The 72,089-nt window shown below is 41.5% G+C and overlaps 1 protein-coding gene across 1 annotated transcript; it reads left to right on the top strand.

The window, feature by feature from the left end:
* Positions 1-25,547: 25,547 nt before the first annotated feature.
* Positions 25,548-64,168, top strand: SDHAF3 (succinate dehydrogenase complex assembly factor 3). The gene is made up of 3 exons (XM_075211764.1): positions 25,548-25,624; positions 32,737-32,920; positions 63,808-64,168. Exons 2-3 carry the CDS (start codon positions 32,750-32,752, stop codon positions 64,009-64,011), a joined length of 375 nt encoding a protein of 124 aa, XP_075067865.1. The 5' UTR covers positions 25,548-25,624; positions 32,737-32,749; the 3' UTR covers positions 64,012-64,168.
* Positions 64,169-72,089: the final 7,921 nt, after the last annotated feature.

The raw sequence follows: 72,089 nt of genomic DNA, 5'->3' as shown, positions 1-72,089 counted from the left end.
GATCCTAGGTTTAAGAGCTATGTCTTCTCTTTCTTTCCAACTGACCCAGATCTCAAGAGATGCAATGAGTTCCTGGTCACCAAGCTGACAGCTCAAGTGGTACATGACACAACGACGTCTCCTCCTTCAGTTTCTCTAGAAACTGCTGCTAGGAAAAAACTTAGCTTTCCCAAGACACCCAGTGGTGATGCAGATGAGTCTGCACAACATTTTGACATTTGGTCTGGTCTAAAAGAATTGCCCAAAAAATCATGACAGCTCTGCTGTAAAATGAACTACAAATTCCATGAGGAAGGTCATTACCAGCAATTACATCAAAGTACACAGACTTCTGTGATGGAAGATTCCAGCGGGGATGAATTAGTATTGTTTGAGGATGATGTACACACTGATGAGGGTAAATATGATGACAGTATAGATTGCAGGTCCTGAGATCTAGCTGAGAGAAGGGAGCAAGCTGATGCTGGTATTCTTGGTAATATTTAGGGTAGAATGGTATGTTGGCAATTTTATGTTTTTCTACAGTAAACTGTCACTTTTTTAGAGTGGTGTTTTTTTCTTTAACAAGGTACAAGCTTTTTATTTATATTTTTGTTTCCCTGACTTAAAACCACTATGCACTTGAATATAGGCTTTAGCACATGAGGTAGAGGGATTAGTATCATCATCAAAAAATAATGGATAAATTGACAGGTGCCAATCAATAATGCAGGAGACAAGAGATCTTTAATACATTAAATAATGAATAGTGTAATAAAATGTACATATCAAAGTCAACAAGAAGGAGTCTTATCTGAGATGTATATCCTCCCAAAAGTGATCCTATCGTCAAAATCAGCAATAAAGCTCCATTGATAAAATACTCCTTATACCATTTGTGTAAGCCAATGTCTCTGTTAACACGATATAAATAAACCTGAAACCTCTCATAGGTCTGTCAAACACTGCTCAGATCATATTCGAAAAAGAATAGCACATGCTTCAAAGGGTCCTCTCGCGGATCTATTGATTGATTCACAAATTGGCTCAGGTTTATTAAATTAATTTTATCGTTTCCAAATAAGCATTGCCCAAGCGATTGTATTGTGTTTCTAACGCACAAAGTGATTTATTTTAGCAGATGCAAAGTTAAACAGTTCAATACATGACTATATTATAATACAGTACAGTACAGCCAATACCAAAAGATACATACATACCGCGCTCGCTTTGCATGCGCTTCGCTGCGCTTCCACGGGTCCCAGTGTACAGTATATCTGTTTAGAATACTGTGGTCAGAGTAGACTGAAGACTGGGAGCATAGCTATGATTATATAAACATTCAGTGTTACAGAGTGAACAATAGAAAACACGTGGCTTGCTTCTATAGGTCCAGACTTCGGGTGGGTCCAAGGTAAACAGGTCATAGGCTAGTTCAGACTAAGGAATCCAAAGGTGGGGGTCATCTCTTCAGGGGATGTGCTCCAGTTACAATTAGTCCATTAGCATTTTACAGTCTGATATCAATCTGACAAGATATTGCCTAACATCAATAACTAGAGTATGCAATATGCAATCTCTTCGGCAATGGAACCGGACAGCTGCTGATGAATAGGGGATTAGAATGATATCAGACATGACACATTTCCTATAGCCTGAACCTTAAATAACACTGAGGTGTACATATAATCATAATATATAAACTGATAATAAACTAAGTACCATCTGCTCATAAATCACTGTAGAATGGAATCAATATGAATATGAATTATATAAATAATTAAATGTTGTAGTGCGAGTGTGTGCGTGCGTATTTTACCATGCGATTGCGTTATGCCACGTGTAGCGTGGCATACTGAATGCAATCGCACAATGAAACAATATTAACCAATATACTTTCGTTCATCCAATTATACGACTTCGACAGGTTATACCACAATTGGTCAGCACGGCCACCCACGATTCATATATAAGGATATAGAGATATCTACATAGTGTAATTCTGTATCAAACGTTCAAAAAACTTTTTATTGATGACATTAAAACAAGCTGATAGCGACTAGCATCCTTAGTTATACAACATCAATAAAGGGATTGGACGTATCCTGCAGTTTCTTATGTACTAGAGCACAGCAGACCTACCCCCGTAATTCAACAGCGCACGTATCTTAAGATCCGTTCCTTGTTCAGTTTGTGAGTACGCAAAGCCTAGATATGTACGTAGAACACTGGACGCGCGTTACGCTCAGAACGCGTGCCCTAATGAATCAGCTTCGGTTAAACGCTGCAGTACTTCGCGAGGTCGTGAAACGTCGGTGAAATCCAACTTAGTTCCCAAAGCATTACATTATGTATAGTAATTTGATTTCTATTACATTTAATTCGTTCAGGGACTAGAGGATCACTTTGTTGCAGTGAGTGAATTTAAAAAAAAAATAAAAAAAATAATAATAATATATGTATTATATTATTACATATATATAAGTCCAGGGTAACTTTCTTCATCTTTTAAAATATCTTCTTGACCTAGCAAACCATAATATTTAAATTATGTTTTAGTTTTTTTTTAAATCCTCATCAAAAGACAGCAAACCCCTGACTTTAGCATACATCTGCTACTACGGCTCCGTCTGATGTGGTACGAAACATAACAAGCAGAGGGGTTAACGAAACATGTATATAGAAGTATCTATACATCTCCTCAATATTTTGCTGACATATTTTTAAACACCACCAACACTCCCCCCCCCCCCCTTTCTTTCTTTTATAAAAAGTCACCTTGTGTTGATTCTGCTGAGGTTTCATGGGTGGGAACCTTCTGCATTAAACAAACACCCAGCTCGCTCCTCACCACCGATTCAGTCCATACTTAGCATTCAGTGTGGGTGGTATAGGGGCTGGAATGCCAAAACGAGGGTGGCAGGCTTTCATTACATACAGATCTTTCATGGTTTCATCTGCAGGTCTTGCAAAACTGTAATTAAAACGGCCATAAAACTTGTTTACACAATTTATTAGCAATAGAGTTTTGCTTTCCATCATAATTATGACTTGCAAATAAATTTCAGCCGTTAATTGTCTTCGAGGTAACATTTTCAGGGCGATTAATGTTGGGAGGCAATTTTACAGCTGAAACAGGAATCTCAATGAGAAGGAATTGGTTTCTCTTTATGCCAAATATTAAGGACGGGAAATCTCAGATTAAGGGATGTTTATTTTGTAGTCATTGTAGTTGTGAATCTCTTTTAAAAAAAAATGCACTGTAGCGGAGAGATTGTTTTGTCCCAATAGACAATCATAATGTCTTGCGAGTTCTTTTATCCCAGTAAAGAGAGAACCAGATGAAGATTAGCCTGTTCTACAGCAGAGCATTATGGGAGCTACCCGTGAATAAGCGCAGCCGCACATGACGTGAGGCTCTGATGGGGCATTGGTTGAATTGAAGTCTGCCCCTTTTTTTTTAATTGAGGAAATGCCTTATTCATAGCCTTAGTGGTTGAAGTGGGGGTGTATTCGGTGGTATGCCATACCGTCAGGGTGTATTCGGTGGTATGCCATACCGTCACTTCTCCTACTGCTTTTATTGTAACACTATCAAATTCTATTAATTTATATCCCCATTACAATTTTTTATATTCCCACTTCGAACACTGCCTAGCTTCCAATATATTTGCAAATGTTTGTTGTTAACCTCTCTGCTGCCTTTTGATAGGAAAAATAGGCATCTATTAAAGAGCACATAAAGATACTATTTTAAGTTAATATATATGTAAGACTGTAAGACTATATATTACAGAGCTGAAAAGAATACATGAAATAACTGTGTTTATTTACGTCCACCATGGTCTCTCACTGTTCTGTAGCAGGCTGTCATACTAAGAGGCGCAGATAGAGTGACTGACAGCTTGGGAGATTTACTCTGCAGAAATGCGTTGTGTGGGATGAAGGATTCATACGATAGGATGGTGATGTCACAGCAGCTCAAATCACTGCAGTCTCAGCTTCTCTACCTCCATCAGGACACTATTCTAAATGTAATGGAGTAGGGGGAGCTAATTACTTTTTAGCAAATTTGCAGTGGAATGTCAAGCTACCAATGAACCTTCATGGTCCATATCTTTAAATTAAAATTGTGTTTAGTGGCCCTTCAATGTTATTTGCAAGTTATCTACTCCAATTTGAAATGTTGACATGCACAGTATCAATTTAGCATGAAAGTATATCTGTCCACTACAATAGAACAACACAATTAGTTTTTAACATTCTTTCAGCAATGCTGCAGCTCTCTGCAAAACAGTTAACACTTCCAGGGATATTTATCAAAGGGAAAAAAGACTTACGGCTGATGAAAACAGATATTTTCAAAGGCGATAGGACTGCACCCTGTACATCAAGGGGTTTACCATCGTCGATATATTTTAATCAAACATTTTTTTCCATTGGTCAGTTGTTAAAATGTCTATTTTTTAACATATTTAATTTCCAGTATTTTTCACTAAGTGGAATTAAAAGGGCGAGCCTGCTACAGAGGAGGCGTCTGTGTATCGCTTAGCAAGATTTTTTTTATAGATTGCAGAGATCTTTGATCGTTTTGATAAGAGGCGATAAAAGAACACAATAAAAGCTAATGACTATAAATTCTGCTTTCGACCATGATGGAGGATAAAAGTTAATACTAATGTTTTTTATATAATTTCTTAAATGGGTTCTCCAATTAAAATGGTATATCCCCTATCAAATTCCCTTTCTGTACTAACTTATAATAGAAGTGTGTTATCACTAGCGCTGCAAACTCAGATGTTCCATCAGATCCTGGCTGTCAGCTGTAATACTTATAACTAATAACCGTTTAGCGCAGCAACAGAAAACCACCTATCGCCATGATTTATTACGGAGATCTCGTCGCGTCAGCTGAGTTGATTTACAGGGCCCGTCTGAGGGGATCAGCACATGCGTGGCGCGGTAAGCTGCATCATGAATGCCGTGGAACTGAGCCCCGACAAAAATATATTATTTCAATAATAAAGTGTTTTTTCATTGATTTTCTTCTGCTAATGCCATGCTGAGATTGCAATAACAGAAGACTGCTTGTAGCGGCACTAGGACCGCAGCGATCCTTGTTAAATGGCATGTTAAAAAGTATGGGCCGGTGCCCCTGTACATGTATCGGGCAACGCCCCATCCCCAGCACAATCACCCGTAAAAACAGGAAATTGATGGCTCTCCAGCAGTAGTGCAGGTGCAAACTCAGGATTTGTAGAGAGGGGTTTCCACATCATGCTGCCAGTGGGCGTGACCAGCATGCATGGGGGCGTGGCTATAATTTTAGACAGTGCTTGGCTGCTCTCCCACTCTTCCTATCCCCATAATATACATGGGCAATGCTGCGTGCACTACTGTTAGGTACACGCAGCTCTCCATTTTCAAGCAGAGCTGTGTGAACTGGGAGCAGGGTGCAGCCACCTCAATTATACAGTGCCCCACACTTGGAGGGGGGTTTCCAGGCACTAGGAAACCCCCTTTGGTTTGCCTATGTGGTGGAACCCTAACTCGTGCTGTGTCCTGCCAGATCGCCCAAAGCTGGGGAGCCATAGGCTGCCAGCTTCCAGTCTAAATTATTCAAATGTTTGTAAGATTGTAAAAACGGGGTCTTCCCTTCCTTCTTTCTACTGTGCGTTCCTCATAAGTAATCCTGTTCCCTATGTATAAACTGAGTGCGCCCAAACTGGTTGCCCACCCCCTATCCCCTGTTTTACTTCCACTTCATCCGATTCTTAAGTAATTCTTAAGTAATTTGAAAGGTCAGGTTCAGGCCGCCCTAAACTAATATACTCATAGTGCCCCCTGGCCTTGAGAGGCAGGGGCTAATACAGGATAACTGGAAGTGATGAGTAAAAATACTAAGGTTCCTAATTTTTGTGAAAGGTTTTGATGGTGTCATGTAGGAGACCAGAAATGTATTCCATAGATGCCACATTACAAATCAGATTTAGAACTGCAGTCCAGGCTCATTACACTGGATTTTTCCAGTCTTTAGCTATGACATATAAACCGTATGAGTCTGTCTGTGGATATATTAGTTACAGCATTCAGTTAGCACAACAGAGGTTTAGGGAAGTCGACTGCTAGCATTTTGTGCAATTAAGGACAGTAATTCTTCCCAGAAACTGTAAATCAATGGACAATCCCATCATAAATCTTCCTATGTGCCCACAACTTCTCCAGCTCAAATGAAGCGGATTGTGGATATATACTGTGCAACTTAGAATGGACCATGTACCATTTAATGTAGACTTTGCATTCTCCTTAGTCTGTATTAATGGAAGCTTTAGCTCTGCGTTGCATAGGCAAACGGAGGAGGGAAGTGGGTTCCTAGTGCCTGGACACCCCCCTCCAAGCCTGGGGCACAGTATAATTGAGGTGGCTGGACCCTGCCCCCGCTTCACACGGCTCTGCTTGAAAAGGAAGAGCTGCGTGCACCTAACAGTAGTCCACGCAGCATTGCCCATGTATATTATGGGGATAGGAAGAGTTGGAGAGCAGCCAAGCACTGTCTAAAATTATAGCCACGCCCCCATGCATGCTGGTCACGCCCACTGGCGGCATGGTGTGGAAAATCCCCTCTACAAATCCTGCGTTTGCACCTGCGTTGACAAATGTACGACTATCCTTCTTGACCCAGGATGATCTTTAGGTCCTGCTCCCGCGCTGCTTCAAAAGATTCAGGGTATTGGGTTTTGGGTGCGAGAATCGGGTTATAAAGGTGGGACATAAACCCACACCTCTCAAACTGAGTTAGGTTTCTTCAATTAAATTATTTGATCTGGGATTGAGTGAAGCCCTTCATTTGAAATGTAATCAAAATGAAGCAAGTGTGAAAGATTATACCGACCACACAAAGGATCTAGGGGCAAAATCACCCATGAGAAATCGTTTGATCCCTTTTATAATCCAAGGTGATGCATATTTAATAGTGAATCACAATGATCAGTGATGTATGTACACAACTTACTATTATTATCCAACAATAACTGAATAAATCAATAAAAGCTATCGCTTTACAATTAACATTGGTTGGTAAGGTGGTAAAAGTGTAAGCACCTTAATAAAAGTAATATACATGAGTGATTTTTAAATAACTAATAACTTTTTATTAACTTTTTTTTTTTTTTTTTTTTTTTTTAATCAGAAATGCTTAAGGTGATGGAATTTATGAACGTACATCATAAAAATGAGTTTCGTTTCCCTGCCCTCCCTGCAACTAATGCCAAAACTAGATCAGCCACACAGAGCGCCTCGGAAACTTTAAAGCGTAATTAGAGTAACGGAGGAAAGAAAATGATACTGCAGAGTATTTACTTAGAGGTGTACACTGCCAGTAAAACCACAGAGCTTGTATTTATACGCTCATGTACACAACACAGCTCATTAAAACAGGAGACAGGACAACAAGTTTTTTTTTTTCTTTTTTAAATATAATGTTATGTTGTCTCCAAGTTCCCTTGTTGTTTAAAAAAGTTCTAGACAGGAAAACTGATTATGAGGCAGGATCTATGTTGTGTACTTCCTTGGATGTGTTGAGTTACAGTTTTTGGACAAACGATGGATTAGTCATAATAGATGTTCTTTCTATTATTTCCAGTGTAAGCTCACACAGTGCAATACGCAATTCTCATGGCAGTTACGGACCTTGTTCTATATCAGGAACGTAACGTTAATGCGTTATTGTGCTGTTTTCCAGGAGTGGCATGGTTAGAGCTGCGGATATGCATACTCGTTCCTGGATGAACCACATGAAACAAGTGTTAATCAAGAAAGTCTGTGGAGGTGGTCAGGAGAACTGCAGTCACAATGGATCCCTGGAAGAGAGCCGAACATCCCACAGGACAGCCACAACTGTTGTGGGCGAAATGGGATTTGGTAGCGTAGCATCACAATTGGAGGTGTGTTTTGAGCAGATTGCTATAGGAGCTTGGTTGTTCACGATATGGTCTGAAAATGGCTCCATTTCCAAATCAGAAATGTTGTGAAGATGGACAGCTCTGCTGTATGCACTAAGGTCAATTTGATAGCAGCCAATTAACCTACTAGTATGTTTTTGGAATGTGGCAGGAAACTGGAGCACCTGGAGGAAACCCATGGAAGCAAAGGGAGAACATACAAACTTCACACAGCTAAGACCATGGTCGGGAATTGAACTCATTACCCCAGTGCTGTGAAACAGAAGTGCTAACCACTAAGCCACTGTGCTGCCCATGGGTTCCAGTGATGCTAACCACTAAGCCACCGTGCTGTTTCGCCACTGCATACCGCCACTTCTCCTACTGCCTTCATTGTAAAACTATAAAATTCCATTCACTTACATTCCCGTTATATTTTTCATACTGCCACTTCTAAATGTCCACTTTGACCACTGCACCTCAAGATAACAAAATATAACGTACTTGGCATTTAAATATTAATAAACATAGTACAAGACAAAGTAGATTTTCCCATTTCCCCCCCTTTGATAGCCTATCATTTTAAAAGATATTTTATCAACTGTGGTAAGAAAACTGAGCCCTATCTGTCCTGAAAACAAATGTATTCAAAAGAAAAACAGTTATTTCTAGCACAGCCAATGAAGTGACATAAAGCGTACGGCCCTGTGGACTCTGGAGGAACTTTGGCACAAACCCCTGGCAGTGAAAGGATGAAAGTAGCTCCAATAGATGAAGTGGGGTAAGGAAGACTGCTTCTTGCTCCAGGGAATAGTGCTGGTGGGTGTAATCTTGGAGGAGGCCCCTATTTGCGACCTGGTGGGCAGGTTAGAAAGAGGTTGAGTTCTAAAAAAGAAATTCTAAAAATGTCCAAGTTAGTTTTTCTTCTGAATTCTGTGTTTTGTGCTGGTAAGTGACGGTGTTTAGGATCCCGTTCCTCTTTATAAACGTCTTATATGGCTTTAGCAGCCTACGGGGTCAATTTAATTGGCCGCGTTACTGTTAAAAGTAACGCGGCCTGCACATTATTACGGTAATACTGCGCGTAATTACCGCTATTACGGTAGTTCTAACGCCGGCTTTTTGCTTGCAGCTCCCTGAACTGCGAGCTGAGACCCGGGCTAAAACTAATGTAATAACGGTAATAGTTTTAGGGCGACGGTACTTCGGGGGGAATTAAATTCCCCCCTAGCTGTCCCTACCATAGAAAACAGGGACAGCAGCTCAATCTTCAGTGTCCTGATATTGCAAGGACACTGTGTATGTCTTATTGTAGGGTCCAACTTCTCTAACTTACATCCATCAGTGCCAAAAAAAAACCATATTTTTATTATTTGGTTGTGGAAACCAATCTGCATAATAAAATTGATCAAGAAATCAGTGTAAAACCTTACCTGTTGTATTGCAATATTCGTATGTGTCTATACATCACCTAAGCAGTAATATAGTGTATAAGATATGACTTATTAACCCTCTTGTTGCTAGACCTGCAAATCTATAATTAGTGATCCTTTTTGGGTGATGGAAACTTGAAACTGTCACTGACAATCGTGACTGTGGACACAGAAGTAGTTTTCGCTCACAGTGCAATTATAAACCCTCTCCGGTCTTCTAAATGTCACTAATGAAAGACAAATATAATTCCCTGACCAATATCCCCTTTATGGAGAGCTACTTGGTGTCATGAACCAGGGGAAATGACGGACAAATTACCTGCTAGCAGTTGACGCTACTGGACAAGGAGGCGAGGAGTCTTACACGGTCCTGATGTTCGCCAGAGACCCCCATGAGGGGATTTGGCCTTAGCTGCGTGGGACGTGCGGGTCCCGACCCTAAGAGCCAGTGGTTAGTGAGGTAGCTGGAGGCACTAATAAAGCATAGTGGATAAGCAGGATCAGAACCAGGGCAAACAATGGAAGCGCAGAGAGATATTCAGAAGAGTAGTCAAGGTAGAGGGGGTCAGAAGCAGGAAATCCAACTCAGCCAATTTGAGAAGCAGAAGGGTAGTCAGGGTAGCCGGGATCAAACCAGGAGATCCAAACTGAACCAAAACGCGTGGCAAAGGATTTGTTAGGAACAGACAAAGGTCAGCACCAGGATATCTCGTATAGAAAAGAACCAGAGGAGTCCTAGGGAGCTTAGTAGCACATAGGAACCAGCATCAGACCTCAGATGTGATCCAATACTCTGGCACTTGAACAGTCTCTATGATTACCCCTTATCTAATGCAGTTCCGGCGGTCACGCAAGCCGACCTCCGACAGGAGAAGTGAAAGATGCGTCCCATTGTCTAGCAACGGGCACGCGGGCTCAGTGTACCCGGAAGTCGTGTCTCATCGCTAGGTGACGGGCAGGGCTTGACGGAATAGGAAGGCGCTCATCCCTGCAGCCGGGGAGAGAGCAGTGGCCTCGCCTGACACTTGGAAATGAAAGAATTAAAATAAGAGATAAAATTAGCCCATGCTATATTTTTGCAAATGTTCAATAAAATTTCTAAGCATGTCGAGAACAGACTGTCTGATTGACTGGCCCGTAGAAGCTTGAAATCCATATAACAATTATCTGATTCATATTTAAACAAGATTACGCATACATTCTTATCACAATTGTTAAAACATCATAATTAGTGATGATGTGATTGCATGTCACTCGCTACAACATTTCATAAATAAAATGATAAATGTCTCCACCTAGTGGTATATTGTAACATTTACAATAAAAGGAAAAGACATACTTATTTGGAAGGTAACTAAAATGTAATTTATATTCCATAACCATACTCATAGCTATGAGGAATATACGATGAACAGATTCCAACAATGCAAATGAACTCATTCATATAAAACAAGATAAAGGATGTTTTCAAATAAGATCAACCCTATACTTTGGTTTTGGTGTCTTTTACAGTGGACCCATCACCTAACCCTAGGACTCAATAATGAACATTGGATTTAGACACTAAATCACAGTAACCAATCAGACACTTGCATTTAATTGTTTAACTTGCACCAGACAGATACAAGCTACTTGCTGATTGGTTGCTGTTGTTCGGTGCAAATGTTTTTCTTAATTCACTTAAAGTGCCAATAGCAGTATCATGCAAAGCATTGTGCAGCCTATATAACAATTCTTGGTCTGCTATCACCATTACAGAAAATAAATGAATGAAGAAATTCTTTATTATTTCAATAAAACATTTTTTTTTTTCATTGTCAACCCTTACCTTCTGGCCAGTATCTCAGAGGCAGCTGAATATTATTCAGCAATGTAAAGTGGAACGTTATCAGGACCAGAATCAGGACAGTTGGCAGACTCTCCTGCTGCTGGAGTCTTAAGCTCAGTTGCTTCTTGTCTGGATCCTGGAATGTTGGGGCCCTGTTTGGAAAATGGATACGAACATTTCAATATATAGCAATGAATGAACCCTCTAGATTTTCCTTCCACCAACCTGCCCCACCACTAAATCAATAGCACCCACATTTAATATTTAGGTTCCTCCCCTGCAACTAGCCCAAACATAAAATATTATTCACATGTAATAAATAGCCCTTTATCTCTCCAAATTCAGCCCACGTTCAATTAACAGCCCCGCAAACCACCCCAGCATTAAATTAATAGCAAGAAATGATGTTTACGCAGCAATATATCCGATTAGTATTTCGTTATGTGGTCCATGTTTCTTAAATGGTTAAACATTACTTGTTCCACTGAATAATTACGCTAAAGACCTCGCTGCGAGTTGCCGGCTTCTTGTCTTCAACTGATTTATGCTTTTATTGGATATCACGTTCTGAGAACAGGATTCCTTATTTACATGCTACTGGATCACCGCCAGTGTTTGGGAGATATTTTGGACAAGTACTGTTTTACCATTTAAGAAACATGGACATAATGAAATGACTTACTAATCGGATATATTGCTGCGTAAACATAATTTCTTTTGCTTTGGAAGGGCATTATTCTAACATTGTTTGATTTATGTTGTACTATTGTTTTAACTACATAGAATTTGTTGTGTTATTAATACTTCTCACTTCTTGTTGATATCATATTGCTGACTCATTTGTGACATACAAATTGCTACAAACACACATCTTTCTCATCTACTGCAGTCACTGAAACACCCAACGCTCTTAGGGGGCAATGTAGCAACAGCCAATTTTACAACCATCATCGCTGTTTTAGCGCTGGAGTGCTTCCTTGTCACTGTTGACTTATTCTTACAAGGTTTGAGATCACCTTGTGTTTTTCCAGCTAGTTTAGCAAGACACCGACAACTATTTTTTATCAAACTTGTGCACATTTCATCCTGTGTCATTATTTGCAATGCTCACACATTGCCCGCATCCTCACTTCAAATCACACCCCGATTGTCATTGGTATAAATAGGTCAACACCAGTTAATACCAACCATCTCTAGCATTATATCTATGCCAACCACATGAATTTCAATCCTAAATAAACAACAAACGGGAACTCATATTGATCTATCTAGTAAAAACAAGGATCGCAAAGAAAATACATAACACATTATTACAATCTTATGATCACGGGAGGAGAGAGGGCGAATTACAAGTGCAGAGGGGGCAGGGCGACTTGAATCACTTCATTTTGGCTCCAATCCCTGGGGCAAAATGATACAATCATGTTATTTTGTTGCAGTGGGGCCAAAATAACTCAGTTTGCGGCAAATTAAGTAATGGAGGGGCTCCTATTGCGCCCACTCGACTATGAAGTGGACAAAATGTGGGAAAACTGTCTGTTTTCCCGGGAGACCTACCTGGAATTTGAGAGTCTCCCGGATATTCCTGCACAGAGTACTTATCCCACAGAGCATAGGCAAACCGAGGGGGGGGGGGGGTTACCTAGTGTCTGGAAACCCCCCTCCAAGCCTGGGGCACTATATAATTAAGGTGGCTGGACCCTGCCCCCACTTCACACAGCTCTGCTTGAAAAGGCAACTAACAGTAGTGCAGGCAGCATTGCCCGTGTATATTATGGGGATAGGAAGAGTTGGAGAGCACTGTCTAAAATTATAGCCACACCCCCATGCATGCTGGTCATGCCCACTGGCGGCGTGGTGTGGAAACCCCCACGCTACAAATCCTGCGTTTGCCCCTGGAGAGGTCACCTTGTACATCAATTACAAAAAAAATATTCTGGAGAACTTCCTATTCTTTTAGGCACATCTAACAATAGATTATAAGATGAATACATTTTATCGGTGGAGGAAGAAATCTGGAAAACAACAAAACATTGGTACTGAAATACACTGCTCAATCACAAATATCAGCACAATTTAACTCTACCATAAACACAGATATACCCACAAAACACACTCTTCAACAAACTCTACTCAAAGAGGTTGTCCTACCAAAATTAACCCCTCAACAAGATGAGAAGCTAAACGCTTACAATCAACAGTCTTCATTCAAATAAATCTAATAATTGCATTTATTTATTATCACATTATCAACCCAGCTTTCCATTATTAACTTTCCTTTTGTTTAAACGAGGCTGTCACAGTTTAAACCCAATAAAAATCCCACATTTATATCTTATTGTCCTATCACACTACTTGCAGAAATAATGGCAAATGGATTACAAGAAATGATACCAAATTAGCTAGCTCCACACTCTCCAATTATTATTGGTTTACAGGGAGAACACATCTCTATGATTAGGGGGACAAGGCTGTCCTCTCTTACCATTATTATTTAGTTTAGCATTACACCCACAACTCAGAATTCTACAATCACGGCAGTTATTCAATGGTTTATCTGTAGTGAAAATCTACCATCATCATCATCATAATTTATTTATATAGCGCCACTAATTCCGCAGCGCTGTACAGAGAACTCATTCACATCAGTCCCTGCCCCATTGGAGCTTACAGTCTAAATTCCCTATTATAGACACACACTCACACACAGACAGACAGACAGACAGAGAGGGAGAGACTAGGGTCAATTTTGATAGCAGCCAATTAACCCACCAGTATGCTTTCGGAGTGTGGGAGGAAACCGGAGCACCCGGAGGAAACCCACGCAAACACGGGAGAACATGCAAACTCCTCACAGATAAGACAATGGTCGGGAATTGAGCTCATGACACCAGTGCTGTGAGGCAAAAGTGCTAACCACTGAGCCACCGTGCTGCCCATACCACTAACAGCTTATTCTTACGTATTTTGCATTCCTGGCAGAATCTACAACCAATTTTAGAAAAATGTAACTAATTTTTCAAAACATCAGGATTTACAATAATCATAGATAATCTATAGCCATTATCATGTACAAAAACACCCAGCCTAATTGGAGTAAGCAAACCAAAATATAATCTATAACATGTGGGAATTCAATTGCCTAATAATATTCAATGATTTCTACAGATTCAATCTGAATAAAATAATTAAGGATGCACTAGAAACACTGTAACTATGGCAACACCTCCAAATTGCAAATCAAGGTCGTGTCAACCTTGTCAAATTGATAACACTTTCAAAAAATCTTTTCCCTCTCCAGGTATTGCCAATTATCTTATCAAAAGAAAGAAACAAAACACAAATCACAAATGAATTCAGAAAATTTATAGGACACAGTAAAAAGGCCTAGAACCAGCCTTATTATATGACAAAAATCTAAAACTCAGTGAGGTTTTAACTTTCCTGACATTGAACTATATAAGCAAGCAACCTTTGTCCTCTATTTGAGGGACTGCATTCACAATCAGGACACATATGCAAATATCTCTGTAAAACAACAGTTAGTTCTCAACATGAATTTAATGTATTTTTAACACCATCACAACTAGAAAATCCCTATTGCGATATCCAAAAAAAATTTTTTTTTTTAAATGATCAATCTGGTTAGTTTGGCAAAATTTAAGGAATTGGTGGAATCTAATCAGTCACCGCTGATTCTTTTCAACTCTTGTGGCGGAAACAAAGAGCTTAATTTCAGAGATGCACCACGTCCTTTCAAACGGGCAAAAGGAGCACAAACAAAACGCTAACCGTTATCCTTTTAAATACGCAATTTGAAATTCTAGCAATAATACTATCAAGTCCTGCGCTGGTGCAGTCCTTGAATTGTCGTGAATGAATGTCTCTCAGTACACAGGGATCATACTTCTACTCCTACATGGCATGGATATTCCGCTGCTGCATTGTTTTTCATGCCAATGCCCAGGAGGAATCTGGAGCTCGAACTGCCTCCTGCAGCACAGCCTCTTTGTAGTAAGTCATAGGCTCAGTTAACAACCAGTTGCATCCTTTTCATTTTTGTGTAAATCAACATTTGGAAATGGCCTAATGATCTGCTGCTGATAATAAGTTGGAGGCAGCTGTGGCTTCTTACTGCAGGTTCAGGCCTATATAAGCAGCTTCCTGTGAACCACGCCAGGCCAGGTTATTGAGCTTTGTCTCTGTGAACCAGCATTCTGAATCCTGTACCCTAATGACTGCTTTCCCATGGTTTGACTCCTGATTTTCAGACGACTACCTCTCTGGCTGCTGACCCCTTGTTTTCGGACAGCTACCTTCTCTGACTCAGACTCCTAATCCTTGGCTCTTAAACGACTACATCTCCATATCTGGACTCCTGAGTATACCCAAACTTTGTTAAAGTTGAGTCCCCAGGCTCATCCTCTGTACATCTTTTTCACTATAAACTTTTCCTGCCATTGGAATCCACAAAACCAGTAAAACACTATGAAAATATCACAAACCCTGATGAATATGCCTCCTGACAGGTATATCTGCAGATATTAATTAACACACCCCTACTGTGCTTGGCCTACTCTTAACCATCCGTTCCTCCCCCGTTCTGCCTCTCTTAGTGTAAAGAGTAGTGGAAGTGGAAGATATGACCTAATATACATAATACACATCTTTGGAAATTTATGGAAATGCATATTTTACACAAAACAAACAGACCTACAAATGTATACACTGGATACCTAATTTTATCACTATTATTATTATCGTTGCTGTTGTTGATTTGTAAGGCGCCACATTGCGCTACCGCACTGAACAGTGGGGAAAGCATAAAACAGGGACATATAAAATAAACAATATAAATGCAGACATAAAAACACAGGAGAGAGAGGGCCCTGCTCAGTGAGTGTGGCTCAGAGTGGAGGTTGAGTGATCAAGTGTGGAAGGGAACACAGGAGAAGTCTTGTGAGCAGGAGGGAGAGGTGGTTTTTAGAGAGGAGGGGAAGCGCAGATCAAAGATAGATCTAATAAGTCTTGAAGGAGAGCATTTTGAGATGTGGTTTCAGATATATGAAGAGATGGTGTTGAGGGTTTATTAGGTGAGGGCGAGTGTATTTAATTTGATCCTGCAGGATATGGGGTGCCAGTGTAGGGATTTAAAGAGTGGTGCAGCAGCGAGATGGGAAGCTTAGCCTTGCTGCAAAAATTTGGACAGATTGAAGTGGGCAGCACAGTGGCTCAGCAGTTAGCACTTCTGCCTCACAGCACTGGGGTCATGAATTCGATTCCTGACCATGGCCTTATCTGTGTGGAGTTTGTATGTTCTCCCCATGTTTGCGTGGGTTTCCTCCGGGTGCTCCGGTTTCTTCTCACATCCCAAAAGCATACTGGTAGGTTAATTGGCTGCTATCAAATTAACCCTAGTCTCTGTGTGTATGTAAGGGAATTTAGATTGCAAGCTCCTATGGGGCAGGGACTGATGTGAGTGAGTTCTCTTACAGCGCTGCAGAATTAGTAGCGCTATATAAAATAGCTGTTGATGATGATGATGATGATTGAAGTGGGGACAGATGAGTGAAGAGACTGCAGTCATCGAAGAGGGAGATGATAAGAGAATAGATAAAATATTTCTTTAGATCTCAGGTAACAAAAGAGCGTAAACTAGCAATACTTCTAAGTGGAGGTGACAGGACTGGAAGAGAGACTGGATGTGAAGAGTAAAGCAGAGGACAGGCTAAAGGGTGTCACCCTAGACAGCTGGCTTGGAAGACTAAGAAAATTGTGGTTTTGTTGATGGTGAGGGAGATGTGAGAGGAGATGATGACTCTCGGAGAAGGGAAGATGGGAAACTCTCTTTGGACATGTTGTAGCGTTAGGACATCCATGTGGAAACAGCAGGAGTTGGTCACACTGTAAATACGAGTTGTCACTACAAAAGGTATACATTGTTTCTGGTAAATAAATAACAACAGGCCGAACAAACCACTCCCAGGTGACCGGATCCAGGATCCACCTATTCCCCTATACCGGGTTCTGCAGATTGTCAGGATGATTAGTAAACTGAAAATCTGCAAATGAAGAACTACAGAGTTTCTATATGGTGAAAACTTAATACGTTCAGAATGCACACATACAAAAACATCACCCTGTTTATATAACATCAAACTAAAGTAAATGCCTTCAGGCTGTGGTATCAGAATACCCAAGTAAATGCTATTGTTTATTAAGTTGTTGTGTATCTCTGATCCCTCTTTGCATTGCATTGAAAAAGCATGTTGCAATAATTAACTCTACTCTGGCTATTACTAACCCTGGGACTATTGCCGTTTATTAGTCCTCTGTGTAAGTAGATTTATTTTCTTTCAGGCACTTAATATATATTGTGATCAACTTGTACACCACATAAACTTATACTGTAGTTTCTTTGTTACACAATACCAACTTTACTAAAGCTACTTATAGATTATTTCATTACTTACATTTTTACAGATCTATGGATCCAAGGAAGGCTACCCATGGCTCTCTAGCTATTTGTCCAGGTTGCCTATCCATACCTCACAACTTTCTGAGATGGTAATGAGGGATAAAACGTCCTTGTGTTACCTTTAAGTAAAGAAGAGTTTAGAGTGAAGCTGAACTTTACATATGTAATAGACTAATAGTCGAACATTGAGAGTGTAGGTCTATACTTGTGTGAGATCTTGTATCAGAGTACCGCCTAGTCCTATTGAGAGACAATATCGTGAGTAGATATTATTTTCATCTAGAAACTGTCCTTTATTAATCTGTAAAGTCCAGTTGAGAGAAATTCCTCTGTAGAGACAGAGCTTGGTTAAGACTACATGAGACCCAAGGCAAGATACTAGTTTGGGCCCCTTGTCCCCTTTACGTTTGTCAAAAGAACCCACATAAAAAATGGGTTTGGATAATCTGGGCCCCTTATTGTCAACTGGGCCCCAGGCAGGAGCCCAGGCTGTCTAATGGCTAATAAAGCTCTGCGGAGAGATATTGTGTTCACACAGAGAATGCTCATATCTATTTTGTAAATAAATTACAAATAATTTATTCATTTTTTTTTAACATGACCTCTGGGGGTAAATGTATGAATCTCCGGATTCTTCATCTCCGGCGTGTTCAGCCTCTTCAGCGCTTAAATTTAAGCGCTGAAGAGGCTGAACACGCCGGAGATGAAGAATCCGGAGATTCATACATTTACCCCCTGGTGTCATTATTCTCAACATTCTAAGTGGTCGTTCACACTAAGGTTTAGCATCCGTTTTACATGCACTGCTGTCAAGATGGGCTTATCGCGTGTAAGGCATTTGTAAATTGCATTGTGACATAGGGACCATTGATTTATATGATCGCTGTGTATCCATGATTCATACTGTAATGCCCTGGGAATGCTTCAAAAAATGTTGCTTGCTTGGTGGTCCTTTAGCGAGCTTTATAGTGTGAGCAGGTGAGGTACATGTCCTAGTCACCAATGATCTGAAGGTCACCGTACACTTTATAAGAGGCTGCCCATCTTCACCGGACTTCTTATAAAGCGAGTGCTAAACCGTAATGGTGAACAAGCACTTAGGCAGATAATTAACTTGTGCTGAGCGTAAGTAAATGGAGCATGTAGTGCCCACAAATGCCGTGGGTTCCACAGCATGTACTTTGATGCTAGCGGGTAATAATAATAATAACAATAGTAATAATAATGGAACTTATTGTGTCACTATCCCAATAGGCAAGCAGTATTTGCCCACTAGGTGGCACTATTCTTTTCAAGTCTATAAAATGCTTAATGGCTGATACCTTTCCTTACATTATACTCTTATCGTTTTAACCATAACCATAATAAAGACACGACAACTTAAATGTGGGGAAAGTAACACGGGATTTATTGCAGGTATGGTGGTGGAGAAAGGAGCAGTCCGAGTCGACATCCGCCAGGCCAACCAGGATGCCCCAAGCCTTCCAGGGGGCATCCGCAAACGGGGGACAACCACACACCCCAAGGCGCACATATCTACCTAAACGGGGCTACCGCCCCGGGCACTACAGAACCCTCCCCTTTTCTAGGCTAACGGAAGCAACCACAAGTCAACCCGGTCGGGAAGTACTTGTACCGAGACTAATAGCCTATTCCATTTGAAAACAGGTGGGTTAAGCGTGCCCGATACCATCATGTGCCCTTACCACTGGCCGTCGACTGTACTGCGATTTCCGGCCACTGCTACTCCAAGAGAACCACCACCGCCAAACTGTACCGGTACAGGATCACTGCAGATGACCATCTTTGTTGATGCTTAGGGAGGGAGGGTGGGCAACGTCCAGCAGTGTAAGAGATGGATTCTTCTCCGCCTATCCCATATATAACCTCCGTAACTCCTCCCCATGACTCATCCGGACGTCCTGAACAGACCACCCCATTTAACCCCCCAGAGTCCAATACAGTTCAACACAGCCTCAGCTTTTATTATCCCTCGAGCTTATATACAGCCCTCTGTTCTTATTGATCCTATTGCCTATGTACCAATATGCAAGTTTCCACTTATTAACAACAAATCCAAATAAATAAGATTTTGGGCCTGATTCAGCTAGGAACTTAAGTCCATTTGTGAGCCGTATCTTGTGTAAAACCGCTCTGAGCATGCGCCAGAACGGGACACCAGTGAACGCAGCTGCATGAAATTCATGGTTGCACGCAAATGCCACTTCCGACTGCCTAATATTTGAAGCGTGGACCAGGGGTCAGTGGCGGATCCAGGGGGGGGGGGGGGCGATCGGAGCAATCGCCCCCCCCCCTAGCAGGGGCTTGCTGCCGACAGCTGCACACTGTGCAGCTCCGTTCAGCAGTGACAGTGTGTGCTGCCCGGATGTTCTGATTGTGTTTTAAACACAATCAGAGCAGCGGGACAGCACACTGCCACTGGCGAGCGGACCTGCACATAGTGTGCAGCCGCCGGCAGCCTTAGACATCAAAAAGGGGACGGGGCCTAAATCGCCCTCCCCCCTAAAATCGCCCGGGTATATCAATAGTCTAGATCCACCCCTGTCAGGGGTAGGAAGGGGCAGACTAACGAAAAGATTTGTAAGAGAAAAACGAATTATATATATATATATATATATATATATATATTACACATATATATATATATATATATATATATATATATATATATATATAAATATATATGTTATGCCGATGGGACTTGATATTGCACATATACCTGCCCGTATAACTGCAGTCTGTTCTATCTGTTTGCATACGGCAAGTAACTTATAGCCAGAGCGACCTTTAACATACCTCCCAAAATTCTGTCCCCGACAGCGGGACAGAGGGCGTGTCCGCATCACAATGAGATCCGCTTGAATACGGACAGATGTGCGTGTAAACTACGTGAAATTTTTTACATCGCAACTTGCGTTCACATTGCGTTTGTAGCCGACTCAGGCCCTCTATGTGCAGAATAATACTTACTTTTATCTCTTGCTGAATATTTCTAGAAATGTTTCCCTAATCTGTCTTACTTGGTGTTTTCAGGCTATGGAATACTGAAAGTTCCTACCCCGTTATCGACCGGGTCTTGAACTACATCCACGGCCATGAATCTCTTTGGAATGAATACGGACTCGCTGCAAACATACTGAAAGGAGTATTATTAAGAGATGAAATGTACAAGACGTGGAACACTTGGCTGCAATTTTTGCTCTCGGTTCCAGCCAAGATTTTCAGAAAGGTTTACCTAAGCTCTTAAATAGTAAAAGATAAAGGTTTACAATTCTTCTTGGCTGAGAAACAAAACAGAAAATGAAGAAATATACAATGTTGTGTTTATGTAAAGTGACATATTCAGGAGAAGTCACAAGGAGAACGATGGCAACCATACAACAGCGTAGACATATTACCCCCTCTTTTATTTGTCGCTGTTAGATTGAGATCAGATTGCGATATCATTTTTTTAAAACGTTTTGTTTGTTTTGTGATGGTGAAATCCAGCAGATCCAGGTACTTTGCTTTAATTATACGTTAGTTCCGATCAGACGGGTTTAATATAGTCTATAATTAACATGGCAAACTTTAAAGTACGTGAGGTGCTGCCGTCTGATTATGTTGACTTGCTTTCCAAGTACTTTGCTTTTCAGAATGTTAATATAAAAAAAATAATTAGGGTTATTTATGTACCCCCTGGAGGGAGATGGAGTCCCGGGAGTGTACAGGCGGGGAATAGGAGCCGCTGGAGGTGCTTGAAATGATACTATGGCCAACATGGCCAAGGAGCAGAGAGGGAGGAAGTGACATCAGAGCTGGTCACTAGCGAGGAGTTTGACGTCAAAGAGAGAGAGGAACACGGGAGTGCAGCCACAGATGAAGGAGGCGCTGCCATTGCCGGAACAGTTACCGGTCTACCTCTGTCTCCCTTCTCTGTCAAACCTTGAATTGGCTCCATTTCTGCTACAGAATCCTCTTCAAACTCCTCACCCTGACCTACAAAGCCATCTCTAACTCCACTGCTCCCTACGTCTCCAACCTCATCTCCATTCATACTCCCTCTCACCCTCTATGATCGGCCAGCGACTGCTGCCTCACCTCCCTTCTGGTAACCACGTCTCACTCCCGCATCCAAGATGTCTCCCATGCTGCCCCTCTTCTCTGGAACGATCTCCCTTCTTCTATCAGGCTGTCTCCTAGCTGGCAAAACCTAAAATGATCCCTTAACACCCACCTGTTCAGGAACGCCTGGCATCCCACTAACCTCTCCTCCTGTCGCTTCTTGCGCCTTCTCCTCAAACTTGAAGTATTCCTCACCCTCATTCATCCCCCCGCTCCTCGTTTATCCCTCCCATCAGATTTCTAGCTCCCTTACACTGACTGGCCACTTGGTGACTCCTGTTTATTTGCCCCCTGCCTTTAGATTGTAAGCTCCTGCGAGCAGGGTCCTCTAACTTCCTCCACCTGTTGTTGCCTTTGCCTTCGACATGCTTCATTTTGAACCTCTCCACTAGGCTCCTGCCCTTTGTCTCCTTTGTCTTTGCACCTCAATCACTGGTTCTGTTCCTGTTAGTTGCCCCCACACTCCTGGGAACAGGTTCAGCTGGTTTTAGTTCATTCCCCCCACCTCTCCTCCTTCCCTTTTCTGGTTTCTAAGTGTTCTGGGATTCACTCATATCCTGTTGCCCTGTGCGTCTGTTCAAAGCTGTGTTGAGATTTTAACTACAGCAAATTTATTGTATTGTTCTGTAATGCTATGTTCTATTTAGCTCTATGCTCTCTGTGCGGCACTGCGGACCCTTTGCGGCACCCAATAAATTAAGGATAATAGTTGCTTAGCAACCGGAACTGCAAGCCAGAATAATGGCGTTATCTGACTCAACAATGCCAGCATAGTTCCCAAGCAATGGCCACCAGCGCGTTGCACCCGTCACTAATCATATCACCAATCTGGCATAGTGCGGAGAAACTCCTGAAACTGAGAAATTACGGCTTTTGGTCTAGCTCAGTGTTGGCTAACCTGTGACACTCCAGGTGTTGTGAAACTACAAGTCCCAGCATACCCTTCCAGCAATAAGCTGCTATATATTGGCAAAGCATGCTGGGACTTGTAGTTTCACAACACCTGGAGTGTCACAGGTTAGCAAACACTGGTCTAGCTGGTCGAAATTGCAGGTTGACAACTTGGTTTGAAGCTTTGTCCAGTAATACCCCTGACACCGATAAAGATCAGTACATTCTGTGACTGCTTTTTTTCTATGCAATGTTATATTTATCTATTTATGTGAGTTTTTTTTGTCTACTGTAATAAAAAGTTTTCGTTTATTATCTTTTAAACATATTACACTAGATGTTTTACTCTCTTTTATTTTATATACTATTATCATGATGAAATAGTGAAAAATTTCCAATCCTCAATCAAAACTTTACTTCAAAGAGAAATCTTCTGCAGCATCCTAAAGACTGTTATATCAAGAGATGAATATAAAGAATTCATCTAGTACGTTCAATGCCAACAGGGGAAACCTCATTAGAAGATGATCTATAGAAATAATTGACATCACGCAATAGCTTAAGTCATTTTATTGTAAGTTTAGCCAGAAGAAGGGGAAAATCACTTCAATGAACATTTCCTCCATAAGAAACTTTATGAATAAGAGCTAAATAGGACATTATTTGTCTACTTTAAAACAGTATTGCAGTATCATCGTGTTATTTTCTTTTATGACTGGTTTCATCGTTGGGAATCTTTGATGATTTTTGATGCATCAAGTTGAATTTAAGTATAATTTTATTTATTTACCACATTATTTACTCATGTTTTGTGAGAGATAGATAGCTCCTAATTATTTCTTTAACTTTCCTGTCACATTTAGTGCGGGGGCAAATGCAGGATTTGTAGCGGGGGGTTTCCACACCACGCCACCAGTGGGCGTGACCTGCATGCATGGGGGAGTGGCTATAATATTAGACAGTGCTCGGCTGCTCTCCAACTCTTCCTATCCCCATCATATACATAGGCAATGCTGCATGCACTACTGTTAGCTGCACGCAGCTCTCCCTTTTCAATAAGAGCCATGTGAAGCGCGGGCAGGGTCCAGCCACCTCAGTTATACAGTGCCCCAGGCTTGAAGGGGGGTTTCCAGGCACTGGGAACCCCCCCCCCCCCCCATCAGTTTGCCTCTGTAGTGGAGCGCGGTTTAGAACCCAATCACCTATTTGTTTCATGACTAAAATAGGCCGTTTTACCAAAACCACTTAAAATCCTTTCAGAACTTCATGAAGAATTGAATATCCCGAGGTTCAATGTAGGCATCCACTTGAGACTCAATTTGAAAATAGCCTTGAAATGTAGTTTCTCCTTTGAAAAAATCGCTTCAAGGAGTGGGAACACACAAAACAATATCTGCAATATATGCTATCTTGCCGGAAGATTATAATTCAGATTGCCTTATTCTGGTTAAAATGAAATGGGAGAAAGACTTACGGGTATATTTACTAAACTGCGGGTTTGAAACAGTGAAGATGTTGCCTATAGCAACCAATCAGATTCTAGTTATCAATTTGTAGAATGTACTAAATAAATGATAACTAGAATCTGATTGGTTGCTACAGGCAACATCTCCACTTTTTCAAATCAGCAGTTTAGTAAATATACCCCATAGGGTCTATTTTCAGATGATAAATGGTCCTATATTTTAGAATTCTCTCGTAATTCTTTATCTACTAAATTTAGCTATATATTTTGCAAAGGGGTTACTTAACTTCCGTGACAAGACTAATGAAATTTGGAGGTTGCAATAGTTAAAATAAGTGTGGTCAAGGAGTAGGTTCCTTCTGTCATCTACTTTGGGTATACCCAAAAGTGAATACAATTTGGCAAGATTTGATTTATACTATTATAAAGACGGGTGTTTCTGGTCTTTCCCAGTGTGCTAGTATTGCTATATTTGGACTGTCTTTAAAGACAATCGTAGATTAATGGACTTTTCCATATGTGATTAACATACTCTGTTTAGCTAAAGTATGTTTTACAAGTTCATGGTTGGTTAAGGAAGGCCATTGTTTTAATAAATCATGATTGAGCTTCTTGATGAAACCAAATCTCACGAAGGTCATGTATACCTCTCTAGAGACTGGATATCTATGAACAATCAAATTGGGTCATGATGGATACATTCAAGCTACTCTATTAGAACTGATGTTGCTGTTTCTAAGCAGGTTCTCTGGGTACCTCAGACATTTAAACATTTACTTTGTTATTATAAATGTTTTCCTTATTTTGTAACATACATATATATTTATTCAGACTTTCATTATTTGAGACTGCTATGTTATCTTTATATATGCTGTACTTATTTACTGAATTTACATATTTATTTAATTCTGGCAGTCTATTTTAGCAAAATATTTAGTATTTTCTTTCAATTTTTCTAATTGTAATTACATTCTTTTCTTTGTATAAAAATCTCAATAAATACACTTGGTTATAAAAAATAATAATAAAATGTTGCATAGTAAACAACCAGCTCTCCACAGCAGCCACTGTGGAACTATAAGTACCAGCATGCCCATTAAGCTAAAATCTAGCTGGGCATGCTGGTATTCGTAGTTCACTTATGGAAAAAACATAAATTGCCTAAACCTTACAGCTGTACTATTTTGCTAAAGACAGAATGTCTATGAAGACAAAAAAATTAATGCAAACTTTATATTGGAATAAATGACGTTTGATGTGGTTACTATGCTAAAACTAATGTACAAACAAGATCGCCATCTACAGCTTTCCGACGGAATTACAGTCTATTATGTATTATGTGATACCCACAACAAATATGGAGTCAGATCCTCTTCCGACGTGTGAGCAACATTCCGTACAGTAGTCAGGTGATACTGTGCGCTAAGGATCCTGGGTACAGTGTGCATAAAGGTCCAAATTTGAGATTACAAAATCGCGTTTCTGGTAAGACACTGTCTGCTGTCATTATTATTATTATACAGTTCGTTTATTGCTACAAAGTGTAACATGTATGCTTATTGCTGAGCAGTTACACCCTGCTATGTATCATGTTATTCTTTTTTGGGATGTGGTGGGTATATGTGTTTAGTTTGTGGGTTGTATAACTTGACCCTAGCTTTGACATTAGTAAAGATAATAAGATTTGGTCTATTTCTTATTATCCTCATGTGCATTGTAATGTGTTGCTTACACTAGCAAAGGACATTTTTGTATGTAAATCATTTGTAGTCTACTGCACAGGTGATAATGCAATTTATTTCCATATAGATATCAATGATATAATATATATTTTGTACATACTTACTTAATATATGGAGAAATAACTTATTTACTCTTAAAGTGGCTTTTAAATGGCATATAATAATTATGCACATTGTATTATTATGACTTTATTGTTAACGCTGCAGTGGGACGTCAGGCTAACACTGAACTATGTGTTTTACTTCCATAGTTCATATTATCATCATCATCATTTATTTATTTATATATATAGCGCCACTAATTCCGCAGCGCTGTACAGAGAACTCATTCACATCAGTCCCTGCCCCATTGGAGCTTACAATCTAAATTCCCTGACATACACACACACACACAGACACAGAGGAAGAGACTAGGGTCAATTTTGAAAGCAGCCAATTAACCTACCAGTATGTTTTTGGAGTGTGGGAGGAAACCGGAGCACCCGGAGGAAACCCACGCAAACACAGGGAGAACATACAAACTCCACACAGATAAGGCCATGGTCGGGAATCGAACGCTTGACCCCAGTGCTGTGAGGCAGAAGTGCTAACCACTAGGCCACTGTGTTAAAGAAACGTCAATAAACTGCACTCTTACTAAACTTTACTTATATTCACTTTATTTATTTCAGCATAACACACACTAGTAAGGTACAGAGCTCATTATTAAAGTGACAGAATTGATTGATCCTAAACACATAATTTCAACAATATCATAAAATGTAAAAGTTCAGTTAATGTCGCGTCCAGTCAACGCCAAAAGATTACTACAGAAGTTATGTACCCGACATCTCTATTTCTGCTGACAACACAACAAAACCCTGCCCCTCAAGCTCGTTGCCCAGGAGTCATCCTTGACTCCAAACCATCCGTTGTCTCCCACATCATCATCATCATTTATAAGTGCCACAAAACTCTGCAGTACTGTGCAATCAGTAAAACAGATCTTACATAACCAAATCATACATAGGACAATAACGAGGACATACCAGATTGACAGTGGTTAGAGAGGACCCTGCTCATGAGAACTTACATTCTATTCCAGTGGGCAACAGGTGGCCCAGCGAGACTTCACCAGGGGTTCTCAGCTCTGTTCTTCGCTCTGACCTATTCTCTGCTTTCTTGTAAAGCATAAGACTGATTGGGAGCCGCCATCTTGTGCATCACGTGACCTCCGTTATGCACTGGAGAGTTGTCAGGCAGTACATCCAATCAGAGGAGGGGGAGACAGTACAGTGTATTCTGCACCATGTGCTCTCCCTTCTTCTACTACAGGCTCCGGGCTAAGTATTTTTACTGAAGGTTACTAGATTAGCTAATGAGTGGGCACTTATCATCATCAGCTATTTATATAGCACTACTAATTCCGCAGCGCTGTACAGAGAACTCACTCACATCAGTCCCTGCCCTATTGGAGCTTACAGTCTAAATTCCCTAACACACACACACACACACACACACACAGAGACTAGGGTCAATTTGATAGCAGCCAATTAACCTACTAATATGTTTTTCACATATGGTTACATTTGAGTGGCATTTTGGCAGGTAGGGCTGAGTGGCATGTGAGGATGTCTGAGTTGCAGTGAGGGGCATGTGCAGAGGTCTGATAGGCATGTGGGAGTGGGTAGTGGTCGTATGTGGTGTGAAGGGCATGTGGAAAAATGACGGAGTACATGTGGTATCTCAGGGCATGTGGTGGGCATTATATGGCATGTGTGGTTTGAGTTCTTCTGGGGTCCAAGCGGCGTGTGTTTGAATTTTGGAGCAAGTGAGGGACATGTGGGGTATTTTGAGATGAGTGATGTGAGGGTGCTGAGGCGGTTTTGCAGTCCTTGAAATGCGGAGTGACATGCAGCCCTAAAAGTATATCAGGTTGCCCATTATTACTGACGTAGAGGGTTACTTTATTATTTTGTCACTGATCCCCATTGAGCATTACACCATAACCATAATCTGACCATTCAATAGGATTATAATAAATGTTTTCAATAAATGTAAGTATCTACAGCACAAGGTACTGAGAATAACATCCAGGATACAGAACAATAAATATACTATTGCAGTTGTCCGCGAATACAGAATTAGAACAAATTCCGACTATTCAGAGCGCCCCTCCAGGAGATGCAGAGAGGAGCTCCGTGAAATCAAGGGGGCTGGGGGGTTGTGTCATACCACCCCACCCACCGCAATGTGATTATACGGATTGTACCATCACACCATGGTGGTTGTAGCACACTGGCGTTAGTCGGGTCATCACAATGGGCTTCGCCTGCTGCTTCTCCTCCTTACTAAGGTTAAAGAGTGATGCATGAAATCCAACATGATTTTAGATAATGCTAAAATGAAACCCTTTCATTGACAATTAGAATGGTATGATCCGATTGTGAGATTTCCTGTGTTCTCTCCCTCTCGTTACCTGCCAGATAATTAAATCGATTCCACTTGAATTAATTAATTGCATTGTTAAAGGTGCACACTGAAATTTAAAGCTGATATTTGTGTGCTACATGAAAAAACAGCCAGTATTTAACTTATGTGCAAAATTTGCACCCCTGGCATTTTAACATGGTTTTGTCCAGGAGACTTAAGTAAGAAATTTCTTCCCTAAGTTCCTTAATAAATCAGACCCACTCTCATTAGTGTCCTCTGATGCTTTCCACCTGCGTTAGGCTCCTCAATAATCTACAGCGTGTTAAAGGAACTGGTCTATGATTGGAAATACGCACTTTAGAGTCAAGATATAGAGTGACAACTAATGTGACAGAGTAGAGAAACCTGTCTCAGACTGAGGAAACCTTCAGAAACTGTCACAATGTGGTAGTGGTTTTATTCAGTCAGTCGTTCCCATACTTGTTCATATAACCGTTTCTCGGTGTTGAAAATGGTGTCTCCATTTGTAGCAAAAAGTATAAACCAAATATAATAATCTGCACTAGCAGAGTTGTATCTAATTTATTACATGTTCTTAAAGTAGAAATGTGAATTAGATTTGTAAAGAAAATAAGTATAGCTTATATTTAATTTAACAGGAGGGAGAATGTTTTTATGGCTCTGGCCTTATCTGTGTGGAGTTTGTATGTTCTCCCCGTGTTTGCGTGGGTTTCCTCCGGGTGCTCCGGTTTCCTCCCACACTCCAAAAACATACTGGTAGGTTAATTGGCTGCTATTAAATTGCCCTTAGTGTCTCTGTGTGTGTGTGTATGTTAGTGTATATTAGGGAATTTAGACTGTAAGCTCTATTGGAGCAGGGACTGATGTGAGTGAGTTCTCTGTACAGGGCTGCGAAATTAGTGGCGCTATATAAATAGTTGCTGCTGCTGATGATGATGACGGCTTCAAATTTTCTGGACATTTTATGTCACTAGCTCTTGTCCGGTGAAGTATTTGTATAGTATAATTGTACATTAAACTATATTATAATTTGCTGCTTTCATTTGTTATAAAAAGTTTTTTTTACCTTTGGCTGTAAAATCGCTTCTATACAATCTCCAACTCCGTCTTCCCACCTGTCATTCCTCTGATGAGCTCTATCTCTAGCACATACCAACCAGCAGCATCGTAATCAGTGACACCACCGGCGTTCACAATAAATCCCTACAGAGCTGTCTATATACAGTGCTAAAACAATACACTAGATAGATAACACTTAAAATATACCACAATTTAATAATAGTTCTGATTTATTATGTGATAGCACTCAGTATCTAGTTATAGTGCCCCTTTGTTTGTCATTCGTAAGTGTTACAATGTCCCCCCCAAATGCATTCACTTGTTTATGTGCAAACTGCACATCTGGTTTTCTCATATCCCCTAATATGAGACACTAAGGGGTAAATGTATCAAGCTATGAGTTTGCGGTTGGTCTGAAAAGTGGAGATGTTGCCTATAGCAACCAATCACATTCTAGCTGTCATTTTGTAGATTGTACTAAATAAATGATACCTAGTATCTGATTGGTTGCTATAGGCAACATCTATACTTTTGAAACCGGACGCAAACTCGCAGCTTGATAAATTGTTCCCTAACTCTCTAAAATACTCTTTCCCCTGTGTCTTGTGTTTGCATTGTTCTGGCCCCATTTGTAGGCCCTTTCTAATGAATAATAATTTTATCTCTTAACCATTTTTCACTTTTAGATTTCAAATTGTCCTTCTTGCCCATAGCCACATACTGTATTTCCTCATCTTCTCTCACAGATGTCTCTTGGTTGATAAACACTCTCAGCTTGTTTTTCTCTTTGCTCTGTTGTTTGGAGTCCCCAGATAAAACTCATTCAAACACGGGGAGCAGATACAAACTCCACACAGATAATACCCCTGGTTGTAATCAAACCCAGGGCCTTAGCACTACAAGGAAGCAATACCCTGTCACACTGGAACCAAGTGTTATAGGGCTAATCCTGAGCTTGGACCAGGGAAGTGCACAGGACAGGCTGGAATACCACTAGGTATAGGCCATAGATACAAAGGCTAGAAATGATAAAAATCACAATATATTTGATACTGTACTTTCAACTAGATTGTCATGTATAACATAACTTGCATGTATATATATATATATATATATATATATATATATATATATATATATATATATTGAGATATATAACTTTTCTGAATAGTATATACAGTGCATCCGGAAAGTGTTCACAGCGCTTCACTTTTTCCAAATTTTGTTACGTTGCAACCTTATTCCAAAATGGAATAAATTCCTTTTTTCCCCTCAAAATTCTACACACAATACCCCATAATGACAACATGAAAAAGTTTTTGGGAGATTGTTGCAAATTTATTAAAAATAAAAAACTAGGAAATCACATGAACATAAGTATTCACAGCCTTTGCCATGAAGCTCAGGTGCATCCTGTTCCACTGATCATCCTTGAGATGTTCCTACAGCTTAATTGGAGTCCACCTGTGGTAAATTCAGTTGATTGGACATGATTTGCACAGGCACACACCTGTCAATATAAGGTCCCACACTTGACAGTGCATGTCAGAGCACAAACCAAACATGAAGTCAAAGGAATTGTCTGTAGACTTCCGAGACAGGATTGTCTCGAGGCACAAATCTGGGGAACGGTACAGAAAAATATCTGTTTCTTTGAAGGTCCCAATGAGCACAGTGGCCTCCTCCATCATCCGTAAATGGAAGAAGTTCGGAACCACCAGGACTCTTCCTAGAGCTGGCTGGCCGTCTAAGCTGAGCGATTGGGGGAGAAGGGCCCTAGTCAGGGAGGTGACCAAGAACCCGATGGTCACTCTGACAGAGCTACAAAATTGCTCTGTGGAGAGAGGAGAACCTTCCAGAAGGACAACCATCTCTGCAGCAATCCACCAATCAGGCCTGTATATGGTAGAGTTGCCAGACGGAAGCCACTCCTTAGTAAAAAGCACATACAGGCCGTCTGAAGTTTGCCAAAAAGCACCTGATGGACTCTCAGACCATGAGAAACAAAATCTCTGGTCTGATGAGACAAAGATTGAACTCTTTGGCATGAATGCCGGGCGTCATGTTTGGAGGAAACCAGTCACCGCTCATCACCAGGCCAAGACCATCCCTACAGTGAAGCATGGTGGTGGCAGCATCATGCTGTGGGGATGTTTTTCAGCGGCAGGAACTGGGAGACCAGTCAGGATAGAGGGAAAGATGAATGATACAATGTACAGAGACATCCTGGATGAAAACCTGCTCCAGAGCGCTCTACCTCAGACTGGGGCGACGGTTCATCTTTCAGCAGGACAACGACCCTAAGCACACAGCCAAGATATCAAAGGAGTGGCTTCAGGACAACTCTGTGAAGGTTCTTGAGTGGCCCAGCCAGAGCCCAGACTTGAATCCGATTGAACATCTCTGGAGAGATATGAAAATGGCACCGACGCTTCCCGTCCAACCTGATGGAGCTTGAGAGGTGCTGCAAAGAGGAATGGGCGAAACTGCCCAAAGATAGGTGTTCCAAGCTTGTGGCATCATATTCACAAAGACTTGAGGCTGTAATTGCTGCATCAACAAAGTATTGAGCAAAGGCTGTGCATACTGATGTACATGTCATTTCTTAGTTTTTTATTTTTAATAAATTTGCAAAAATCTCCCAAAAACTTTTTCATGTTGTCATTATGGGGTAATGTGTGTAGAATTTTGAGGGAAAAAAGTAATTTATTCCATTTTGGAATAAGGCTGTAACATAACAAAATGTGGAAAAAGTGAAGCGCTGTGAACACTTTCTGGATGCGCTGTATGTATATGGTTTAAAGTAATGCTAATTCAATGTGAATGACCTTTTACAATCAATACTCTTAGAATGAACACTAGGGGACCCTGTTATAATCAACACTAGGGGACCTCTTACAATGAACACTAGGGGACCTCTTACAATGAACACTAGGGGACCTCTTATAATCAATACTAGGGGACCCTGTTATAATCAATACTAGGGGACCCTGTTATAATCAATACTAGGGGACCTCTTACAATGAACACTAGGGGACCTCTTATAATCAATACTAGGGGACCCTGTTATAATCAATACTAGGGGACCTCTTACAATGAACACTAGGTGGCCTCTTATAATGAATACTAGGGGACCTCTTACAATGAACACTAGGGGACCTCTTATAATCAACACTAGGTGGCCTCTTACAATGAACACTAGGGGACCTCTTATAATGAACACTAGGGGACCTCTTACAATGAACACTAGGGGACCTCTTACAATGAACACTAGGGGACCTCTTACAATGAACACTAGGGGGCACACTATGCCGTATATAAAGTAACAGTTTAAATACAGCTCTCTTTATCCTCTCTCCGCAGCTCTTTGGTGGAAATGTCATCTCACCTGTCTCAGGTGAGATCCCTCTACAAGAAGATCCTTCTCCTTCACCGGACATTACCGCTCCACCTGAGAGCCCTAGGAGACCAGTACGTGAAAGACGAGTTCAGGAGACACAAAACTGTGGCCCCCGCTGAAGCCAAACTCTTCATGAAGGAATGGGAGGTACAGGTGCATTCTCTGGGCTATATAATAGCTGTGGTACTAGTCACTGGACTTTCAGAGTGATCATTATTGTGTTTTGCAAAAAGGCTGCATTAGAGTTGTAATTCTCATCCACCGTTCTAATGTATTTCCTAATAGTTACCAGCGGGGGCACTGTTTTATTGCAGTCTATGAACCATACTTCATTTTATTGTGGTTGCGCAGCTAACATTCATATTGATAAATTAAACAAGCAGTGAAATAGTGTTCTCTGTGTACTCCAGGTATGAACATGGTTCACTGAGTTTGTTTTGTTTTATTTTATAAAAAGGTGTTAAAAATTATATATATATCGACAATATTCCAAGTGCACTCAGCCGGTTAAAAGTGATGCAGATTATTGCTGAAGAGGAGTTTGAAGGACTTGAACTGAGGTTTAGATCAGACACAATTCAACCCTGTCCTTACTGGGAGGGTGGAGTTCACTTTAGGACACCTTCTGTAATTTAGGGGTAGCCTCCCCCCCACGTAGTCTTTCAGTGAGAGGCTGCTAATCCATTGTTATCTGTGTTCAGCTGTGTTCAGCTCATTGACCATCCACAGAGGAGAGCACTGATTCAAACTCTGTGAATGGAGCAGATGATTGGCTGCAGCTCCTGTCCAATCAGCTGCTGTGTACAAGACACCCCCCCCCCCCCCATCCTAGCTACTTGAAACCTAGGACAGGTTCACTGCATCTACCGTGTTCTCTCTCTATCCTGTTAGACAAGATGGACTGGGATCCGACTGCAGATAATGGAAACATTTCGAGTTCGACGTACCTCGGGGTTTTACTGCGCAAGATACGTGTTTCCGTAATGCGCGTTGTGCACAGTAAATGCATACGCCTCTATCCATATGTTGACTTTTGAGGAATGTTGACTTGCTTCTCCTCTCGCCTGGGGAGGCGGACTGGGGAGGGTGAGCCTGGGCAGAGTGCTATAAGGGCATGTTCCCATAAATGTGACTCAATTATACAAGACTGCACACACAGGCACGTCTATCACGTGACATGTGTCTGGCGGGTGCTGGGTGGTTGGTACAACTATATGCCGTGATGATGACTCCATGACTTATTTGTCATTTCCATTTGGTCTCCTGCAGAAGGGAACATTGTCTAGATTTTAAAAGAGGAAAACAGATATTTCATTTCCATTTTATTTAATTTGTGTTTGCATTTAACAATATTTCATATGGAAAGTGCAACTTTAGCATTTATTAATAACACTGTACAGACGCTATTCTCTCTTGTGTATATGACACTTCTTAACAATATTATATTCTGTACAAATAGGGTAATGCGACTTTTTAATGCATTGTCAAGTTGCATCTCTCTGTTTGCCCCATCGTGTGGTGTAAGTATTAGTTACACCAGGTGCAGCTGCAACTGTTTTTGAACTGGACACAGCTTGAGATTAACTGAACATATTCACGTAAGTGCGCAAGTTTTCCCTGCATATGTCCTGAGCGCGTATGCGTTCAACTCTAAATGAGCCCCTCTATTGGCGGCCTTCATGGGGACGGCCCCAGACCACAGGGGGGGGGGGGAGGGAGCAGAAGTTTCAGTGCTGAGATCCTGACTGTTCCAATAGCCAGAAGGAAACAGAGTTTCTGTTATAGAGGTGACTCTACCTTCTTAGCGCGTCTCCCGAAATAGTTCTGTACAAAGTGTTTTCCTAATCCTTTCCCTGGACCAGGCAGGTGCTGCTTGTGGCAGACTTGCCATGGGGTCTGGTGACAACACGTGAGGCAACGTGAGAAAATCCCAGCAGTGAGCGGAAGACGTTACACCTTACACAACAAATGACAGATGGTCTGTACCTGTGGGCCTCTTACTTTAATCCCCAGTATGTATGGTGATCAGCTGCCACACATCGGGGGCCTTAGACACCCTTACCATGTCCGCCGCTGTCATATCACGGCTGTCCGGGTCTCTCCTGGTCTCCTGCGGGAGTCTTGAGCACCGCTTCTTGATTTGTAAACATTCACCAACTGTTTGTTCTGCTGCATGGGCGTGGCCATCTTGGATTTAGTCAGGTGACCTTCCAGCCCAACCAGATTTCAGCAGCTGTGATCACATGATCTGTGCATATGTATTAAGAGCCCAGTATTTAAACCTGCTCCTGAGATCTACTCGTTGTCAGAACAACACATGTTCTCTCCAGAGGATAGTTCTTGGCTCCAGGCTCCAGTTCTTTTCAGCACTGTTCCTGAATATCCTGCATCACCAAGTGATCATCTTTCTGCTAATACCCTGCATTTCCAAACTGCTCATCCTTCTGCAGGAATTCTGCATTCATCAAGACTGCTTACCTCAACAAGAACTTTGCATTATCTCGGGCTTACTCTGCAGTGCCTGGGGTTTTGCCAATATTGCCGGTTCTGTAGCTGGGACTGGTTCTGAGTCTCTAGGGCTCCTTTCCAGTTCTGTGTCTTTGTGTGTGGTTTCCAGGTCTGTGGCTGCCTCACAGTCCTGAGTTCTCCGTTCCTAGTCACATTCCTGAGGTCTCCATTCCTAGTCACAGTCCTGAGTTCTCCGTTCCTAGTCACAGTCCTGAGTTCTCCATTCCTAGTCACAGTTCTGAGTTCTCCGTTCCTAGTCACAGTCCTGAGTTCTCCGTTCCTAGTCACAGTCCTGAGTTCTCCATTCCTAGTCACAGTCCTGAGTTCTCCATTCCTAGTCACAGTCCTGAGTTCTCCATTCCTAGTCACAGTCCTGAGTTCTCCATTCCTAGTCACAGTCCTGAGTTCTCCGTTCCTAGTCACAGTCCTGAGTTCTCCGTTCCTAGTCACAGTCCTGAGTTCTCCATTCCTAGTCACAGTCCTGAGTTCTCCATTCCTAGTTACAGTCCTGAGTTCTCCATTCCTAGTCACAGTCCTGAGTTCTCTATTCCTAGTCACAGTCCTGAGTTCTCCATTCCTAGTCACAGTCCTGAGTTCTCCATTCCTAGTCACAGTCCTGAGTTCTCCATTCCTAGTCACAGTCCTGAGTTCTCCATTCCTAGTCACAGTCCTGAGTTCTCCATTCCCAGTCACAGTCCTGAGTTCTCCATTCCTAGTCACAGTCCTGAGTTCTCCATTCCTAGTCACAGTCCTGAGTTCTCCATTCCTAGTCACAGTCCTGAGTTCTCCATTCCTAGTCACAGTCCTGAGTTCTCCATTCCTAGTCACAGTCCTGAGTTCTCCATTCCTAGTCACAGTCCTGAGTTCTCCATTCCTAGTCACAGTCCTGAGTTCTCCATTCCTAGTCACAGTTCTGAGTTCTCCATTCCTAGTCACAGTTCTGAGTTCTCCATTCCTAGTCACAGTTCTGAGTTCTCCATTCCTAGTCACAGTTCTGAGTTCTCCATTCCTAGTCACAGTCCTGAGTTCTCCATTCCTAGTCACAGTTCTGAGTTCTCCATTCCTAGTCACAGTTCTGAGTTCTCCATTCCTAGTCACAGTTCTGAGTTCTCCATTCCTAGTCACAGTTCTGAGTTCTCCATTCCTAGTCACAGTTCTGAGTTCTCCATTCCTAGTCACAGTTCTGAGTTCTCCATTCCTAGTCACAGTTCTGAGTTCTCCATTCCTAGTCACAGTTCTGAGTTCTCCATTCCTAGTCACAGTTCTGAGTTCTCCATTCCTAGTCACAGTTCTGAGTTCTCCATTCCTAGTCACAGTTCTGAGTTCTCCATTCCTAGTCACAGTCCTGAGTTCTCCATTCCTAGTCACAGTTCTGAGTTCTCCATTCCTAGTCACAGTCCTGAGTTCTCCATTCCTAGTCACAGTCCTGGGTTCTCCATTCCTAGTCACAGTCCTGGGTTCTCCATTCCTAGTCACAGTCCTGGGTTCTCCATTCCTAGTCACAGTTCTGAGTTCTCCATTCCTAGTCACAGTCCTGAGTTCTCCATTCCTAGTCACAGTTCTGAGTTCCTGTCTCTAGTTTCAGCTCATTCTGTTCTGAGTTCCGTGTGTTACACATTCCGAATTCTTAATAGTGGGTTCCCGTTCCGTGTACCTGATTACAGGTGTCGGGATGAGTTCCCACGAACATTTCCCGAGTGTTACTACGGCAAATTCCAGTTCCGTACTTTGGCGCTAAGTCCTGTCCTAGACTTCTATCCTGCTAGTGCATCTCATCGGACTCCAGATGAGCAGAGGGTTTATCAAAGCCTCCAGTTTCTGTCACACTCCTGCTTCAGCAAGACCCAAGTGTCCTGGAATCTGATCGAGACGTACAGACGACTGTGTCATCAGCCAGGCACTATGGATCTTACAGTGGTATGAAAGGAAATTAAATTATTTCAGAATATCCAGAAACACATCATGGTTTATTTTGCGCATCTGCCCATCTATGTACAGACACTCTGTGCGGCCATTTTTTGGATTGTGATCCTGGCATTTGTCGTGTCCTGCATACTGTCACGTTAGCAGCCTTAATTAATTACAACTTTTCAGTGTTTCTCCTAAAATACTGCTCATTTCAGACTCATTGATATCTTATGGCTGCTCATAAACGGCGCATTCCTGGAACACACCGTTGCCATCATCTTAGGCCATGCACAAATCTGTATAAATAGACGCCTGCATGCAGAAATGGGTGCATGACATCACAATATGGTATTTTAGCAGCTATGTTAATAAAGCTTCGCATACTTACTATGACCAGCGCTGGGGTCATGAGTTCAATTCCCATCCATGACCTTATCTGTGTGGAGTTTGTATGTTCTCCCCGTGTCTGCGTGGGTTTCCTCCGGGTGCTACGGATTCCTTCCACACTCCAAAAACATACTAAGAGGTTAATTGGCTGCTATCCCCAATTTTTTTTTTACCCTAGTCTGTCTCTGTCTGTGTGTGTGTGTACATTAGGGAATTTAGACTGTAAGCTCCAATGGAGCAGGGACTGATGTGAATGAGTTGCCTGTACAGCGCTGCGGAATCAGTGGCGCTATATAAAATAAATGATGATGATGATAAATATTTACATCATTGTGAAACACATAATCAACGAGAAGTGCAATAACCATGTTCTTCCACAAGGTGGCGGTGATGACATGGAAAATTCAGTAGTTAAGTAAAAAGTTTAGCTGGAAAACAGCTAATCAGTCGCTTCAGAGCGAATGTATGTAACTATTTATTATAGGGTTTCAGAGATGTTGAAGGCCTCAATAATTATACACATGGCTCTGAGACAATAATTGACCCTAGTCTGTGAGTCTGTCTCTCTGTCTGTGTATGTCTATGTTAGGGAATTTAGACTGTAAGCTCCAATGGGGCAGGGACTGATGTGAGTTAGTTCTCTGTACAGCGCTGCGGAATTAGTAGCGCTATATAAATAAATGGTGATGATGATGATGATCCTTCCTTGGCTGTCAGCTGAAGACATTACACGTTACATAGGATTATCTGAAAACAGACCCAGTTAGTGCTGAATGCTTTAGTGTGGCCAATAGTGGAGAAACAACGGAGCCTGTCCTGGCTTCTCACAGTCTATCATGGTTAAAAGATTTTGATGAAATTAATGCATTTACCACAGCTTCTAACTGACCCGATTTAGGCCCCCCAGGGGATCTGCCCCCCCCCCAGTGGGGCAGATCCTGGAGGGATCTGCCCCACTCCCCTGACTGCCAAGACTGTTGGAAGTTATGTCCGCTGCATGTAATCCCCCCATACGATGGGGCTATGACCCCCCCTCCATGTGCTGTGATCATTCTCCGATTTGCACAGTGAAAATGTTGGGACGTATTGCCTATAACAGCATTACACTTTTGATTGACCCATACTGCACACTGTCAAGATAATTAGCTAATAATAATAATTTTGTCTACAAAAGGTTTTATAAAACCTCACTGTAAAATATATATGAACATTTAAGTTATTAACTGTATCCTTTAGGATAACATTCATATTTTTAATTGAACAACTTTCTATGTAGTTCCCGCTGCGTATAGTAATTTTATGACATCTCTCTGGAACCCTTTATCATCATTGCTCAAATCTGGATTTCTCCAGAATATTGGAGGACTCGGTGCAACAGTCCAGCTGCTGAGACAGGAGGTGCTTGGAAAAGGAGCAACTGATTGGATTCCTATTTTAATGCAATATTTAAGACGGACATTGTCTTGTCCTGTTCTGCTCCTAGAATAAACCTCTAGCTCAGGCCTCGCCAGCCTGTGTCTCTCCAGGTGTTGTGAAACTACAAGTCCCAGCATGCTTTGCCAGAGGACAGCCAGCTGATCGCTAGCAGGGCATGCTGGCACTTGCAGTCACATTTCATTGTAGTGCTCTGTTAGCGCTGTCACTTTAACGCAAGCTTTGCCAGCATGGTAGTTTGTATGTTCTTTCCTTGTCGTGTGGGTTTCCTCCCACACGTCAGACATACTGGTAGTGTGTGTGTCTGTGTGTTAGGGGATTAAGACTAAGCTCCAATTGGGCAGGGACTGATGTAAATGAAAAATATTCTCTCTGTGCAACGCTGGTGGAGCTATATAAACAAGCAAAAGAAATAATATACGGCCTGAATCATTAAGGAACATGTACATGTCGTATTTTGCGTTAAAATCGTTCTCCGCATGCCCAGAACTGAACCATACGCCAGTGGACCCTTCCTACAGGCTACAATTTCAGGGGCTAAAAAGAGAAGGGCGTACCAAGCTCGAGTACATAGCAGCGTCTGATTCAAGCTTTGGGTACCTCTCAGGTACGTGTTTTTCTGTCGTCTCACTTGTACCAGCCACAGGTCGGGTGTAAGTGCTGATTACTAGTGATGTCGGCTGTGTATGCAGCTAGAACATGTGTTTGTAGTCAGGACCAACTGTAAAAATGTATTTTATGTACAGTAGACATTAATAACTCATAAATGTATTTTATGGGAAGGGTGAAAAAAAACCCTTTTTTTTATTTTTGTTTTAATGTTTTGACATTAATGACTATATTATTACCAGGTGACATTAATTGATTTTTTTTTCTGTGCGTTCTTTTGGGACTTTATATTCCACATACGTATTGGACGTATCCTGCAGTGTCTGTTAGAGCAGAGTGGTCCTAGACCCGTACTCATCACCAGACGTATTTTTACATCCGCTCCTTGTTGAATACAGACGTGCGCATGCCCAATTTAAATGCGTTTTTTTAAAAAAAAACTCTATTTACTTTCAAGTCAGGTGGAAATAAAGTTACCATATTTAGACCACGCGTTTCTAGGAAAAGAAGATATCTGAAAGCAGATGTCCAGTACACAATACAAAGACTGTTTGATGTCCTTATTCAATATAGAGCCTCATGTGATGATTATTGACCAATATACAACACATAATGTTATAGTAGTAAGATGCCCATAGTACTCAGCCATAACAGCACTTCTTCACCGGTGAAACCAGTAGCAAAGCAAGGCAACATTTGGGGTTGTCCCCTTTGGTAAACTGGCTTACCGGGGGAGGGACCTCAATATAATGACTTGTTTCTGCTACTTGCACCCCAGCTCACCATCATCCTATCGTTACCCGCGCAGTATATGTCAGTATGCTCATGTCACTATGATGAAATATTTTCTGTGGCAGTTAAGAGCTGTAATGCAATACGCTCTGAAATGCAGAGGCATGCTGGGACTTGTAGTTCCACGCCAGCTGCTGAACCACAGTTTCCCTAACGCCTGAGTTACATTAAAATAACCCATTCCTCCACAAGGTGGCGCCAGAACCTTATATTTAGTCCTATTACTCTGTGTTATCTGTGTTGCTGGTGTGTCTCCGTTTTATATTTATTATAAGGGGAATAAAAACATGATGGATTTCGTATTGGAATCCCATTCACTATTTAGCTACCTAATCAATAACTAATTTTTGAAACAAAAAACATTCCTTTTTTTTTAAACTTTAATTTATAATATTAAATTATAACCGTGTTCGGGATAGATACCCTCACGTTCAGCTATAATACTGTGTTCCTCATTTGTATCATTTGAATTAGCTTTTAGGTTTGGGCGGGGGGTCTGGACACTCATCCATGGGGCATGTGCCGGGGGTGTGATAATGTGATTTGCGTTATAATGGCCCGCTCCACCGCTGGGCAATGCCGTGATTAGCATCGTCGCGCAGTGGGGATGGGTCCATATTGTGTGATCATGGCCGCACCCCACTTCACAGGAAGATCGTGCATAATCCTGGAGAGTGGCTTACTCTTCCGAGACTCCAGGATAACACCCCGAAATTCTCTAATGATGGTGACTTGGCGTAAACCAGGCTCACGTGGTGTCGAGGCGGAGCTGACGGCATCTCGAGATGTATACGACTCTGCAGATCGGCGGGATTACGCTATTTTTGCTCGCCCTTTGGGATCAGCCCCATAGTTTCATAACAGTTTTGTTCTGTTTCCTGTTTTTGTTCACATCTTACGCGATTGCAGCTTTATAGGACTAAAATGCAAATTAATATACCCCCCAAACATCCCATATCCCCTCCTTGTTCTGTAGTAACATATAGACCATCTTCAGTTAGTCAGCCGATAAGACTGAAATGCCTACCTCCCCCCATCAGGTTTAATCTGGTAGGGGGTTAAATGGTGGGATGCTCACGTCCACACTGCTGAAGTTCTCTGATGGAATCCTGAAGTATTACACCACTAAAGCACTTGGCTGTCTTTAGAACTCTGCATAAGAGCAGCGAGTGTTTCAGTTTGGTCACCAGAGCATGCACACTTAGGGTATCCAGATGAAGGTGAGCTCCCCCGGCCTTCTCATTGAACCTCTGCACAACAGCAGGAGGGGTGTTAGGGTATCTATATATGTATAGCATAATCACGACTTTTATGAGTGACTTATTTCTATGATGCTGTTGTCTGAGCAGGACACATCATATAAATTAAACGCCTTGGTCTGTAGAATTTCAGAAAAAAAATGGCGTTGTAATCGTTGGCATAGTTTCGGAGTTATTTTTCAAAACGTCGGCTCACCAATGCATTACCGTTGACTTGTGAAAAATGTGACAGTTGGCAACACACCTGTGCACCTGCTGGTTGCTCTGGAGACTGTGACAGTGAACTCTCCCTGTGCACCTGCTGGGTGACCTGGAACAGATGACCTGCTGGGTGGCCTGGAAACTGTGACAGTTATTTGCAGCCCCATATATCATCGCGTCTTGCGGGGACCATGCCCAGCAATGTAACTTTGATGGAAGAACTTATACATATATTGTAGTCTATAAAGAAATTATTTTGTTCCTTTAATATAGCGATTGATGATATAGTTATTTATTCATTATACCCCTGTGTTAAAATTTCTACATGTAATGTAGAATGTATAAAAAAGTTATTGAATCCTGTTAATAAACTGATTTAGTCTTTACAATTTACTTTAATTTAAGGCGGTTACCGCAGGGTTTCTCTAGTATAGTTAATTTAGGCTTTAGTGATTCTTTTTGAAGACTACAACTTTAGCAAGTGAAAGCATCTTGTTTCTCCTGGTCCAGTTCTTGTAATGATAGATCTGTCTCTGCTTATTTCGGTAACTTTGAAAGGAAGCGGAGAGCTCCGGGCCTTTATTAAAATGAAGCCTCTTCATAGGCTGTACACACAAGGGCTAATATTTCACCCGCCGTATAATGACATGGAGAATATTATTAGTCTGCTTTTCTGGGCTACTGCGATTCATGTGCTCTCTGTCTATAATCACAAATCGCTTTCAGCAAATTCTCTCCACTTGGTAATGTGGGTTTTTATTATGCTTTCTGTGATAATATTAATATTTAAACACTTCTCTAAACTCTTTAATGTAATAAAAGTGACAGATGGATACATTTAATAGACCATTGTCTTATTAGAAGCTGTTGTGCCCAGTTTATGTTGAGTTACGTTGTTATTAACAGGGTTAATATTCTACTACTTTTCCTAGCTCGCCTTCAGGAGATTCGGAGGCGGGATAAGAAGAGAAGAGGTGGGCGTGAATTGATGACGCCGTTGGTGGTTGGAAAATGGTTGGCAAGGCTCATGGTGGCGCTAATATTGCGTTCAAGCACCCGCCCGCTCATGTAGAGTTAGACGCATTTCTGCTCTGAAACGCAGGAAAACACGCATGCAGGAAAGTGCATTACACGTTGTGCCCAGTTCTACAATACAGGAATATGCGCCAGGTTCACGTCAGGAGCAACAAGTGTAGCGTTGACAGAGCGCACAGCTGTGACTCGACAGTGTTAGTATTTACTTGCCAACTCTCCAGGAATGTCCGGGAGACTCCCGCATTTCGGGTAAGTCTCATGGACTCCCAGGAGAGTATGGCAATCTCCCGCATCGGGCAGAACTATGGCCAAAATACAGCGATTCTCCGGAAATCGTGGCATTTGGGTCCAAAATGACGCAATTTCGGAACAAACACAGTAATAAAACAATACTGGGTAATACAGACAGAGAGGTAAGAGGGCCCTGCTCACATGCTTACAATCTGTGGGACAATGGGAGTTTGATTGATGAGGGTAAGTGCTACATATTGCATATTGGTCCAGCCAGATTGCAAAAGTAAAAAAAAACTTAGTGGGTCATATGATCCAGTCACACAGTTGGTCAGGGGGTCAGAGGGTTGTTGTCTTGTGTTAGCTGTGTAGAGGGTGGTAATATGGTAACCTAAGGAGATTAAAAATGGTGGTTGAGGAATATTATAAGCTTGTCTGAAGAGGTGAGTTTTCAGAGAACGCTTGAAGGTTTGAAGACTAGAGGAAAGTCTTACTGTGAGAGGGAGGGAATTCTACAAAGTGGGTGCAGCCCGAAAAAAGTTCTGTACTGGGAATGGGAGGAAGTGATGAGAGTGGAAGAGAGATGCAGATCTTGTGCAGAACGGAGGTGTCGAGTAGGGAGATATTTTGAGACAAGTGAGGAGATGTATGTCGGTGCAATTTTGTTGATGGTCTTGTATGTTAGTAGAAGAATTTTATATTGGATTCGTTGAAATACAGGCAGCCAATGTGGAGACTGACAGAGTGGCTCAGCAGAGGAATAACGGTTTGCAAGGAAAATCAATCTAGTCGCTGCGTGCAAAATAGATTGTAGGGGTTTGAGTCTGATTTTGGGAAGACCAGTAAGGAGGGAATTGCAATAGTCGATGTGGGAGATGATGAGTGCATGAGATATGTGAGTATTGTGGAAATGTTTTTTTAGATGTATGTAACATGATTTAGATATAGAATTATATGTGGGGAACAAATATATACCAATCCACACCTCTACTGACTTGTCTGTGTATAGATTATAAGCTTCATGCTAATCATTTATACCAGTAATGCAAAATTTATTTAGCCTTTATTTTGTTTGTCTGTCTCCTTTCATACACTGTGGTGGTAGCTCCGCCTTAATGTCAGTGGCATTCAGTACAAATGGAGGCTCACAGGCACCGCAGTACATTGGAGGCAATGATGGATGGATGGTTACTCTGGTAACTGGACAGATCCTCTGAGTGATGCTGGGACTGTGATTTCACAGTGTAATTGGCCTGAGTGGCTGTAAAACGACTGCGATACTCAATAAGTACCCTATTGTTATTGGTAGGCTCATATTCAGGAATGATGGTAAATGCAGTTTGAAGATCTCCGCTACAAACGGGCGATGGTGACTACTGAAGTCATCTAACTACTTGGCCTAAGGACCAATCACCCGGGCATTGTCCGGATTTAGAGTTGAGATTCGCCTAGCCATAATGCATGGCTATATGTGGACATATTTAACATTTGTGTGTATCTTTGCTGCTGCGCATGTCTACAAACCTTCATACAACATTACATGAACCCAAGCAAGCAGTACTTCGGGCACCACGGTGGCTCAGTGGTTAGCACTTCTGCCTCACAGCACTGGGGTCATGAGTTCAATTCCCGACCATGGCCTTATCTGTGTAGAGTTTGTATGTTCTCCCCGTGTTTGCGTGGGTTTCCTCCGGGTGCTCCGGTTTCCTCCCACACTCCAAAAACAGTCTGGTAGGTTAATTGGCTGCTATCAAGTTGACCCTAGTCTGTGGGTGTGTGTGTGTGTGTGTGTGTGTCTGTGTGTGTGTGTGTGTCTGTGTGTGTGTGTGTGTGTGTGTGTGTGTGTGTCTGTGTGTGTGTGTGTGTGTGTGTGTGTGTGTCTGTGTGTGTGTGTGTGTGTGTGTTAGGGAATTTAGACTGTAAGCCCCAATGGGGCAGGGACTGATGTGAGTGAGTTCTCTGTACAGCGCTGCTGAATTAGTTTCGCTATATAAATAAATGGTGGTAATAATAATAATAATAATAATAATAATAATACTTTGCAGTATATACTACCAGCAAAGAAAACCATCCATAATGGAATTGTTTCTTATGTGTTTTCCACCCAAATCCCAAATGAGCAGGAAAAGCCTTGTGTCCAGGGGCGATGAGTCGGCACTGCAAATGTGTTTTGGAAAAATATGTCAGAGTGCACTTAGCAACTTCTGTTTGATTTCCTGTATAAATTGAGCTTTTATGTCTTCAAAAAGAAGGTGAGGCACTAAGTGGGAGGAATCAATACCAGCATCAGTAATCCCAATTTTCATAAGGATCCAAATCCATTTTAGACCTTGGCACATATTAAGTGCCTTGCTTAGAGCAATTAGCGCCTCTGCTGAACGACGCAGCCATCCGTAAGACTGTGTGTCCTTTGTCATATTTGGTTATAACGGGCTTTGAATGAAAATGTAATTTATCTCTGAAATAATAGGAGATGAGTGTTCAGGTGGCTATTGCCACTGAGGGTAGAAGGCAGAGATCTGCCACAGATGAGTTTGATTTTCGCTGGGTGATTTAATTTAGGAGTTTCATAGGAACCAGAGCGTTGGTCAACCATGTTAGTCAGTTCATTGCGGCAAAGAGGATCCAGCTCGCTGCATTATTAAATAATAGGTTACACTACTTCCCTTCTGTAAACGCTGATCGTTGTCAAACGCTGCACACAACCAATAATTTGCCTCTCTCCGCAGCGCTGACTGCTGCTAAACCTTTTAAATCCTTTATTGCCAATCCCTCCCAAAAACAGGAATAGGCGTTTATAGAAGGGAAGGTGTATAACCACTTTAAGTTGTCTTATTAGAAGAAAAAATATTTATAGCTTTCTTCTGTATCTTGTAGCTTTGTCATCAAAGTGCCGCATCCTGGAGTACAAATAAAATATATAAATAGGATTATGGTGATTGCTTATCACAATTACATCATGTTCCAGAATTGGAACTCTGCAGTTACTTAACACGGTGTCAGTATAAGCGTCACTTGTCACTTGTGCGCTGGATGAGAGTCCCGAGAGATGAGGGATCAGGCTCTGACAGTTTGCTGTGTTTGTCATTATCCTTCCTGGGGAACTGCATCTCCTTATAGTCTTATATTGCTTGGTACAGCGAGCTGAATTGAAAAAATGCACATAGAGGTCAGGAAATTTACTCTACGGCGGTGTACAATGTAGAAGCTTTTGTACGCTACATTGTACATGGACATATACTTACATCACCCCCGTAACAGCAGCGATAATACCGTCGCGTTTCTCAGTGACGTCATTAAGTGCCGCCGGCTTCTTCCTACATCGTGATTGGTTAAAGTCGCATTTGACAACAGTCGTCATTGTAAGTGCGTCGTGAGGATTTTAGCTGTGTTACACTTGGGAGTTATGATCTGTTCCCATTGATCTGAAGTTAGTGACTTTTGAATGTCCCAGTTTGTTATTGAATACGCAGGAAAAATGCAGTTTATATGCGTCGATCCTGCCTCCGTTGATTGGATTGTTCTGCAAGCCCCCATTTCCAACTTGTTCTCTTCTTGTACCACTCTGATGCTGTGAATGATTAAACATTCTCTGTACAGCGCTGCGTAATATGTTGGCCACGTATAAATAACGGTTAATAATAGTACTAGTTAAAAGTAGTTGCTGCTGGTTTTCTTGTCTTCGTTTCTCTCCCACTTGCACTCTAGGTGATTGCCAGTAGATGGTGCTCACTGCTCCTTTGGAATTACGCAGCAGTAAGAACGACGCTACTAGCGACAAGTTAAATGCTGTGGAGAAAAATCAAGGAATTATAGAGAAATATTCAAGAAATAACAGATTCATCCATCAGGAGAATAGTAAAGCCCCCTCTGTGCAGATTGTGAATGTTTTATGCATAGACTGCTGTTTTAGTGCAAAGGGTAACATTGATTTTCTTAGCCAAACAACCACAGAAGACAAGTCATTAGAATTTTTTTTTGCCTTCGGGTGTTTCATAACAAAGTATTTACCTCTGTCTTGTGCTGTATTGTGTCTTATGCATTGCTCTCAATATTAGTGATTTAAGAATAAAATTTATTTAGGTAGAACGAAGTCACTCGGATCACTTAACGCTCTTGTCACATGACCTAGTTTTCCACAGATTATTGTAGCCGTTACAGAGCACCCGCTAGCAGATATTTTGTGGACTGAGCAAACGTTTCCAAAAATGCAGCCTGTGAAATTTTAATAGGAAATAGGGCCACAAGGTGATTCAGCCTGCAAACTGGCTGCTCTCATGAGGTGTGGTGATGGGTACACTTCAAGCAAGAATTGAAAATCTATCCCTCCCCGCGGTTCTCTCACCGGCAGCTGGAGGGGGTGTGGCCACGTCATGTGGGGGCGTGGCCACATACCTCAGGGGTACCTCAGGGGTGTGCCTAGTGCTTTTGAAGCAGAACCAAAATAAAATCCTGATGGCGCCTGCAACTAATTAAAACTGTTTCAGCAGCTGTCCCAAAGGACCTCCCCTGTTTTAGTAAATAATTAAAATATGGACTGCGCTTGATATGGATCAAAATATACAATGATAAAAATATATACATGTATGTACAGAGATATAAATCTCCTAGTAGGTTTACAGACTACAGAAATTTTCTCCTGATGTGTTTTCTATAACGATTTTACCAACTGAACAAAAAAAATCCTGATCAGCAGCCGATTCATGTGTGCACATTATACACATTTTACATTATTTACCTTCAGATCTGTGCTCTTCATCTGTCATAGCCAACGGCTGAAAAGATCCTGACTCTGTAAACTCTATGGAGATCCTGATAGTGAGTGCACACACACTGCAGGATTGGAATGATGATGTACCATCGATGTGCAAGATTATAAATCAAGTGAAACAATATTATTATATATTATAACTATATTATATCATCATCATCACCATTTATTTATATAGTGTCACTGATTCCGCAGCGCTGTACAGAGAACTCACTCACATCAGTCCCTGCCCCATTGGAGCTTACACTCTAAATTCCCTAAGACACACACACACACACACACACACACACACACACACAGAGACTAGGGTCAATTTTAATAGCAGCCAATTAACCTACCAGTATGTTTTTGGAGTGTGGGAGGAAACCGGAGCACCGGGAGGAAACCCACGCAAACACGGGGAGAACATTCAAACTCCACACAGATAAGGCCATGGTTGGGAATTGAACCCATGACCCCAGTGCTGTGAGGCAGAAATGCTAACCACTGAGTCACTGTTCATGCTTTGGAATAATAATTGTTCATCGTTGGAGCGTACACACTAATGCAATATTATCTTTCATCGTGTGATTGGCCCGATTATCGGCTGAAAACCCTGTAGTGTGTACCCATTAAGTGGTTGGTCAATCATGATGTTTGTGGATCATCAAGTTGCAGACAATTCACAGATAAGACTTAAAAAGTTAGTACTTGCCGAATCCAACAGCGTCAGATAGATAACTTGCACATGATGACAATCTTGCTCCAGATTCCACAGTAACCAACCACAGTAATCACTCATTATGCCAGAATCGGATCCTATTCCTGGTTCTGGGGGGTGGTATCCTGGTGCGTTGTAACAGAATCATGTCATAACTTCCAATTCTGGGACCTGGATAATAGACAGAGTCAATGAATAGATGAAAAACTAGAGGTCTTGATATGTATGTAGAAAAACTGTTTTAGCATCAAATACCCCAGTGTTTTTTGAAGAACTAGGCTGCCATCTCCCTTCCAAACCCCCCTCATTGCCGGCAGATCAGCAGCAGACAAAATCTCTCCCAACTTTTCCACCAGTCGGGACAAAGTTGAGGTAACAGAGCCCTCAAATCGAGACTGTCCCGCCTACATCGGGACCATGATGGCGGGACAGTCCTACAAGTTGCAAACGTGGAGGCATATTTGTAGGTTCGCACAAACTGTGTGTTAATAACAAAGGGTAGAACCATGATTAAGAGGTAAATTGTACCAAGCCTTCTAGAAAAGTGGAGGTGTTGCCCATAGCAACCAATCAGGTTCTAGCTATCATGTTCTAGAATGTACTAGAGAAATGATACCTAGATTCTGATTGGTTGCTATGGGCAACACCTCCACCTTTCCTTTTTAGGAGCTGTAGTAAATCTTAGTGTAATTTTTCCGGTTCCTCTTACCCAATATAATATCTGTGCTGTTTACATCTTGTGCTGTGCAGTATTACTTTAAAAGATCTGATATAGCAGTGTAAACTGGTTCCCTTATGTGTCTACATCAGATTCTGATCTAAATCAGAAATTGTCAGCTTTGTACATCAAGCACGATGATCATAGGAGAGATATGGAGTGGCCGCATTTAGCAATTTTCTCTTTACAAGAGCAGGATAAGTGTGTTACTTAATGATCATGCTGCCGGGTAATGGTTGGAAAAAAAGGTGCCAACGATCGTAGCTCCATCACGTTCACTGAAATAATTGCTGCGATCACATGTTGATAAGCAGAAAGCCAGGACACCCCTATGATATGAGACCCTCTAAATTTATAATTGCACCACGCACGGCTTCTGTTTGGGTGCTAGCTGCAGTAAATACGTATGGAAACCTGTTTCTATTCAAGCTATTAATCCATAGGATAGTGGTCATTCTGAATTAAACATTTCAAGCGACAAGGGCTTGTATTGTCCTCATAGATGAGCGGAACAGGCTCACAGTATGGTATGCATTAAAATTAGGATTTCGTACAATCATTTATACCTGTTGTATAAAGTGCCATACTATGCCCTCAACATATAGGACAGTTCATGAGACATTATACACCAGCAATCCCTCTAAATTGTCAAAGAGATTTCAGATAAACAAAGTTTAGGGTGGTGTCACACGGGGTCTTTTCTTTCCACGTTTAAAGTGAGTGATCTAATCTCTCCAAATTGAAACCTCAGGTAGAACAGAGTAGACATCATGCAAGTGTTTAAATCTCACCAGCGGTTTTAAAATCGCTGACAGCCGCGTTTTGAACAAGTATCCCAATCGCTCAGTAAAAACGCTGTCCAATTGAAACACGGTATAGTTCAGACACACAGTGAGGTTGCTGCGCAATTGCTCTTACGCCAGTTTGAGTAGCGTATATTGAGCACAATCGCACTGCACATGCCCACAAAGGGACGGTTGCATACGCGCCAATGCAAACTTGCGCCTATCTGTAGCTGAGTAATTTGCGCTCATTTTACGACCAATTCTGAGTCAACCCCCAAAGTTTTTTAAGCACTCATTACAGGCTGGGCGTTTCCTGCTGAATTATAAACTGGCAAATCACCCCTGTGACACCCACATTACTATATAGAAAAAAGTGCTCATCTCTTTGTTCAAAATGTATAGAAAAATTTGGCTTATAAACAGGGGAATTTTCCCTATAATGACAGAAAGCGTTGGCTGTGGTATGGTTTGGGAATTGTAGTAAGTGATAATGTGCCTATTGAAGTGGATAGATAGATTGTATTTCCCAGAGTATGATTCCAGCATGGATAGACTCAACAAACAACCCCTACAGCTTTTATTGTATCGTGACCTTTAAAGTAAAAAAAAACACCAAACTAGTAGATCTCCTTTGTGAAGCCTCTATCTTTGTTTAGCAGGAACCAAACTAGAAAATCGTCTCCGATGAGTATATATTATTTCATGTAATGCCTGAAGCCGGCAATTCAGTATTATTGTCTCTTGTACGCCACTGTTCGGAGCAGGGGTTTTATTAAACGGCGATCCATCAATTCTTTTTTTTTAACAAATTGATTTTTGATTTTTAAAGACTTTCAATGTTGCTGAAAGCATAAAGGAGTCACTCTATGGAGAGAAATGTTTTCAGCCGGCTGCTACGGTGTGAAATAGGTTCAGGCATCAAATGATTCTTCAACTGTTGCTGCTGCATTGTCTATCATACCATATACTTCTGCTACAGCATTGTACAGTGTTTGTTAAAGGGCAAAGTAACGAAAACATTGCCAGCTTTGTGCACTCTCTGGTAATTATCTCTCAGTCAGAAATCTATTAAAGAAGCCTGGAAGGGTTTTCTGGGACTTGTCGTTCCACAACAGTTTCACCAAGAGCACGGAGGTTGACAAAAGCTGTTGTATAGGAGTTATTCCCTATCTTGGGAGGTAGGTTTACTTTATACTATAGAGAAATCTCTGCAACATATAACCAGTTCATGTACAGAAGTCATATTGCAAGGTAGTCAGAGTATATTGTAAAAATATTAGTACTTGGCATAACCCATTATGATTTCCTTTATTGCAATGTAGATACAGACATTTAAAACAATATTTCATTTATAGAATTCCAATTGTTTTTATTGCATCGTGAGGACCTATGTCTGGAACATGGAGCATAGGGAAGTCCCTTTCCTAATGCCCTGTCAACAGGACAATCCTACAGGTATATGTCGGAGCTGTTTGTCACCAGAGTTACCACTTGAGATTTTCAGTTTGACGTTGCTCAATGTACTGACACGGACTACATGGTGGGGAAAGTTTCATTTATTTTGCACATCTGAGGACATCCACGTGTCCGCATTACACCGACACCCAGCCATGGAGGTTACAGTGCCGGTCAACCACTGCGTGTTATACGGTTCTTTATGTAGAATTTCACAGATGACTAGTTTCGGTCTTTCAGTGCTGATGGTTCAGCCATGAAGCAGGCAACGCAGTCACGCTTTCCGGGCACCCGGCATGTTTGGATAAACTTGAGCATGTGCTTCTCCACGGCTTGGATCTCATCTCTGTCCCAGGTTTTTCGCCGCACTTCTTTCCAACCTGAAAAGAAGCAGTGTGATGCATTACCACTCTGCGAGAAGGCAACATGTTTTTGCATAGTGAAACTGTGCACTGCACCGACCTGTGGAAGCCTTGGCTGGGCAGTGGTCTCATGTTGCATGGTCCCTACACCGTCTCCGTTCTGACGTGGAAGTGTTGACCGAAATCCTTGACCACTTATCTCTCTGTCACAGGGGATTGCTCATCATCTGACCATTTACTCTGTAGCTGGACAGGTTGGGACAATAAACAGATATGTAATCAATGTCCATCTCGTCCAAATTCTTTCCTTTGAATTCAGCTAGTCTGCCACTCTCCAGGGCCATAAACAGTTTGCTGATTTCAATCCACTTGAAGTGCCGGCAGAGGTTCCTGTTAAGCTTGGAAAGCACTAGGGCAACATCTTCGTGGAGATCCGAAGTATCTCAGGAAGAGGAAGTAGTCAACAACATCTTGGAACTTCCCCTTCCCTTCTTTGATTGAACAAGATCACCTGTGTCATGGTGACTTTTGCAAGCCGTGCCCGACCTTCAGTGCCAGCAAGGGTGTCGTAAATGTACCTAGTCCTTCTTCTACATGCAGAAATTTTGATGCCATGGTAAAGTCTCCCATCCTTTCCAAAGGGGTAGCTCTTCTGGCCTGTAATACTAACCTTTCCATTTCTCTATTCTCTGATGGATGTACTCGTGCCTGCCAACATCTGAACCGACTGAAGAGATGCTGCCCCATCTGCATGATGCATCGGTCATTTTTGACTGCGAGAAAGATTTTTATCCGGGGTCATGTCACTCACGAGCTTCCAATAGCCGCCACTAATGTCAAGTGAATCAGGCTGATTCACCTGACATCAAAAAATTAAATTAATGTCACTTGTTAATAATATAGGCATTAATGAAACATCTGTTAAAAAAGTAAATGTTTTTTATATATATTTTTTCCACATTACATACATTTATTAGAATGTTCTTAATGTAAACATAAAATAATTTTTTACAGTTGCTTCTAGCTGCAAACACATGTTATAGCATGCATAGCAGACTGTTATCCTTAGTACTTAGACTAACCCTATAGCAAGAGGTAAGGCAGAAAATCAAGTACTTTTGCCATGCCCAAAGCTTGAATCAGACGTGGCTGTGTGCACTCGAGTTTGGCACGCCATTACTGTACATTGACTATGGACGAGCGGCTCTTCCCCGCCACGTTCTCTCCCAGAAATCGCAAGCTGAAGTAAGTGCGTACAAAGATGAACTGAACATTGCTTTGTTTAGTTGTGTATGGTCCGGTTTTGGGCTTGCGCAGAGGGATTTTGCAGATAATAGGTACAAAATCTGCAAATACGTGCCTTGATGAATCAGACCCCTTGGGATCAATGTATCAAGCTGAGAGTTTTCCAGCGGGTTTGAAAAACCAATCAGATTCTAGCTCTCATTGATTTAGTACATTCTACAAAATGACAGCTAGAATCTGATTGGTTGCTATAGGCAACATCTCCACTTTTCAAACCCGCCGGAAAACTCTCAGCTTGATACATTTACCCTCCTTGTGAGCAAACCCAAAAGTACTGCTATATGGGGGCAGGGGAGATATTGGTTATAAAAATGGATGGAACAAGCACTTAAACTTTATGCGGAAATTGTAAAATTCTATGTGTACAGCTCTCCTTTAAGGATGTTTCAGTACGGTACCGAAAGTGGATTAAAAATATTCTTATCGATCTTGATAAATCTCATTTTGCAATTAGATTCTAACAGCTATTAGGATTACAAGTATATTGAAGGAAAACAAGACTGCACCTCAGTCTGTGTGTGTTTCTGTCACAGGCTGTGTTGCCTTGCAGCTATGATGAAGTGATTTAATTACACAGAGAGTTATTATGGAGGGGAGTGTACTGGTATTTTTCAGGGGAGTAATGTGGAATGGTGGAACAGCTCGTATATTGTCAGATTGTCTCAGCAGGCCGTCATAATATTACAGATCCAGCTACTGTTCCGTTGTCCCAGACCGAATATCTTCAGCTGCCTCGCGACACAAACTGTTCGGGAATTTTTGAACGTGGAACAAAGTAATTGGCCGTTCTTAGTAGGCTGCAGTTGTCTTAAATGGATAATTACATTCATAGCACAATCTAAATGAACTCACGTTTTTATGCTTATAAATAAAGACGGTGTAATAGGTTCTTCAGTCTTTTATAAACTTCTGAAGAGTATTTTGCTATATATACACATATCTTTATAACGGCCTCTCGTGTGCAGTTCCATGAGACACACAAATATAATTTTGAGATTTTGAGCATCTGTTCCGTGTGTGTGGAATGACAATGGCTTCTGCAGATTCTAGATTTAATATACTAAAATGAGACAGTTCACCAATCGCAAATAGTTGTAACACTGTTATTCTCAGGGGTCTTTAAACCTTCACTCCAGCCCATTCGAGTGCAAGGCACACACTGTCGTGGACATTGAACTGGATAACAATGGGTTAATATGTATCTGCGATCGGCTCGCAACCACCAGCATAATAGTGCGGTCTGGTAAGCTTATTAAGTTGGTTAAGGATAGGTTGACCTAGCACTTACATGGGCGGCTGAATTAGGCAAGTTTTGGCCCTTGTGTTTGTAGGACTGAATCTTTTGTTGAGCTTTGAATGCAGTTGGGTGATATCTGTACATAGAGGCAGATAGTGGTCTTCGGTCAACCGTATTTATGAACAGGCCCAAGATTGATCCGACCAATTAAAAGTCTCAGTTAGGGAAGTGTAAACGCTGTTCGGCCAAATACACCCGTTTTTTGTGCCTGAGGGCATGGATGTTTCTGCCAATGTGGCTTCATCAGTCTTATGGGAGGGTTTAGGTGGATTGTGTTCCTTAATGAATATGGATCCCGCTCTTGAGACTCGTCCTACTGCCGGAACAAGGTTTCCTTTTGTGGTTTGGGATTATTCAGATGACATAAAGTGGTGGAGACAGTGACATTACGGTGGTCTTGCTGGCTTTGTATGGGTCACATCCTATACTTTCGGTGAGATACAGCTGGAAAATTGAAATGACTGAAGATGGTTCTAAGTGACTTTAAAGTGATGCTTCACAATTTCTACCAAACGCATTATCAGGCTGATCCCCAAACACACAAAACTAGGTGAAGGTTGATTTCGCTGTGGCAGTTTCCAAGGTGTATTTGTGCACACAGGTGAAAGGGACATGCTCATTCTAGAAGGGGCACGGTCACATAATTTTAGGGCTATGCCATGTCCCCGCAGGAGCGTGATCAGCACTCGGATGCCCCAGTCCCCGTCCTCTGCTCTAAAAAACACCCGTTCAATGCGACATACACCTGCTGTTGGTGCCCAGCTCAGTGGGCATATCTCTCAACTGTTACCGAATCAGGACAAAAGTCCTGAAAATTTGGACTGTCCCATCTAAATCAGGACAGTTGGGAGGAAAGAGGAAGGGGGTGTGCACCTTATAAAATCACTTGACAAACAGACAGGCACAAAGATCCATTACGATAAAATCAAATAAGATATATTGGGAGTAGCACTTCTGAAGGGTGTCTGTGCTCTTCAATTGAGGGCACAGACTTTGTGCTGTTGGTTGCGATGAACAAAAATTTGGGATAAAGGCGCAAATGGATAGAAATTTGAAGGGGGAGAGGATAGAAAATCGTAGAAAATCTGTATCTAGTGTGTTAATTCAATATTCAAAATGTTATACATATATTGCAGCAATAAAAGTGAAATCCCTGGTTTAAATAAACTGAGCAGTATGAGGATAACGATGGATGTTACCAGTATTACAGTTAGTAACATGGTGTCTTGGATTGTCCTCCTATGAATCAGTAGTTCAGGAGAGTTACCCAGGGGGGGAGGCTTTTAGTTGGTTCCTTGCCGTGGATGCAGAAATCTACGACTGATCGTCCCACCTGGATCTCTGACTGGTCACCCATCTGGATCTCCGACTGCTAGTCCAACTGGATCTCCGACTGCTAGTCCCAACTAGATCTCCGACTGCTAGTCCAACTGGATCTACGACTGGTTGTCCCAACTGGATCTCCGACTGCTAGTCCAACTGGATCTACGACTGGTTGTCCCAACTGGATCTCCGACTGCTAGTCCAACTGGATCTCCGGCTGTTAGTCCCAACTGAATCTCCGACTGGTCGTCCCAACTGGATCTCCGACTGGTCGTCCCTTCCAGTTGGTGTTATTCTGTGTTTCCCGTACTCAGGATATACAATGAATGAGAAAAGAGAACATAGTGTAGTACTATAATAACACATGATCTGTCAGTTAGGTAATGAATGCACTTACAAAGGTCTCGTATCTTCACGGTTAGTATAGAAAGTGCTGGACGCAGCTCCCATCGGCAGATTGTGTTACATGAAGTATAGGGAAGAAGTTGCACAAAGAGTGAAATACTGTTAAAAACGTTTATTTTCAAAGATACCAAATTGCACCTCCAACATATGTTCTTGTTTAAATGCCTTGAGACATTTCTGGTATCGCTACCTTCCTTGGTCGGCGTCCCAGAAGTGTGAGTGGTCAATCACAGTATGCTCCTCTCTCTTGTTACCATTCATTCCAGTTTCTGTGCAAAGGGAAAAGTCAGGACAGTATAAGCGATGTAAAAGTAAAACTTTCTTTATATACGAAACGCATTTCGTCTATCATAGACTTCCTCAGGGGATCACGTTGTTTATGTTGTACAGTGTTTTATAGTCCATTTTATACGTTTTTATTTATGTTTATTGCTGCAATATATGTATAACATTTTGAATATTGAGTTAACACATTAGATGCAAATTTTCTACCATCTTCATAACTTCTATCCTCCCCCCCTTCAAATTTCTTACCAATTGCACCTTTATTTTTGTTGAAAGGACCATTACAGATCCGCATTGTCTTTGACAACTGAAACTTTATCAGAGGAGCATTGAGTGGGAAATACTGCTTGTGTCATATAAAAAAGTTGCCGCTTGGATGAAGAAACAACAACCATTTACATTTTTGTCCATTGACTCCTAATGGTTACTCACAAATAGTTTAATTTGGTATTAATGTGTATAGATATGTGAATTGTAACTTACCTGTGCTTGGAGCACGGGTCTTAAGGCATTTTTCGAGTAAAATATGAAAATGTAGATTTGCAGATTTTTAATACAAGATCAGCAGTCATATTTAATTATCATTAAAATACATCACTGTGGCCGGCTATAAGAAGAAAGTTGGCATTTACCAGTTCCTTGTTTTCTTTTTTTTCTTCCGACTGCTATTAATAATTTAGGATTCTGGACTGCCATGGCAACCACAGTCACGTGGCACATGATGTAGTGAGGAGAGAGGGTTTAGAAGGCTCCTCTGATCTCTGTCTGCAATATGACATACTCTTTCTGCCATCTCTGTCATCACATGACTCGCTGAGAGCTGTGAACCTATGTCTGTGTAGCAGGCTGACTGTATCAGTATCTGGCAGCAATTTTTGTTTGCCAACCAGAGAGCTTTTGAAAAAGAGATAATGATTTGTCGGAGGATAGCTAAGAAAAAAGGACATGCTTAAGAGTTACTTTAGTTGCTATTTAAAGAAAAAAAGATATGAAGTATGTGGGATTGCTGCTTGTGACATGATTTGTCAGCGGTACCTCTGTGTGCAATGAAATGTTTGTACCTCTATTTAAAAAGAGAAAGAAAAAATGTGTTAGCGTGCACGCTATGCTTTTCTAAATGATAATAAATACACCTGTGTGCACTTAAGGAACAATCAGCATCACTAGCATATGCAACCTGTTTTTTGCCAGCTGATGTGGAACTACAAGTGCCAGCATTCCTTGCACAGCTGCTATAAAGCCATGGCTTGCCTACTTCTGCTATACATAGTGTAATAATTACAGCTGGTCCTTCACATTGATTACAAGCACTCCTCCACACATAGATTAAACCAACAATTATTTGTATAACTGGCTGGGAGGTTTAAATTATGAGTCAAACAATATGAGTGCTGGGGAAGGGGATTGATGAATGCATTTTATTAAACACATTAGAGACGGTAGCGTTACATCGGTGAATAACACAATGATCCCAGTGCCCACTTAGCAGTCAACTCTCATCCTGCTCCTTACTAATTGCTTTAATTGTCATCTGAATGATCGTTCTACGTCTATTGATTTCCTTCATCTAAGTTTTTGACCTTCACCTCTGATTTGCAGCCAAGCTTTGATTTAATATGACCTTTCTCTTATTATTATACCCGGTCCGCTAATTGAAACTTTCAGCACAATGCTATATTACCTGTCATCTTTAATGGGGGGGTTTGTTAAATGCCAGCTGACCAAGGAAACATAAATTTATTTTGTGAAGTGACAAAAATATCAGACAATAGCTCTCTCTCCACATTTTACCAAAGAGCGATGCTGGCGCACGGCAGTAAATTAAAAGAGGCGTGAACTATCATATCCACTTGGCAGATAAGTTGGAACAGTTGCTCACATAAAGACGCATTGCGGGTCTGTATGTAAATGACCCTTAGAGGAATGGAAGACCTGCAGCTTTGTCTTGCTTATAGGTTATAAAAGCAATGGGATAAAAGAGGATGGGTCACATTATGGCTCATTTATTAACTTTGCCTGTAAGGGCACTGAATCACAGTAACCAATCATCAATTAGCTTTTTATCTATCATGTTACAATGAAAGCAATTGCCTCATTGGTTGATGTGGTTTAGTGCAAATTCTTATATCTGAATGAAAACGTAGTAAATCAGGTCTAAAGTATCTGTCACGGACTGGGTGTGACAGATGGCTACTTGCCGTACGCGATGCGAGGTACAAAGGGTTAAGCCAATAGAGTAGTCAGGAAGCCAGGAGTCAGATAACAGGAGAGACAAATAAAGCCCAAGGGAATATCCAAAATCAGGGTCAGGAGTCAGAAGCCAGGAGGTCAGTCAGAAGCTAAATCTGGAGTACTGGAGGAGACCTGATACTCTGGCACCTACTGGTGGTAGAGCCTCCTATATATAGAGGAAGCTGAGGCCTGATTGGCCAGGAGCTCTGATCACCAACTATGCAGCCAAATAGCGTCCCGCTGCCTAGCAATGGGATGCAGAAACAACTGCGAATGTACCCGCTGGGCGCCGGCCAGGAAATAGATAAAGCTCTTGCTTCCGTTGCTAGGCAAGTCCCTTGCCTAGCAACGGGAGGCAGCCGAGCAGAGATGGCAGCACTTCCGCTGGGTGCCGGGGATGGCGTCTTACAGTATCTATGTAAAAGTAGTCTTATCCAAGTATATTACTTACTAGGGATACTGAATATGAATTAATACTTTAGTAATTGCTTAATTTATTAATGAATATCTATAGCGCAGCGCCATTTACAGAGAGGAGAGCGGCTGCAGGACCGGACAGTTAGAACGCTGGTCTCCGACTGCAGATTAAGCGGGTCCGGTACGTGACAATAGGTGAGCTTATCTCTGGACTTTAAAACATCATCATCTCTGAATCTACCAACAGTCCCAATTTCTGTGAGGCTATCCTGGTTTACAATGATGATCAAAAGGGACATAGTCTGCTGGGACGGTGGCAGAGTCTGGTCCAGAATTTGTTTGGCATGGGTGGACCCGTGGTTTGGGTGCCTCTGGTCATGGTTTATGTAGATTGTGGGCATGGATTCATTTGTCCTGATTTTTCTTCAAGAATGTTGGGGGGTATGGAAAACTGGTACTAGGATTCATCGCTACAATAATATTTCTTGAGGCGCCCAAAAAAATTAGAGGCACATTTCTTGGGAATATTATGGCTCTAGTGGCCCTTCCAGGTCACTGATAACATATATAATGTTGTGGTCATCTGTGTCCTTCTTTCCAAGAAAACCTTGAATCCTTCAAAGTGTCAAAAAGGACAGAAAAACAGGGACAGGAAGCTACCGTATAGCATGGGCAGCACAGTGGCCTAGTGGTTAGCACTTCTGCCTCACAGCACTGGGGTCATGAGTTCAATTCCCAACCATGGCCTTATCTGTGTGGAGTTTGTATGTTCTCCCCTTGTTTGCGTGGGTTTCCTCCAGGTGCTCCGGTTTCCCCCCACACTCCAAAAACCTACTGGTAGGGTTAATTGGCTGCTATCAAAAATTAACGCTAATCTCTCCCTCTCTGTCTGTCTATGTCTGTGTGTGAGTGTGTGTCTATATTAGGGAATTTAGATTGTAAGCTCAAATGGGGCAGGGACTGATGTGAATGAGTTCTCTGTACAGCGCTGCGGAATTAGTGGCGCTATATAAATAAATGATGAGGATGATGATGTAAAAAAACGTCAATATCCACAATAAAATGCATGTACACTAATAAAATCATCATTATCATCAGCTATTTATATAGCGCCACTACAGAGAACTCACATCAGTCCCTGTCCCATTGGATCTTACAGTCTAAATTCCCTAATACACACATACACACACAGACACATACACACACACACACACACATACACACACACACAGACACACACACACAGACACACACTCCTGGATTTTGCGGTAACCTTCCTAATGCATATAAGACTTTTCTTAAATCACTATTTTACTTAAAAATGCCTAAACCGGTTTAGGGCTTCGTAAATAGTCCCATTATTGCGTTAGTGAAGACGTCAACATTGGAGAAGTTGGAAATATTTTGCGCAATGGACCTGGATAGAAAACAACTGGTGATAACTCTTATTTTGACTTATAAGTACATATAATGAAATCCACTAAAACTTCATTTTATTCAGCTGTCTTCTCAGGGACAGACCATGACAGAATTTCTGTATTCGCTGCAGTGATCCCCGGCTGTCTGGTGTCCCATCTTACGCATATATTATGCTGACCTCAAAGTTGTTAAAACTTCTCAAACTTAATAACTCATTCTATCATTCTAGCAGTGTGTGGCCAAACTGGCACAGGACGCAGTGCTTTATTCAAGCTGATGCCCTCTATCTGACATTATAATGTTGGCACTGACAGGCACACGGGGTACAGAAGCCTGATGATTATATGTGCACCGATTCCTAGCTTATCATAAAGTCTTGCATTGGTTGCACCGTTAGGGGTCTGAACTACATGAAGCTGATTTGTGTTCTCGCGGAATACAATGTCAGTGTTTCAGAGGAAATCATCAAGCAAGATTACACACCTCGGTCCTTTTACGTGTGATGTCTGGAGAAACTGTCACATCAGTATAGGAACTCCTGACTGTGCAGGAACTATGGTAACACTTCATGTTCGTAACTAAATTTTGGCATTCAACAAGAACTGTCTGAAATTAGATGTGCTGCAACATTTTGTCACAGTGTGGAAATATCCCCATTGGACATATAATACTTCGCTAGGCTTATATAAGATACATTGATTACATGGTGAACCTTCTAGGGGTTTACCGTAGCATGGCTGTGTTTTCAAATAAACAATCATTAAATCTAAAATACAAGCTGCCTTGGATAAAATAGCTACTGATAACATTAAAAAAAAAATATTGTGACAAAAACACTGGAATAGTATTTTTGGATAGGTATATTTGTCTCAGGTTTCTGTTTTAAATGTTTTAAATACACCAGGAAGATTGATTTGATTGGGAAGGAGAGTGTGTTCAGTTTTAGGAAAAATCTGGTAGGGGGTCACTGGGGTATAAATGGAGAGAGAAGGGTGGGCTCCATTTATAAGGCCCAGTCCGGGGCTTCTGACCTTCCAGTCTGATTAATGGCTGCACCTGTAAGGTGTTTTAAATCAGAGTTGTACAAGGCGAGTTGTACAAGGCGAGTCCTCAAGAGCTTCCAACAGTTCATGTTTTCAGGATTTCTGTCTGTAGAAACAGGTGGGATAATTACTGACCCAGCCAAATAGATTACCTCACCTGTGCATGATTAAAGAAATCCTGAAAACATGAACTGTTGGTAGAACCTTGAGAACTGAACTTGGACACCTCTGGTTTTAAGGATGTCAGTGTGATCAGTCTGTGCTCTGCCTGGGGGAATGGACTGCACAGTCTCTATAAGAGAAACCCTGATATTTGTGTGAATAAACTATAACTGCCGGAGCTTTTTTTTATAGTTTGACAGTCAAGAACGACTTGTGTTTCATTAGTGTTGGACAGGTGAGGTGTTTATTTTGAACTTTTTCTTTAATTTTTCTGCTTAATAAAACTGGCAGAGTCCAGTTGTACAGAAACCTTGGACTGGTGTCATTTGCTCAGCTGCTGTACACTACCATCTACCTGAGGAGATGGCGCCTGATATGACAGAACTTGATAGGCCCAACATTGTATTTGTATGTTGCAGTGATGTGCTGTGGAGTATATAATATTGTTGTCTATATGCTCCTACATATGGACCCATCCCGCCAATTGTCTTCCAAGATCACTTTCAGATTTGATGACACAAATGGGTGAGCGGCCAACTCACTTCCAGACCACATTGGGGCTTTTAGAGCAGTGAGGAGAGAGAGACAGGTTATTATCTGTTCTAAAGTATATTTATAAGGTTATTATCAGGCACCGAGCTCATTGTGGCATCAATACCAATGGCCCACAGTCAGAACTGTATGATAGACAGACACAGATATATATTGATATATTGAGATAGTTAGATAGATAGATAGATAGATAGGAGATAGAAATGAGATAGATAAATATGAGATAGATTAGATAGATAGATAGATAGATATGAGATAGATATATATATATAGATAGATAAATATTATAGATAGATAGATAGGAGATAGAAATGAGATAGATAAATATGAGATAGATTAGATAGATATGAGATATATATAGATAAATATTATAGATAGATAGATATGAGATAGATAGATATGAGATAGATAGATAGATAGATAGATAGATAAATATTATAGATAGATAGATATGATTTAGATAGATAGGAGATAGAAATGAGATAGATATGAGATAGTTAGATAGATAGATAAATATTATAGATAGATAGATATGATTTAGATAGATAGGAGATAGAGATGAGATAGATAGATATCAGATAGATAGATAGATAAATATTATAGATATGATTTAGATAGATAGGAGATAGAAATTAGATAGATAGATAGATAGATAGATAGATAGATAGATAGATAATTATGAGATAGATAGATAAATATGAGTTAGATATGAGATAGATGGATAGATAGATAGATGTGAGATAGATAGATAAATATTATAGATAGATAGATATGATTTAGATAGAAATGAGATAGATAGATAGATATGAGATGGATAGATAGAAAGATAAGTATGAGATAGATAGATAGATCAATATTAGATAGATAGATAAATATGATATAGATAGATAAATAGATAGATAGATAGATAGATAGATAAGATCAATGTAGATATGATGTTTGTAGATGGATGTGGTGTCCAATTTGGTCTGCGATGAATCAAGAAAGTATATTTTTAATTATTTCATAGAGAGTTTTGGAGAGTTTCTTATTCAATTAAACTTTATTATTTAGTATCTGTCTCTGGGACACCCGTCTATTATACTGGGACCTGATGGCCACTGCAGGGACCCTGATCTCGTTATCCAGGCCATCTCTGCATGTATTCACCCCACTCATGTATTATGTATAATAAGTTATTGTGGAGCAAAAAAAATCTTTTTTTATATATATCTAACTACCTTTTTCGTCAGTCATTGTCTTTGCTGACAGGTCCCAGTTGCATTTTATATTCGCAAAAATCAAATTGTTATTTAGCGTTTTAAAGATAACAGTTTTTATTGTTTGTTTGTTTTTATTTTTTATAAAAAGTCCATTTTGATGTAATTCACTAGTAGTTTTTGTTATGTGTTCAGAAGTCGCGCAGCCCGCTGGTTACTGATCTGTCTTTTATCATCCAGGGCTATGCAGCGATGCTGTGGGAACAAGCCAAAGAGGGACTGAGTAACTCAGACACCAAGCACCAATACGGAGCTCCGCTATCAGAAAAGAAGCTTAATTCGTTCAACGAGGAGCAGATTGGACAATTACATGAACTTATGCAGGAAACTACAAAACCAAAACCTCAGTTTGATATCATTGAAGATGCTGGAAAACAAAGATAGACTCTAACAAAGGGATTTCATTGGAAGATTTGTTTGTATTTAGTCTTTAACAAATTAGTCTAAGCGTTCCTGATACTTTAATAAAGAATTCATTTATGAATTGAAACTGCCAAATTATCTAAACACTTAATAAAATACATAAGAGAATTTGAACAAAGCAATAAAATAATGGTGGACATGAATTGGGTGCACAAGAAAAAGATGCTGTAAATTATAGCAACTGATTAGGGACTGTCATTTTCTTGAAGGATTAGAGAACTTATTGCACTCATTCTTCAAAACTGGGTAGACACGGAAGTTCCAGAGATGAAGTGGGCGGAGCTAGAACAGCATGTAGCCAATCCGAGCATGTAAACGATTACAGCAACCCAGAGTAGTAGTGTAACACTCTTGTTATTGGTGCAAGAAGACTGTGGAGTGCATCCAGTGTGGTGTAATGCAGTTTACAAATAGAATACAAGCAAACGTTTGAATGGCTGTTGTGAGTTACATCACCTTTTTTCTGTGCTCCAGTTTTCATATGCTCATATATTACTCAGCCAAAGGCATACAAAGTGCAACATGTAGACTATCAAAACTATGGAATGAGAACGAGAGACCACCGGCTCTAACCTGGGGCAGAACTGAAGTCCTTTGCTGGAAGAAAAGCCCCTAAAAGTGCACCACCCTTTATCTCGTTACATTGATCCCTGCACTGATCTGCAGAATGAGGCGTAACGGTTCCCCCAGGTCCACCCTCTGGTTATACAAACTTCTTTAAACGTAGTTATCTTTGTACACCCATGCACCTCGGTGATACACCCATGCACCTCGGTGATACACCCATGCACCTCGGTGATACACCCATGCACCTCGGTGGTACACCCATGCACCTCGGTGATACACCCATGCACCTCGGTGGTACACCCATGCACCTCGGTGATACACCCATGCACCTCGGTGGTACACCCATGCACCTCGGTGGTACACCCATGCACCTCGGTGATACACCTATGCACCTCGGTGGTACACCCATGCACCTCGGTGGTACACCCATGCACCTCGGTGGTGCACCCATGCACCCCGGCGATACACCCATGCACCTCGGTGATACACCCATGCACCTCGGTGGGGCACTCATGCACCTCGGTGGTACACCCATGCACCTCACTGATACACCCATGCACCTCGCTGATACACCCATGCACCTCGCTGATACACCCATGCACCTCGCTGATACACCCATGCACCTCGGGGATACACCCATGCACCTCGGGGATACACCCATGCACCTCAGCGGCACACCCATGCACCTCGGCGGCACACCCATGCACCTCTGCGGCACACCCATGCACCTCCGCGGCACGCCCATGCACCTCCGCGGCACGCCCATGCACCTCCGCGGTACGCCCATGCACCTCCGCGGTACGCCCATGCACCTCCGCGGTACGCCCATGCACCTCCGCGGTACGCCCATGCACCTCTGCGGTACGCCCATGCACCTCGGTGGTGCGCCCATGCACCTCGATGGTTCACCCATGCACCTCTGTGATACACCCATGCACCTCGGTGGTACACCCATGCACCTCGGTGGTACACCCATGCACCTCGGTGGTACACCCATGCACCTCGGGGATACACCCATGCACCTCGGTGGTACACCCATGTACCTCGGGGATACACCCATGCACCTCGGTGGTACACCCATGCACCTCAGTAGTACACTCCTGCACAAATTGATGCTCACAATTCATCCAAAGCTGCTTCTGAACTGGGACAATGTGTGTCACATAAACAGCCTACAGTGCATATATATTACGGTAATAGTGGCAGCCCAGCTTAGTCCCTTGAACCCGGCTGAATTTGGATGCTTTTTCATTATTCAGATCACATAGACAAACCTGTGAATTATACTAATAAATATATTAATAAATACTGCTTTGTGTCACCTATTGTCATATCCAGCTGCGTACTGTTGACTAATGACACAAAACACAAGAAAATAAAAGAGGGCCCCCAAATATAATCCTCAACTGACAATATGAGCGCAATTTAGTTTAAATGATGTCTGTATAGTTTATGGACTCCAGGAGAATGGAGGTCTCTCCCTAACCTGTCAAGTATGAAGTCAACCAAAGCGGCAATTAGACTGCAGATTAAAATAGTCTTGCGTGTCACAATTTTATTAAGGATTGTTTAACGGGTTAGGAATCGGTAGTGTATTTGTGAACTTCACAAATACACTCCCGATACACTCAGCTTGCTCGCCAGTGGTGGACAGGCTGACCTCTGCATCATGTGACCTCTGCGCGGGGTTTGTCTGTGTAATTTGAATAATAATACATTGACTTCAGCGGGTACCACTGATTTCAGGAAATAACCCAAGGATAAGTAGAAGGGCAGTCCCACCAACACTTTACAGTGTAGATCTTGTGAAAGGTGGACCAGGGCCTTATCTGTGAGGAGTTTTGTATGTTCTCCCTGTGTTTTCGTGGGTTTCCTCCGGGTGCTCCGGTTTCCTCCCACACTCCAAAAATATACTGGTAGCTTGATTGGCTCTTGACAAAATGGATCCTAATGTGTCTGTTAGGGAATTAGCACTGCATGATATGATTGGCGCTATATAAATAAAATTGATCAACAGGTTTCGGAGGTACATCATTTCGCTAAATATTCTTAGAACCTATATCCTGTTTGGAAATAATGTTTTTAGTGTTTAGCTTTGAATTGCCCACAATGTTAATGCAAGTATATTATATTATTACTTATGAGACTCTCCCATCACCTACTAACCATAAACTGAGAACGCTTCACTCCACGCAGGTTGCTATATATTTGCACAGTCACTATCCAACACATTTTTGCACACAGATTGGCCTGATGTTAAGTAGGATGCAAACCGGGCGGAAATTACACCCCTAAAAGCCGCCCGTTAAAATAGTGTATTTAAGCGCATATGCTGAATCAGACAAATCGCAGGATGAGTCCAGCTCTGCACCTCTAACATATGTACCAGGTTTACGTCACCAAAATACACAGACATGCAACCAGGTCATAGACACAAGAAAAGTTTGTGAACATTTTGGTATAATAGTCCTCGCAAACGAATAAAAGAAGCAAAAAATGATGATTAAGATACGCCCACAAAATTGTATAATATATGCGCCATCAATGCAGTAAACACCTATCAGCTTCAGAGGTGAATTAGCAATAAGCCAATTATAGAAGAGGAACCCGTAGAGTGATGTTCCCTGCCCCCAGCCACTAGGTCTATTTATAACGGGCTAGCACTTCTGCCTCACAGCACTGGGGTCATGAGTTCAATTCCCGACCATGGCCTTATCTGTGTGGAGTTTGTATGTTCTCCCCATGTTTGCGTGGGTTTCCTCCAGGTGCTCCGGTTTCCTCCCACACTCCAAAAACATACTGGTAGGTTAATTGGCTGCTTTCAAAATTGACCCTAGTCTCTCCCTCTCTGTCTGTCTGTCTATCTGTGTCTGTGTGTGAGTGTCTACATTAGGAAATTTAGACTGTAAGCTCCAATGGGGCAGGGACTGATGTGATAAGTTCTCTGTACAGCGCTGCGGAATTAGTGGCGCTATATAAATAAATGATGATGATGATGACTTTCCCACGACCTCAGCCCTGAGGACAGGTTCAGCGTTGACAGATCGTACCCAACCCCCTCTTACATGGAGTTTTACTATACATGCTATGGGGAAGATGAGATTGACCTCTGGACCCTGTCATACCCCAAACTGTTGTATTGTGAGAGAATTACTAACCATAAATAAGATTGACAGGAATATTTGGTAAGGAGATAAAGGGATGATGGGACTGAGACAAAAATGATGTCTTTATAGGCAAGTTGCTTTTTTGTAACACTTATAGAAGCTAGGAGAATTCCTGCAACATGAATATTATTATACATTATCGCTTAATATTTACAATACACAAATACAAAGTTAAATTAAATATAGAATTCGTATATGAAATAAGGATATATTTGTATATGTTTTACTTAATACTACAGCAAAATAAAATTAAAACTCATAGTTTTGCTTAGGAAAGCATTTGTGATAACGTTTCCTTTGCAGCTCAACATTTCATTTCATTTCTGCTAATGTCTTTTTCTTCCAAATGTCCATTATGACACAATGGATTTGTTGTTCAGCTGACAGACTATGTAGATATTCCTGATCTCTAGTTTTTATTGCTACAATGTAGGTGACATGTTAAAATGCCCCAAAATATTATGTGACATTAATTGTCACATTATGTTATTCGAGAGAAAAAATAAGATCCCTATTTTCAAATAAAATGTGATTTTTGTATGGTCTTTTCTGTTGTTTGTTTTGCATTTAGCAAGTGTGCTTTTTGAGATTTGTGAACTAAACAATACATGTGTCACTTGCAATATGATCAACTGGAAGTCGTCCTATTTTTTATGTATTTTTATATTTGGACCTCATATGCCCTAAAAGGCCAAGGACTTATATTAAAGTGGCATTAATCCTAAAAATGATCATTTATGAATCGCGAAAACTGCCAACCTGCAGTGTTTTCCGCAAGTGATCCAGTTTCTCTGCCTAGAGCAGGGGAAGGCAACCTGCGGCTCTCCAGGTGTTGTGAAACTACAAGTCCCAGCATGCTTTGCCAGTAGATAACCAGCAGATAGGTGGCAAGGCTGGTTGCCTACCCCTGGCCTAGAGCATTGTAAAGTAAAGTTTCACTGTGTTTCGAACTGACAACAGAATTTAGTAAAAGTGTAAGTAGGCAGGCTCAAATGAACAGGTTGTGGGCAAAATATGTGTGCTGCCAGTGTGGGCTCGGCCATGCCACTGGAGGGGGCGTGGTCAGCATAAAGGGGCATGGCCATCACTGTAGACAGGGTTAGGCTGCACTTCATCTTCAAGCACAAAGACAATGCTGCGTGCACAGTGGAAAGCAGGATATACAGATTATTTTTTTATGAAACTCTCCCATATACTCGGGAGTTTGTCTTGGCTGCAAAGACACCTGGGACAAAGTCCTCAGTGTCCAGGACAGTCCCATATAATATAGTCCCACCTGAATAGGGACAAGTGGCTTACAGTCTCCCTCTTACCTGTTCTTACAGCTGTCAGTGTTAATGCAATAATTGATTAATTAAGATTCTTTATTATTTTTGCTATAACATCTTACTTTCCGGATAAAAGGTCGTATTTATGAATGGCCGTATATGCCTCCCATTAAATATCATTCCTTATCACTATAATAAATATAGATATTTCACGGACATTTATTAAAAAATCATCCTGGGACAGCGCGTCCTATAGGAGGCTGTCCTGGGGATGACTCTCCTTTATCTAATAACTCTGGCTTCTTTAAACCTGGAGACTTTACTCCGTCTGTCTGTGGCTCTCCTCTCCGGTAGTTATCGGAAGGTAGTGCAGGAAGGCTGCAGGGTGGGATCCAAAGATCCCTCTCCTGCGATGCTCTAAGGCAGAACGACTAATGCCATCATCAGATGGCGTTAGCCATTGGGTTCAAGCTACGAAAAGTTAGGCTTTTTGGAGCTTGTTAAATTGGCTCACTTGGCGATTTGCTCATTTAGCGAAACGTAGCCTAATGTAGGAGATACCGATGATATCTCCTGCGTTAGGCTTTTCGTAGGTAGAGCCGACGCTTAAAAATGCCTAAACCGTGCGAAAAAATACGTTTTCACATGGTTTATGGCTTAATAAAAAAGCCCCTAAGAGTGTGCGGTTTGTACTATTCCTCTATCAGCTTGTGAATAGGTTACCAGTTGTCCTCTCTAAGAATAGTTGTCCGCTGATCACCTGGCATAATATTTGAGATAGGGAACTATTTATGATCAGGGCCAGACCCTTGACTCTTGGGCCCAACCTGCACCCATGGGTTGTGCCCATCGTCTAGTTCATCGATCTCTGTCACTGACCTCATCACCGAGGGGCATGCTCCTAGCCAATCAGTGTTTGGGAGCCGCCGCATCACGTCAAGGAGGGAGAGGCAGAGGAGCGAGAAATGATCCCACCATCTTGCACACATGCCCACTAATTTCTTAAAACACCCTTGAGTATGTTGTCCTCCCCCCCCCCCCCCCCCCCGATGCAGCAATGTTAAGTTGGGACTGGGTGCAAGTGTTCTGTTGCTGTCTCAATTGATTCTCAGCGTTTTCGTTTTTGCCTTTTCCCAGTGCGTTTTACAGTAGAATCGGGATTGCAGCTGATACGGGGCGTGTGGTTAGAGCCCCCTCCTCGTCAATGCCCCAAGACGAGGTCAAAGGACCCAGAATGCAGACAAGTGCAGAAGAGTTCAAGCGAAAATGAGAATATAATACTTCAGTTCTATGCTCACATTTCTCCTCTTCATTAAAACCAGAGCAGCATGTCAGACAGGATAAATCACATGGCACTGCCAAGGACCTGTTACACCACACGCTCTCTCAGTTATTAGCTCCTCTACCTTACCCTCTCATAAAAACACTGCTCCCTGGCCAGGGAGTAAGAGTGAAGCCATCATACAGGAGAAAGAAATGTTAAAGATTTATTATCTGAAGTATCTGCATCTAATTCATTCTTTCTCTAACGTTTCTCATCTTTAATAGCGAGTCCTTGGCAGATCACCAAGTATACCATCTGTATGTGATTTTTTTTCTATCAGATGACAGCAGTATACGGCTTTATCCTGTCTTGGGTCAAAGGGGGGCCTGTAAAAATGTAGCCATGGGGCTCTGTAATTTCTAGCTACAGCCCTGGGTGCAGTCAAGGGTCTTTTATACCCGTGTGTCCCTTTTTTCCCCTACTAACCAGTTGACCACACTTTGATTTGGAAACATTGTTTTTATCAATATAACTTAAGGACCTTAACTAAAAATTCTGAATTTGCATTGGGCACATAATGTGGTAGAGCGCTGTATGGCGGCAGTAGAGGGTCTTCTTGGAGCAACCTGGGTGATGATGGTGTTTGTGGTGGTGGCAGTGACGTGGTTCATTGTGATGATGAAAGTAGTGAGTGTCAGGGGGGCAGTGTGCTCCTGCATTCAATGCTGGTGCTGAAGAAGTGGCACAATATGAGTCCAACCTGCCCATGGCATCTACATGACGTGACCCACTTCTTAGCACCTGCTGTATAACAGGTGGCTTTGCTTTTGATTTGGAAGTACTGGCTTTACGTGTAGCTGTTTCATCATCATCATCACTGATTGGTGGGAGGAAATACAACAGCAGTAATAGAATCATCATCAATTATCACCATCATCATCACTATTATCATCATCATCATTATCATCATTATCACTATTATCATCATCACTATTATCATCATCACTATTATCATCATCATCATCATCATTATCATTATCATCACTGATTGGTGGGAGGATATACAACAGCAGTAATAGAATCATCACCATCATCATCATCACTATTATCATCATCATCATCACTATTATCATCATCATCATCATCATCATCATTATCATCATCATCATCATTATCATCATCATCATTATCATCATCAATCATCATCATCACTGATTGGTGGGAGGAAATACAACAGCAGTATTATAATAATCATCAATTATCACCATCATCACTATTATTATCATCATCATCATTATCATCATCACTATTATCATCATTATCATCATCATCATTATCATCATCATCACTATTATCATCATCATCATCATTATCATCATCATCATTATCATCATCAATCATCATCATCACTGATTGGTGGGAGGAAATACAACAGCAGTATTATAATAATCATCAATTATCACCATCATCACTATTATCATCATCATCATTATCATCAGCATCACTATTATCATCATCACTATTATCATCATCATCATCACTGTTATCATTATTATCATTATCATCATCATCATCATCATTATCACTATTATTATCATCATCATCATCATCATCATCATCATCATTATTATCATCATCATTATCATCAATGATCATCAATCATCAGCATCATCACTATTATCATCATCATCATTATTATCATCATCATAATTATCATCATCATCACTATTATCATCATCATCATCATTATTATCATCATCATAATTATCATCA

This window comes from Mixophyes fleayi, chromosome 5, assembly GCF_038048845.1.
Source record: "Mixophyes fleayi isolate aMixFle1 chromosome 5, aMixFle1.hap1, whole genome shotgun sequence".
In the NCBI taxonomy this organism is placed as follows: domain Eukaryota; kingdom Metazoa; phylum Chordata; class Amphibia; order Anura; family Limnodynastidae; genus Mixophyes; species Mixophyes fleayi.
The sequence above is the reverse complement of the archived record's forward strand: the minus strand, read 5'-3'. Positions and strand labels throughout refer to the sequence as shown.

Coding starts and splice junctions, on each gene's coding strand:
- SDHAF3 (XM_075211764.1), top strand. CDS start 32,750: ATGTCATCTCACCTGTCTCAGGTGAGATCCCTCTACAAGAAGATCCTT. Junction 32,921..63,807: donor TCTTCATGAAGGAATGGGAG/GTACAGGTGCAT, acceptor TTTATCATCCAG/GGCTATGCAGCGATGCTGTG.